The sequence below is a fragment of the Terrapene carolina genome, unplaced genomic scaffold (assembly GCF_002925995.2).
Source record: "Terrapene carolina triunguis isolate 2854851 unplaced genomic scaffold, T_m_triunguis-2.0 Scaffold130, whole genome shotgun sequence".
Lineage (NCBI taxonomy): Eukaryota > Metazoa > Chordata > Testudines > Emydidae > Terrapene > Terrapene triunguis.
Window position 1 is genome coordinate 6,114,404 of NW_020664481.1, and position 72,089 is coordinate 6,186,492.

The 72,089-nt window shown below is 42.3% G+C and overlaps 2 protein-coding genes across 7 annotated transcripts in view; one reads left to right on the plus strand and one right to left on the minus strand.

Annotated features, from left to right (window-relative positions):
* Nucleotides 1–15,310: 15,310 nt before the first annotated feature.
* ARFGAP1 (ADP ribosylation factor GTPase activating protein 1) lies at nt 15,311–43,898 on the minus strand. Of its 5 annotated transcripts, none has more exons than XM_024219198.2 (13): nt 43,828–43,898; nt 37,773–37,836; nt 36,516–36,625; nt 34,808–34,979; nt 33,462–33,562; nt 32,108–32,194; nt 31,170–31,266; nt 27,755–27,811; nt 25,214–25,246; nt 22,055–22,111; nt 19,777–19,836; nt 17,567–17,643; nt 15,311–16,844 (listed from the first exon to the last, which is right to left on the minus strand). In XM_024219198.2, exons 2-13 carry the CDS (start codon nt 37,830–37,832, stop codon nt 16,487–16,489), a joined length of 1,269 nt encoding a protein of 422 aa, XP_024074966.1. In that variant the 5' UTR covers nt 37,833–37,836; nt 43,828–43,898; the 3' UTR covers nt 15,311–16,486. The 5 variants fall into 5 exon arrangements, with proteins under 5 accessions (XP_024074966.1, XP_024074967.1, XP_024074969.1 ...); XM_024219199.2 differs by lacking the exon at nt 43,828–43,898 and adding an exon at nt 42,249–42,308; XM_024219201.2 differs by lacking the exon at nt 43,828–43,898 and adding an exon at nt 41,757–41,844.
* Nucleotides 43,899–57,372: 13,474 nt separating this feature from the next.
* NKAIN4 (sodium/potassium transporting ATPase interacting 4) overlaps nt 57,373–72,089 on the plus strand; it is an 85,251-nt gene continuing 70,534 nt past the window's right edge. For both annotated transcript variants that reach the window (XM_024219207.2, XM_024219208.1), the window contains exon 1: nt 57,373–57,625. In XM_024219207.2, the coding sequence (XP_024074975.1) occupies nt 57,572–57,625 (54 nt within the window). In that variant the 5' untranslated portion in view covers nt 57,373–57,571. The remainder of the gene's footprint in view (nt 57,626–72,089) is intronic.

A 72,089-nucleotide genomic window follows, 5' to 3' on the forward strand; every position in this document is an offset into this window, starting at 1 on the left:
AGGTTGTTTTCTTTTTCCAGTGGCCTAAAACATCAGCAGAACGTGAGGAGGATAACAACACCGAGCTCCTTTATTCCCTTGTATACCCAATTGCTTAACAACCAATGGCTTCATTCAGTCCATAGAGGCAGCTGAGAGACTGAAGACAGTGCAAACCCACTGGGGATTTTGTATCATTGACACTAATGGAACTACACCAGGGATGAATTCAGACCTTTGAGAGAGAGATGAGCACTTGAGCCCTGATCTGCAGAGTTGGGTTGCCAACTTTCTAATTTCACAAAACCGAACAACCTTCCTCAAGGCCATACCCCTGCCCCGCCCCTTATGAGGCCCTGGCCCCCTCCCTCCATAGCTCTCTCTCTCCCCCACCCTCACTCACTTTCACTGGGCTGGGGCAGGGGGTTGGGTTTGGGAGGGGGTGAGGGCTCTGGGGTGGGGCCGGGGATGAGGGGGTTGGAGTGCGGGGGGCAGGGTGCGGGCTCTGGAAGGGAGTTTGGGTGCAGAAGGGGGCTCAGGGCTGGGGTAGAGGGTGGAGGTGCAGGAGGGGGTGTGGGCTCCGGGAGCGGGCTCAGGGCTGGAACAGGGGGTTGGGGTGCAGGATGCAAGCTCTGGGATGGAGTTTGGGTGCAGGAGGGGGTTCTGACCTGGGGCAGGGGGTTGGGTGCAGGAGGGGGTTCGGAGTACAGGCTCCTGCCGGGCAGTACTTATCTTAGGTGGCTCCCAGTCGGCGGCGCAGTGAGGCTAAGGCAGGCTCCCTGCTTGCCCTGGCTCTGTGCTGCTCCTGGAAGCAGCCGGCATGTCCCAGCGGCCTCTAGGCAGAGGGGTCAGGGAGCTCTGCCCCCTGCCTGAGCCCGCAGGCACCGCCCCCACAGCTCCTATTGGCGATGATTCCCAGCCAATGAGAGTGGCGGGGCCAGCACGCAGAGCTTCTCTGATCCCCTCTTTAGGCTGGGCTGGCCTTGCAGTGGCAGTGTAACTGCAATTTTCATCCACTGTCAGCTGGTGCTGTACACGCAGCCACAGCCCATGCAGACCCTACAAGGTGACTTTTCCCCACCTTTTGGCCCTCCTTATTCTGGGCTAATCCCCCTGGGGCTCCTGCCATAAAACAGAACTGCTCTCATTGACATGGTTTTCTACCCCCACCCACCAACCAGCCCTGGGCTGCTCTGTGCCCACAGCCGCTGAGAATCCCCAGGACTCTATACAATATAGGATCCCTCTCCTTCCCCCAGCACAACACCTGAACCAAGGCAGCCTATGGCCTTCCTACACCGTATCACTGTAATTCTCTGCTCATTGTGTGATATTGGTCCCCTTCTCTACCCAAGCCACAGAGGATATGGGTCTGCTACAGCCCCCTCCCCCCACCCACCCATTATAGAGGCATGGGATTTAGCTCAAGCTGAAGAGAATCATGCTGCCAGCTCTAGAAGTGCCTAGCTCAGCCCTTGGCGCATCAGCCAGGCTGGTGTCCATCACACTTGCACCAGAGAAGTTCTTCCTTGGTTGACTACGGTGTTTGGAGCCTCAGGAGCCTGGCCCAGCAGCACACAGGGGCTGGGCAGAATTTAAATTTAGTTCATCTTCTCCTGGCTGGTTCACCTCAAGCCACTTTCCCTTAGCTACACTGAGCAGAGGGGGCAACCAAGGAGGTGGTGGGGATTCTCCTACCTTGCAATCAGGGAGCCATGGAAGAAGGGACAGTAGCCTCAAGGTAAATGAAACTTTTTACTACACAACCAGGTCCTATGCTGCTCTTTGTCTGACCAATAGGACATGAGGATTTCCTTTGTTTTAATGAAGGAGCAGTAGAAGTGTATCCAGTTGGCTGAATAAATCTAGAGTGGTTACACTGCTCCCGTCCAAGGCAAACAGTGGGTGCAGTCTGGCCAGGCAAATGGACTGTTTGCATCAGAAAGGCCCTTTATATATTTATATTTTTACACACACCTGGCCTAACCTGTGTCCCAATGACCATGCTGCATCCTAAACCCGGGGACACACAGACTCTCCTTGTGCACTTGGGCAGGTTCTTCACCAGTGCCTTAGGATACCTTTAGTAGGGGCATCTTTGCACTTCTATTGTTGCTGGCACTAGCATGATGTTTCAAGTCACCTGTGTGTATTTAGGGCTGGTGAGGGACTCTGATTTAGTGCGCTCAGGGAAGGACTGGGTTTACTGTTACAACGAATGGAGCTGCAGCTCTGGTTAACAGAACATTGGGTGCTGACAACTTGGGACAGCTCAGATCTAGCCCCCACTTTAAGCCAGTGCCTCATTACATTAAACTCACCTTTCCTTGTACTCATCCTAAAGACAAAGCTCATCAGGAGGGTCAGCTTTCATGGTTCAGTGACTTCTATTTTACGGGCATCTGATCCGGCTCCATCATCCTGTGCCAGATCATTGGCCCTACCCAGTGGCTTTGGTTTTTATTTCACTAAACAATTACTGATCGCTAATTGACTCCCCACCCTCCCCGTGAGCAAAGTGCACCCTGCACTGCTGCTGCCAGTGGAAACCACAGGGCAGCTTGCTTTATGGTTCTGACCTCAGGCACTCCCAAGCATGGCCTAAGCTCTGTGCACACCATCACAATGCTAGCCAAGCCAGGGGACTGGCTCGCCCCACGGTTAGAAGTTACAGTCCCCATCACCCTGTAACCAGGTTACACCCGGACACAGTTAGCTCTCATTTACAATACAGCTATGATCCATATTGTAACCATGCCCTCCTACTGTGGTAGTGTAGAGCAGCCCTACGATCCCACTTGCTTTTCCTCTTAGGTGCATTATTCTTCCCTCCAGAGTTTATGCCATTGGGGTATTGCTGATATTTTACCCATCAGATTTTGAACTTCTTCCAGAACAAACAAATTAAAGATGGAAAATATTTAGAGCAAAGCTTTAAGGCAGAGAGAGAATGTTTTGCTGCTATGGTAACCATTTAAGGTACTGCAACACTTGCCAACCGATTTAAAAAAGATTATACAAGAGGAAAGGTTTATTGCATCTCCAAATAGCCTTGTGTAAAGTGCCACATGCATCTAAACTAAACATTAACGTATTCACTTAACCCACAAAAACCAAGGAATTACTGATATTCTCTCTTCACCAATCAGTCCCTAACCATGCAGTTCCTGCTGGGACCAAAGGGGGCACCATTACACAGCAGCTCTGCACAAGAGTGCCCTGATGCCTGGGAAGCTCACCCTAAGCTGCCTGTTGGAGGTGCTGCTACACCCAATACAGGTATCCTACCCACTCCTGCCCTCAAGATGACCCTGGTAAGAGCCACTATCTTTTGGGAAGTGCTCTCTTCCTGATGAGGAGTAAAGCTGAGTTCCTCACACTTTTGGTCATTAAGGACCAAGCTATCAACAAAGTCAGAAGTTTAGTCCCAGGTGCAGTTGCCTGCCTGATCTGCACAAACAAATCCCCAATCTGCATGTTCAATCACAGTAACTGTCTACCCAGTGAGGTACACACATTGTTACATGTCCACCTGGCCTTCTGCAAAATATAGCCCATTGGAGCCCATCACCTTTTTCATAAAAATAAGGGTGTTAACACCATAACCAAATGTGCCCTAAAGACACAGAACGACATTCGTTTTACCTCAAGGAAGCCCACTGCAGTTTCATCATCTTTAGTCCACACTCTGAAGTGTTGCATACTGTGGAAGGCACTGCTAAGCATCTGCTAAGCTCCACTCCAGAGCTAGCTGCATTTTAGGGGTGAGTAACATGAACCTTAGATATACACCTCCCCCCCCCATACACACACACACAGATGTTTAATTAGCTATCAGATGAAACATACTATACAACTTATCATTGTGCAGTCCTTGGATACGATGAATATGCATACACCACCGCAGAGTCATTTCATCTAGGTTTCCTCTCCAGAGGATTTAGCATATCTGAATTTTTCCATTTCAGAGGATTAGTAACCAAATCAACTCATTAGAAATACAGAAGAGACAGAGGAGCCCATGGGTAAAACTGGATGTCTTATTTTGCAGCTCACTATTCTGAACATCACGCAGAAGCTTCCAGCACCCCCGGTTCTATTTTTGAGTGGGGATGAGGGACACACAAGGGAATTGGATGAGCTTGTTTATAAATGATAAATGTGTGAGTCATCAAAATGGAAAAAAAAGGTTTGCTACGCATTTTATTTATGTGACGGCGCTTCAGACACAATGCAGAGGATGCTGCGGACCGGCAAAGTCATCCTTGTCAATGACGGCAAAGTTTGCATTATTATTTGTCCAAACTTTGTTCTCCACATTGCAGCTCAGGGCCTGCAGGCAGAAGTATAAAAGAGGCTGGCTGCATCTGGGTATTCAATTATTTCCATGCTCCCAACTAGTACATGCAATGGCACTTGCCTGATGCCAGAAATGATTGTTCATTACTGTTGTTGCAGCCGGGTGGGTCCCAGGCTACTAGAGACAAGATAGGTGAGATACGTCCAATAAAAGATGACTTCTGTTGGTGAAAGAGACAGAAGTTGGTCCAATAAAAGATACCTCATCCTCATAAGAACATAAGAATGGCCGTACTGGGTCAGACCAAAGGTCCATCCAACCCAGTATCCTGTCTACCGACAGTGGCCAATGCCAGGTGCCCCAGAAGGAATGAACCTAACAGGTAACGATCAAGTGATCTCTCTCCTGCCGTCCATCACCACCCTCTGACAAACAGAGGCTAGGGATACCATGGGGGGAGGGATAGCTCAGTGGTTTGAGCATTAGCCTGTTAAACCCAGGGTTGTGAGTTCAATCCTTGAGGGGGCCACTTAGGGATCTGGGGCAAATATCTGTACTTGGTCCTGCTAGTGAAGGCAGGGGGCTGGACTCAATGACCTTTCAAGGTCCCTTCCAGCTCTATGAGATAGGTATATCTCCATATTCCTTACCCATCCTGGCTAATAGCCATTAATGGACTTAACCTCCATGTGTGTCTCATTTTTCCACTGATATTTATTCAAATCAGCAAAAACTTAGGGATTCTACAGTGCTAATATTGGCTGTAAACTGATTTTAGGGACTGTTTCCATCAAGTGCGTGAGAGAGTGAGTGTGCCTCTGTTCAGGTTTATACTCTGCTACGTAGCTACGAGCCAGCGCTGGGGCCGGTTGCAGGTTAGTTCACTGCTTTCTGCATTGCAACTGCAGAACAAACAACAAAAGATGTAGGGTAGTACACATCGGAGGCCAAAATCCTCAGCAAGGTTGGAGGACTGCTCCCTGCAGCTGAGGGGTGCAAAGGTGGCTTTGTGCTCCAACACTGGGGCCACTCCACTTAAGAACACCCCTTGCCAGAGGGAACGCTCCTGTGGCCAGCTAAGCCAGATTTAGGACAGCTTTGCACTGGGGAAGTGTTCTAAAAGTGCCCATATGCTCTAGAGAATTTGGTCCACCCTTTGTTTCGATCTTGGGAGCCTATAGAGACAGAACAGCAGATGTATCCAAGGCTAGGGAGTGTTATTACATAGTGCTGGCAGAAAATGAACATGCTATTCAACAACTTCTCATTAACCAGTTACAAATCTAAGACTGGAACTTTCACATCCTTGATCGTTCTACCTTTCATTCCAGAAAATACCATAGATATGGGACCCTACTGAGGTCAATGGTGCAAAACTGGTATAACCAGAGGAAACTAGCTCACTATATACTGCTTTTTCCAATAGAAATTGAGTATTGCCAACCCTGAGCATATAAGTATCATGAATCAAGCCCCTTGAAATCATAAGAACAATTTACAAAAGATAGATTTGTATAGAGAGGGGGCTTTTCTTTGCTTTCTGGGTTTTGAGTCTTTAGGGGACATGTTTTTAAGTTTTGCCTCCAGAAACATTAGGGCTAGAAATTTACTTATTTTTTCAAATGAAAGCTGAGATTCTCTCATCACATGACTCCAGAAGCTAGAGCTTGAAACAAAGCAAATATCACAAGACTTGTGATAAGAATCATGAGAGTGCGCAACACTGGAAATCAACAAACTTGTGTAAGACAAACCATCTAAGAGCGATGTCTTCTCCGTTCCCCTTTTCCTCACCATTCTTGGTGTGTGTGTTGGGGAGGGAGGTTATTCCAAGCCTTCTCCCTCCAATAGTCCCCAGGTTTAAAAAAAACCCAAACCAAGGCTGTAGTGTCATGTTAGTCTAAATGGATCTGGTTCCCTATGGAGACACTCCAGAGGGACAGGAAGTGCTCCTACCCCTATCATGTCAATATCAGAATTACCTGTCACACCTCTAACTGGATTTCAATACCACTTTGCTCTGTGCTCTTATCTCCTCCTTTTAAGTCATGCTTAGTGAGCTATGCCCAGGAAACACATTGCTTTCAGCTACTGCTATTCCAGCAAAAACAGAAAAGGGTGTGGATGAGAAAAGCAGTGTGGAATCTAGCATAACATTTATTTTAAAATGTCCATATTTGCCTGTCTGAGGACCCTGGAATAAAGGTTGTTGTAGCAACGGTTTTACATTGCAGACTTATGTATTTTCTAGCAATTTTTAAATATTTGTTTAGTAGGAAATGGGAACTTCCCCTTTAAAAAAAAAAGGCGGGGCACTTGATCAGCAAATGCACATATTTGTTTTATGAATCCTGCCTGTAGGTCCAGAGCAGGGAAGACGGAGCCTGTAGAACGCTGCCTAAGAAAGGTCAGAACTCAAGGGATAATAAAGTTCTCTTAGAAAGCAAAGTCTCATCCTTAAGCGTGTAACACTAGAGAGTGAATTTGGTGTTTATGAAAATGACTTGGCTTGACCCAGGCATAAGGGGGACAGATGTTAGAGAGATCACTGAGCAAAGAAGGATGAAAGGCCCCTCACCCACAGGCCTTAGCATGCTATCTCTGCAGCACACTCCACTCCTGCTTCCCTAATGAGAAAGATAAAAAACCCACTGCTCCCACAGAGCACCATATAACCTCTGGGCAGTTTCTCCCATCCCTCTTTGGAAATATACAATCTCCCTGCGGCGTGTATGGCGCAGATTAGTTATACTGCTTCTACAGGAAAGGGGCTAACTGCAAAAGAGGAAGATTGCCCCATCTATGATTATTATGAAACGTGCTGCATATGCAAAGATAGACAACCGTGGCATAAATGGAAGGATGGGGAGAAAACCACAAGCTCCTCCTTGAGTATTATATATTATGTGTATTACAGTTGTGCCTGGCAGCCCAAGATCAGGGCTCTGTTATGCGAGGCACTGTACAAGCGCCCAGAAGGTCGCTGCTCAGAAAAGCTGACAAACTAAATAGGCAGGCCAAAGGGTTGCATGGGAAAGAGACCCAGAGAGGTCAAGTGATTTGCCCAAGGTCTCTCAGCTGGTGAATCGCAGAGTCAGGAAAACAATTCAAGGCTCCTGATTCCCAGTCCTGTGCCCTATCTAATAGCTTACTGTGCCTCTCAATCATTGGAATATTTCATAAACTGGCAGTAGCTGATTCTGGAACCGAAGTCTTCCCCAGGGGATGGAAGGCCTCACACACTTTAGACGCATAAGGAATAATCCCTCAGCTTCTGTACTCAACCCCCACTCTTCCACAGTGCAGTGAGAACACACTAATTATGTTATAATTAACATTGCACTTAACTTGCCAGGAACAGCTCCTTCTGCTGTGTTCCGTGTGATCCTAGCCAGACCTACTTTAAAACATTTGCTCTGTGAACAATTGCTGGAGCAGACATGAACAGAGCCTCTGATTAACGGCACTGGATCAGGCATTGGGTGTTGCGAAGAAACAATACAACAAGCCCTAGGAACACCACCCTCCTCTCTTTCTGACCTCCACTACCTTCCCATTACAAAGAAAAGAGTTTGTGTTAGTCTAAAGGCTGAGGATCAGGTTGACGAGATGAGGGTTAACTCTCCTGGATGGAATCAGACTAAACCCAGCACTTTAAACTGGCTTCACCCAGTAAGATGCAGCAGCTCAGCCAGAGGAAAGGAAGTCCCAAAAATCACAGGCACAGCCACTCGCTGTGTCTGCTACAGAAGCAACAACAAAGGAAGAACATCACAGTGTCCAAGCGTAACGTTAGGGTAAAAGTCGGACGCAGAGAAGAGGTGCAGGGAACAGAGGGTGTGGTGAGAAGATGGGGAGTAAGGAGATGAACAAGGCTGCTAGCATTGTGTCTAATTTCTAGTCTCTACAGCCTTTAAACTGGGTTTGTTTAATTGAAACAGGTAGTAAAATAACCCCCTCTGGAGGCCATAAAGAAAACTGGGCCTGCTGTTGATCATGCACAAGGACCTGACCTTGTCATTATCCTAGAGTAGGAGCTCCCAAGTTTTATTTACAGGTGTATAGAGTGCTCAACACAACAGGGCCTCTTGATTTCAACCTCTAGGTGCTACTACAATACAAACAACAGGGTCTGCAGTGTGATGCAAGCAAAGTTAGACAGAGACTACAGATTAGATGAATGCGCAACAATGGGGAGTTTTTACTTTCAAGATTCTTCATCCTCTTTCAAGTCATTTTCATACCCCCTTGTTCACGGAGGATGTTCCAGTTTGCGCTGTCACTGGTATCATGGATGGCAATCTGGTATATGTGGCCTTATTTATGCTGTTTTTTTGCCAAAAAGTTCCTCCCTTTGCAGTCGGTAGTTCTGGCCCACCAGTGGTAACACTGGTTAGTTACAGTGCTAGGGTAGCATGAACTAACAGTATTTTAACCACCACATTATCTAGACCTGCCATAAGCAGAGTTGGATAATGATGCATGTATGAGATATCACAGACACCATATTATTCATGTGTGCGCTAGCATAACTCTGCTCCCGCTGAAACCACTGGTCAAACTCACATTGACTTCAATAGGAGCAGAATTAGGTTAATGATGAGTGCTTATGAAAATCCCACCCAGGACTAGAACTGTGAGTTCGATACAGTTTATTACACGTTTGTAGTATCGGTGTGATGACTAATTGCTAATGTCAATAAAAATGTGTATTGTAAAGATACACAGTTTTAAGTAGCAGCCACTCACTTTAGAACTGTCAGAGTTTTTATATGCAGTCACAAATGCTGGAAGATTTCTAGGAGAATGAAGATCTGATTCTGAGCCTGACCTTAACCAGGACTTCCTTGTCCCAGGTACAACTGGGACAGACAGACAGTGGGACATACATTGCAGGTTAGAACATTTCTTTAAAACATCTAGCCTTCAGTATATAGGGCAGTAAAGTGAAAACCTGAGCAATATGATGGAGAATTATAAACATTAGCCATTAACACTTGAAATCAGATGTGGACAGAATACATTTCACAAAGACAAGCCTAAGCCTTTCTGCATTTCCTGGCAGAAGGTGACTTATCTATTGTGTGATACAACAGCCTCAGAACCTCTCAGAACGCTGCTCGCTGCTCGGCAGAGCTTGAAGGGAAAGACAAAGGCAGATTTACAAACTGTGGAAGGCTGATAGCATTGTGTTTGCTCGTCTGAGCAGGGAATAGGAAGCTCAGTGAGATACAGCAGGAGCTCAGTCCGTAATCACCAGTCTGGGAGAATCAGTTCATCGCTTCCCAATAGCTCACCACACTTCAAGTCTCCTAGTGGAGTCTAGCACAGGCGCTCTTTGATCTTCACTTCACGCGCACTGTTTTTCAGCTAGTTTATATGCCAGCCCACTCTGGCACGGTCTTAGTGAAATTCAGAGCCCAGAGGGGAGGATCCCAAAAAAATACAAGGTGCATTTTTTTTTTTAATGGAGATATCCCATCTCCTAGAACTGGAAGGGACCTTGAAAGGTCGTCGAGTCCAGCCCCCTGCCTTCACTAGCAGGACCAAGTACTGATTTTGCCCCAGATCCCTAAGTGGCCCCCTCAAGGATTGAGCTCACAACCCTGGGCCAATGCTCAAACCACTGAGCTATCCCTCCTAGACTCTGTATCAGCAAACTGCTTAGAAGAGAATGTTTCCTTTCCCACGGCTCCAATGTCTTGATGAGGATCCGGTACCGCTACGCTGCGATGGCCCATTAGACACCCGACAGGTGGCACCACAGCAGATTAGCAAGCGTCTCCGGAGCTCCTTGCAAGTTACCTCTTTTAAAGGTTTGAAAGCATCAATGATAATCATAGCTAAGCTTTGAATTTTACTCCCTCCAAACAGAAACTGATCAGACCCCATTTATTTGGTCCTCTGGATTTTTAACAAGTCCTTCCATTATGGCTACATCCCAGCAGACTTGCTTCAAAGACAAGCCCACTTAATCCTGTCTAGGTTCTTACACTGCCCTAAGCACTCTGGTATCTGTGTACTACTTAGCCTGTGCAGTTTGGGAAAAGCAATGGAGGCCAGTCAGTTCATGGATCACTGGCAAGCACCTCTCAGAGGCCAACGCTCATTTTAATCCAGTATCATTAATGCAGTTATAGCATGTGAGCAAAGAACCCCAAATGTACAGTCAATGGCTTGTGGCATTCTCTCAGATTGCCTGGGATAGTGTGACTGCAATCTGCCATTTATTCAGCATGCCCAGCTGCTTACTGTCGAACGCCTCAGAATGCACAAACAGATTCTTTTGAAATCCTTAAAATCAAATGGGTGGTGAACCACTAGGTGGTGCTATTCCATCCACCTCTGTTGTGAATGGCCGCTGGCTGTTCACCAGTAATACCACTGGACAGTGAACTTGCTCATTCAACAGGTATCATAGTATTTGAACGACACTTCAGAAAAGGGACAAAGCCCAAAATATAGCTGATTGTCAGCAACCATCATTTCCTTCACTGTAGGGTTGACAGCATCGGCCTCCCCCAAAGCCATCTTCCACAGGCTTCTCTAGGCTGCAAACTCCAGTGCTCCCTGCTCAGCTCTTGCTCCGTGTGTAAGGTGCTTTGACATTCCAAATACACGGTGCAACCTGTTAAGCCTTTCCATGGTGCTTTTGTATGCTGCTGAGTGGTTGGCCTTCAAGGCTGATGGTCAAACAGATTCCCTGCTCACTTTACTCAGAGTAATCCTAGCTAAGGCCTTGTCTACACAAATGTAATTTGGTAGGCAACTGTGTAGCAGTACTCAAGTGGTGCCGGGGGACAAACCTTAAATCAAATGGACTGATTCGAATGGACCCAGTGCACAGGTGATACTTAGTCTGGCAGTCTAGCACAAGTTCAATTACCAAGTTCGCTTCTCTCGTGTAGACACAGCCCCCTGGGTCAATCCAACTACTTGTGTGAACAAGGCAAGAAGGATTCAGTCCTGATCGATCAAAGAGGTAATAGTTCAAGATCTGTAAATTTTTAGGGGTCAGTCTCAGACCATTTATGAACTCTCTCGAAGAGGCTAGATTCACATAATGTAAATCAAACCCAGTTCAGGTATTCGCCACATCCATGATTCTCTGAAATCTTGCATTAACCAAATAGTGGATTTCATAGAAGCGAACATTCTATTTTTAAAAAATGTTCTTATTTCTATGGCAGATGCTCCTGCGGCCTGGTTACTGAGATCGCTGAGCACATAAATCTGTGCTTAACTCACTGTTCATTTCTACTTAATAGTTCACCTTTAAATAAAGGACTGAGACCACATGTGAAATGTTGTCCAAAACTGTTTCTAAAACAAATAAACTTTAAAAAGGAGGATTTAGTGTTGGAGGTCTTTCATCAAATTGACGGTTAAACATGAATCTTTATATGATAGCTGCTCCCCTCCCCCTTGACAACCCGCCCCCCTCCCCAATTTCCTCCCTCCTTCACAATCACCTTTAAACCCAGCCACTGCCCAGGTGAGCTCATGTCACAGTCACTAACCTCCAGTCAAGAACGTGTGTGATCCCAACTACACAAAGACATGAATGACACCACTTAGCTGCCCTAGGATTCCATGTCAGGGATGAGGTATGCCACTATGCTGTTCCTTCGCACCAGCCCATTTTCAGTAAGAGACTATCCTTCTTAGGATGCTATCCTATCTTTAGATTACCCCACACTATCCATTTATTTGAGTAACAATCCGCTTCACTTTTGTTAGCAAGACCTCCTCTATTAAACAACCTATTTTGTATATCCCTTAAGTGATCATTTAAATCAGGTTTCACTGTATTGAAGACAAAAAGAGAGGCCCACACAGAGGGGATGGTATTTCCTAGGCTTTTAAATTAAGTGTAGTCCCTTCAGGAGATTGACACCGCTCTATTCCATTTCTCTTTGCTTTATTGTAATGCTCTTTTAAAAGAGGACACTGCAGCTCAAGTCCAGTACCACTCCATAGAACAAGGAATATTGTTCACGGAAATTGCCATTCCTGTGAACTTCACATAACACATAAGGAAAATTAAAGATACAGTACCCCCCGCATTTACCAAACTTCTACTGGCATAAAAATGGCTCTAGAAGAGGTCATTCTAGGCCATTACAATCCAACACTCTAGTAATGGGCATTAGATTCCATTTCTTTACTTTTATTTCAGCTCTAGATTGCACAAACCCTCCTTGGGCAGGGATTTTAAAATTAGATCACTTACAAAGGCAACAGGGATACTGACATACTTTCGTTGATTGCTATTTTGACCTCAAGAAGGGGCACTGCATCTTTAAATCTTATTTCCTGGATCAAAATACAGAGGAGGTTTCACTCACACTTGTTAAATTATTGCACAGATTATTACACTGAAATACATTATTTACCTGTGGAATGTTACAATGTTTGGAGTGGGAAAAAAACAGCAGCATTATCGTACAGATCAAGAATTAAGGAGAGTTGGCCAAAGATTTCTTGAAATTTAGTAACCAGTGACAGGCTTTCAGACAAAATGAAAGCAACATTTCAAAATCCTAAATGCTAGAAGCAGAAGATCTGGTTTGGGAACACTCAAGAACTAAGATGTTTTGTTCCTTTGCAAACAGCACTGAGTTTGAACGCCCTAGAAGTTCTGTGCTGTAAATATGCCATTGATGAGATCCGTCAGTTTAAATGAAATGGAGACTGAAACACTGGAAAGGCTAGCCTGGGTGATGCACTATCAAATAGAAAACTTCCCCAATCACCATTTCTCTAGTGTCCATCTCCCCTATATTTAAAAAAAAAAAAAAACAATCTTTTTTTCATGCTAGTGAAAGGTGCAAGACAGAGTTCTGAAAACAGAAGTCCTGCTTATCCACAAAACAGGCACAGCATACTGTGGCACTACAGGCTTGCATACCCTGAGAATGTCTCTCAAACTCAGGGCTGGGCCACGTCTATGCAGCTGAGGCTCCACCATTCAGTTATTGGTACGTCTCAAGAATACAATGGTGCCAGCTGTGAGGGTGTTTTTTAGGATAAGAAAACATTTCCACTAAGAACTGGGCTTCGATACCGCCCTCCCCTGACTGAACAGCTTTCAAATGGCTGCTAATAAACTAAAAACAAAGAGAACAAAAACTGGCCAAAGGAAATGCCCTAGTTTCACCCTCCTCTCACCTCTACTCAAAGACATGCTACACCATCTGGATTTCGATGAACAAAAAATTCATTTTTGATTCAGCAGTCCTAAAATGAATGGGAAATGCATGCACTTGGATTGAGCAACAGGCCCAGTTTTACTGTTCCATCTGTATCTTCCACCACAATCCTACTTTTTAACCACCCTACAAGATCTCTCTGGAAGCGTAAGGGTACGTCAGGACTCCCCACAACAGTGCAAAGGAGGAAGCTATTCCTTCACTGTCTCCTGGACTGGAAGAACACCACTGTTACGAAGTTCTGCTCAGTCAGGGCTCTGATTTTCACTATGTTCAAGTATAGGCCTAAAAACTATGTTGAGCCAATCTTAGCTGCAAGTGTGATGTAAACAATTCCCTATTAGGCAAACCACAAAAGTGGGGAGAATAGGGACAATAGTATATGCACATCAAATTATTTTTAAATAGATCGCTCAACCTATTACAGAAAGCTATTTCAGGAGGCTGGTGAAAAAAGACAGTAATAAAATAGAACACGGGAAGCTGAATCAGCTTCACATCACTTTAGACACACAACTTCAGAAGTCGGGCAACCCAGCTAATCAGGTGCATTTTGCTGTCACTACTACTGCAACACTTCACAAAAGATAATTGCGAGTCAAGGACTGGGCAATACCACTTCACGTACAAATTACACAGCATGGCCTTCAAAGTACATGCATTAGTTTCAAACTGGGCAGTAGACAAGTGAAAGGAAGAACAAGTAACAGAACTGTATGCATAAAATACAAGAATTGTTACATGTTTAACATGCAGTCAAGCCATGACAACAATATCTCTGAAACAGAAGAGCAGAAATTCCAGTAAAACCACTCGTATGGATTCTGGCTGTAAATGTTCTTGAAAATGGTGCCACTACCACAAGAAGCATCGGAGTCTTAGATCTTGCTGTGCTGCTGCCATTTTAAAAAGGGTCATTCAGCAACTAGGATTCCTTAGTGTGACACACAAAGCCTTGCATTACTCTGGCACAAGCAAACTCTGGATAATTATTAGCATTGCGTAAAGTACTCTGGTTAGGTGTGGGTCTCAACAGATCACCAAAAGGTTACTGAAAGGTACTAAATCAAGAGAAAACCATTGAGATAAAGGATAGGGGAGCAGCATGGAAGAGGGGATAAAACAGATCAGAAAAATATTCAGCGGATAATTAGAAAGACTATAGTGATAGAAATACAATAAACAATCCTGCAAGGTCAAAATTTCTCCACAATATAAATACAGATATTACTACTTAGACTATAAATAAAGAAACCATTAATACTTTTGGGTAATTCATGATTATTATCATTATTTTTGGCTGCTGAAGACAGTTAATTTATGGCCAATATCCACTGGTTAAATTTGAACCTTCTCCATGGTGAATGACAGAAACTGAGCAATAGCTGAGACAGAAAACTTATCAAACGATCAGCATCAGCTATCATTTGGTCAGCTTGTCAATACAAAGATATTCTTACTCTCAAAAGGTTCACAAATAATGTCCACGGTACAGAATTCCACACTGGTATCTGAAGTATTATCCAATGGCACCATGATTTGAAGTTTTCAAGTGACTTCTAACTACAATATTCAGTTATATTGTATATTTACGACATTACACCACAGTAACAATAAAAAAATAGAGCTACACCCCATCCACAGCAGACAGATACTTAACATAAGACACCTTCGTTAAAGGAAATATCTGAATTCCTCTATTTTAGTTTTCCATATTCAAAGATTATGGGTTTATAAATCATGAAAAGAAGGTTAAAAAAATAAAAATCAAAGCTCAGACCTGACTAGAGTCTCTTTGAATTTTTTTTTTTTTTAAAGGTATTAGGGAAATTGTGGAGGAAAAGGTGGTTTAAACAATTATAAAATTGTTTCTATTTGACAATTGAAGAGAAGATTAATCAATCTGCTGAATTTAAGTTTCACTGTTAAATCCAGAGTTCTATTCATCTATTCATCAAAATTAGCTTGTCTCTATCTTTAACAATGTTTTATTTTCCCTCTCTTCTCCCATTTTGCTTACTGTCGCTGGATTTTTCCAAAGTTTCATTGCTGTTGTGGTCAACACATGCTGATAAAAGCTCAAGCAGAAGAGGAGAAAGGTTTCATTTTAACAAAAACATAGCAGGTGAACTTAGGAATCTGGAAGGAAGAAAGCTAAAGAGAGGAAGACACTTCTTAATAGTTAAAGGGAAAAATACCATAACTCTGCATGATACACCTGCAGAAAATCTGCACTGTGTATATCCCTAAATCAAAAGGGCAAGAAGTGGTGCCATTATGAACACTCCTATATGGTCAGGCTGACAAAATGGTGAGTTACATACTAATAATTATCTAGCTCTAGTTTTTTTTCTCATCTAGGAGTTCTCTCTATAAGAAAAAAAAGGTTTAAAAAAAGTTCTCAAACCTTGCAAAGTTTAAAAATACAGCTTCAATAAAAAGTGTTTTAACGGCCATTTTTAAATGCCAGATTTAATGCAGTCCCAGCAGTAGAGAGAGGCATTTAAACTGGTACTTATTTAACTGCAGTTCACACGTTCAATTGCTGGCTATCTGTTGAAGATATATCCCCTCCTTTCCCTGCATCACCCCACCCCAGATGTTCTCTAGAACTTCATTAGAAGTTAGGAATACTGGAGGAGCAATCCTAAGAAACTACACATGCAATATTGTGCCATGAAAACATGCTTGCACTGATTTGTTCCTCTGAATTCTCATTTTAAGAAGTTAGTATACCCAGCTCCAATAGCGCTATGGTGAGGAGAATATATCTATTACTATCCTTTACGATGGGACAGCCATATCTTCATATGGTCATGATGGGACTGAGACACTATTTGTTTTTCTAAACTGGAACAGAAGAAAGGAGAATGAAGGGGAAGCACAAGGTAACAGGTCAATAAGGACAACCATGTTAATCCAGCTGTGTGTGAAACTTTTTTCATCAGAGAGCATGGACTCCTTCCTTCGCCATGCGAAGCAGGGTTACAGAGGCCTACCAGTTCTGGTTATCCCACCCATCATCAGCTGCTGAAGACACTTTTGTCATTTTCTTAGGGGATTTTTTGGTCTTGCTCTCCCCTCCAGCATTTTCCCAGTTGGTCTCCCAGTTTTCCCAGCTGTCGCTGTTACTGTTCTTGTTGTTGGAGACCGTCCCCGAACCCCAGACGTCCCAGCTATCAGAGCTCTTCTTCTCTGTGGAATTGTCCACGTAGGTCCAACTGTCACTGCTTGGGGATTTATGAGCCTTGGGTGGGTCTGAGTTGCCAAAGGTTTCCCAGAAGCTTTGATCTACAGCATTGTTCTGGTAGCCCTCTCCTCCGCTGTTCTGATAGCTGTCTCCCTCAGGTGGTCTTTAAAGCAAAAAGATCAGAGATGGGGGAAAATATCAACTTTTGTACCACTCATCTCACATTACTGAATTAATAAATCTGCTTAAGCGGAAACCTTCACCCCCAGCTCCTACTAAGCTTGTCTGTCATCACCTTATAAATTAGGTATTTCTGCAGGGAAAAAATGATATTTCTGCATTTAATTTTACAGCTGAGACATTAACCAACAAGAACAGACGAAACAATAGTGCCAGGATCCTTTGCTCAAAGCAATTTGGAGATGACAAAGATGAGCAAGGCAGAAGAACTTGAATGAATATATTTAGAACGGAGTCTGCCTTGGGTTTTAATTTCCAGATTTTGCTGGTTTGGGTAATCACCTTGAAAATATAAAAGATGATGTAATTCCATCTGAATTGGTATGAATTAATAAAAGTTACATTCAGAGCTATTTTGGTCTCAATGCAATACTCAGGGCTGATGACCAGCTAAATTAAATTAAATCGTATTTGTGTGCCCCGTATTACCTGTTTATTATATTAAATGGTATTTATTACTTTTGAAAACTAGTGAAGATTTGATGAAAGAAAAATGTTTCTTCCTACTAAAATGAAATACACTAGTATTGCTGAGGAAAAGTCTTCCCTGCTACTTTTATATTATAGGGAAAACACAGGGTATATCTTGACATACTTTATGAATCCATGTATTTTAGAGAGAAGAAAAAAAAAAAAAAAGAGTACCTTTCAGAAAGATCATCTGATTTGCTGGAAAAGAAAGTGGTGACGTCCCGCCATCCCTTACTGCCAACCCCCTGAACCTGGAAAAAAAGAACAAGGTTATTTCACACTTAATGAATTACCACGTATTTGGACTGAGCTCACACATTTGTTCTAATAAAGACTGCTACCCAAAATCCATAATGCACCACCCCAGAACACACCCCTGTGCATATGAAGACATATTTAAAGCAGCCTCACAAAGTTCGACTCACCCACTCAGGAGGCCAGTATGGCAATTAAAATAGGCTCTCTTTTGTCATCATCATAGCAAGTCATTGTTATGTCTAGGCTATTAAGCTTTCATTATGATTTTGCAAGGTCCATGAAAGAAAAACATTGACTGGACAGTGCTTAACAAGTGAGCAATTAACAAAAAAATTGGATAGGCAACCAGGGCTTATTTTTTTCACCTGATTGTTGGTAGTGACAGCTTTTGACTTTTACCTTTGAATTTTCTGATGAAAATGTTGGGATTGCTCGGAGCAGGAAGGGTCACCTGATTCTCCATTGTGCTGGATTTTGTGATGTCATTGTGAAAATGCAAAACATTACCAGTTCAGAATGGTAATATTTTCCATCCACTTTGCACTAGTGTGAATGGCAGCATAAAGTACTGGGCAACGGACTCAGACCCTGTGTTTTTAGCCCCAGACTCCAACTTGGTATGCCCACTTTTGAGCATAAATGGTGTGCCCCCAGAAAAGTGGCGAAGCACCAGTTTAGCATGCATCTATAGCCGTTCTGGTCATTAGTTGGGGAGCTAGCCATACACTCGCCAATCTGTTTCACTGTAGATTTTGTAAATCGGCAAGAATAAAAGTCAGGGACTTGATGGAAATTTAGTAACATACATTAATAAACAGGTATAAGGAACTAGGTACATGGCTAGAGCTACATAAAGATCTTCACAAGCGAGAAAATACTGGAACAGACCTAACTTGATATCTTTAGATTATGAAGCCCTGTCTAGAACTTTTAAACCATTATGAAATATAATACTGTTTAACAAGGCTTGTGTCCATGCTAAGCAAGTTTTAAACCAAATATAGCTATAGAATAGTGCTTGGATGCTAAGTAATTTTGAATGTGATTCATCAAATTACCATAAACTATGAGCCACATTCTGATCTCAATTACCCTGATGTAAATCCAGAGTTAATCCAAAAACAACAATGTTTAACTAAGTTCCGGATCTGCTGCAGGGTCTGACTTTAGTCACACAGCAATAGTGTAAATATACTTAAGTGGTTTCACCAACGGTTTCCAAAAGCAATTTCATTTCAGTGCTCACGTGGACAGGCCAAAAGTTAATTTCTTGAATGTTACTGTTGGAGGAATTCCAAAACACATTTTCCTTCTGTTATGCTGAGATCATAAGCACAACCCATGAAATGGCATCAATAATGAGCACCATTCTGAGATCCAAATACACCAGTTGGGGCTCTATGTATGATGGGGCAAATTGCCAGGCTTTGAGCAAAATGGACAAGACATTAATTCACTTTTTTGTTGAAGCATTCCATCATTCCCATCCGTTCAAACAGGAAAAACTCCTGGCACTGTGACTTCCAATACTGACTTTAACTGCCCACAACAATTAGGACATCAACAGCACTAGGCAATGCTGTGCAAATGACTGAAATAGCGTGTTATAAAATGTTGCAAGTGTCCTGAAACTAGCAGTAGTAGGGAGCACTTACCACGTTACCGAGCAATGTCAGCATAATGGGAAAAAGGTACACACATTAATAAGGTTAATAAGTGTACATATTTTATTTAAGCTGTCTCCATATTCTTTAGCACACATTTACTGTCAAACATTTGGGTCACTGATTCTATTACAGGTCTACATTTCGCTGTCAGTGTAAGCATCATTCAGATGCTACTAAGATCTGGTTAATGTACCTGTAGCTATTTACACTCACAATCTGTCTGTGTATCAAGCTATTTTATTATGTCAATGGCATAAGCAATCTTGTGTTTAAAATATCCCTTTCTCAGATTACTTGTATTGAGTACAGATAAATAGCAAAAAGCAGAAACTAACACATCTTAGGGATTTTGTTTTATAAGACACTTATCACTTGTGTTTGTGTGACCTGTGCACATGAAAGAATATGGAGACTGGCTTAGTATTTGGCCTCCTAATGGGTAGGCAGGCCCCTTCGTACCTTGGTGGCCAGATGAGATACCCCCATGGAGAACTCATCAAGCATTTTTCCCTCTTTCACCTAGATGAATCAAAATGTCAGTAGTTAGTCATGAAACAAAATGGTGTCTACAGCTTAAAACAGGACAGCTTGTGATAACAGCTAGAGACAAAAGTTAAAAACAAGCTAAAGTATATTTGACTCAATAGACAATGAGGTTAAGAAAATAAAATATGAAGTCTGCTGCTACTAATGGGCTGATCCTCAGCTCTTTACAGTTAGTGGGACTCTTTCCATTGACTTATTTGGGCTTTGGATTGGCACTATTACAGGAAACTTGAGAACTGGGGGATGAGTGGGGGTGGGAAAAACACCCCACACAGATTTAAAAAAACAAAAACAAAAAAAAACCTTACTGCATGGCCATTTATAAAGAATATGTTTTACTGCATAAAATAGTATTCTGGAGAAACTGAAAACAAGGCACCTATAAGAATGGGTTCCAAGAAAATAGGTTTTTATCATTTACACAAATCTGCTGGAAACCTTACAAAAGTCTTGATATCCTTGCCTCCTGGTCATTTGGAGCCCACTGGAATTTAGTTTCTCAGCTGGTGTAAAACAATCATCCCAATACAAAAGTGTACAAGTGACCTGATATAGTTACACATGGGCCAGACTGTCACCGGCTGCTGTCAATTATGTAGAAGATAATTTTATTTAGAATAAACTAACAAAGCATTGCCCAAGGGCAGTTTGCCATTATTTACCTTAGCTAGTGTGCAACATCCTTCACTACAGCAGTCTTCCAACACATGGAAGTCAGCTACAGGAAAAGCACCCTAAGAAAACGTACTGGCTGCAATATACTTTGTATTATAAATTACCCTGTTTGCATCTATACAGAATTTACCATCTCTACCAAAACAAAAATCTTGATAAGAAGATTCATTTCTGTAAAAAGATTCTATTCTGGAAATGATTCAGGATCACATTAGAGAGTGGAAAACTCCATATGAAAAAAAGACAATGTAATGAGTGTGTGATACAAGAGGACTGATTTACTTGGGTGATAGGCTAATTTTTTCAAATCAAACATGAATCCATATTCTACAGTGCTGGTACTATGTTCCCCCAGGAAACAAAAATTAATGTATTTACCACAACAGTAAAAATAAGTATGTTTAGGAAAAGATTTATAGGTAAGTAGATCATCACATTCTCATACATGAAGGCCTAATTATACAAATTTTGGGACTGATCTAAAATCTGTAGACGTACAGGATAAATTAAATGCACGTCACCTGGGAAAAAGATATAAAAACTGTGTTACACATTAACAGGGAAGGCAATATTTGGCACATTATGGAGACTCTATGATTAAAATAGGTAAAATTAGCCAGCACCACTCACTCAGAATGGCTGCTTAGCTTTCTTTTTTTGCCAGCTGGATTACCTGGAAAGCACACATTGCATTCATCCATATATCTACAGCTAAAGTGTAAATCACTATACCTGTGAGGAGACAGGCTTTTACTCCTGCTTTTGATGCTTTAAAACTATTCTAAATTCCAGTAAACAATATAGCAATAATTTCAGAAGTGACACTAACAGTTAATCTTTTCCTAGTAAAATGACTAAATAGGATAAAGATTGAGTATATTCTGTTTTATGAATACAGATAATCCTTGAGATTAGCTGATTAAGACAAGGATCTAAAAAAAAAAAATCAAGAACATATTTCTTTTAAGAACTGTCTGCAATCAGTTAGAAACCACATTACTGATCAGATTATGTTAACCCTTATGTATATGCCTTCAAGACGCTATTTGAAAGGGAACAGTACTAGCAGTCAGAAGTGTGACTTCTATGAAATTAAACACTCACTAAGGTAATATTACTAATCAAAATATTTGCTTATCACTGACCTCTCTAGCCAATTAAGAGGTGCCATGAGGGACTCTGAATGGAGTCCCAACCACTCTTCCATCACATGAAGGAAGATGGCTGTAACAGGGCATCTCATGAGAAGGAGAACCAAGCAAGAGAAAATGGGGATCTCTCAGGATTGATTTTGACATGAAGCCCGTCAAAATGAGAACAATTTTGCCACTTGAACATTTATTTTGTAATTTTAATATTGAATTATTTGGCATTTTCCCACTGCTATTGGGAGAGGATATGTAAAATAACTGAACATGCTGTCAACAAACTAACTCCTTGTGGCAGGAAAAAACAAAATGACTTCCTTGGTAATATGAAAATACTCTGTAAGTAATTTACTCATTTCCAAAGTTACCTTTTCCTGTGCAGGTTTGAGAACATTTTCATTTAAAGTCTGACCTAACTCTGATGCCTATTTAAAAGCAAAACAAAAGTAAAGTCAGTTATATTTTTCTTCATAAAATACAGCCAACATTCACTGCCAAAAAACTAGCCTGCAGGAGACTCAAAGAACATAGGACAGAAAAGCCTTAAGCTTTGCCTCATACAAGCAACATAGTGAGCTAAAAGCACACACAATGCAACACTACAGAGAAAGTGCTACAAGAAAAAGAAAACACAGATAAAAGGCAATAAAGGCTGCTGAAAGTTCCCACAGCCCAAGAAAGGTCTGTCCTTGAACTGGCACAACCTTTCAACCAGCAACAGCCCAGAAGGCAGGCCTCTTCCTAAGCCATGAGCTTTAGCAAATATTTTGAAAAACTCTGAGAACTGTACCCTTCCTTACATGTTCTTGTTAATGGGATTATCAGCAGACACCGGCCTTTTCATCAGGAAAGAATATTAATTCTTTCACAATGAAATACTCTCTTCCTGTGATGCAGGCAATGTCATCTATTAATAACCAATTCCCTGTTTCTAGGCAATACGCCACAGTCATACCCACGTGAAAGGATGATTAAACTATTTTATGGCTTAAGCTTCTCTCTCTGCTGAGATGTGCAGACATTCTAGGAGGAAAACTGTAATTATATCTAGGATAGATGCATAAGGCTGCTGTACTTTAGAGAGGAGGTTTACAGCATGCGAATCCATACTGTAAGAGTGAGGAAGTCACAAATGAGTTTGGCAGGACAATATTAAAAGGACAGAGTCACTTGGAATTTTTCATAACGGTTAAAATTACTCCTTTTCTCACTGTCCATAATAAAACAATCTTTAACCAACCATTGGGTGACAAGTACACTACGCTGATTAGTTCTTGAAGAGCTGCTTATGTGCTAAGCTGCTGCCATTTATTCTCTTTATAAACAAATATTTGCAAAAACCCAAAACACAAAAATCCCACAGAATTAGAATCAGCCTATTTTATGCCTACTAACTCAGACATTGTCCAATTTATTGTCATTAAAAGGTATAATTAACTACGGTTAGTGATCAAAGAATATCAAATATGATGCTTAAGGGAGTAATGGATCACTGCAGATATCAGGGAGGACCCTTTTGTACAGTAACAGGGCTGCACAATTTTGCAGATGGATATAGAAAGGGGCAGTGGGTGACACGGTTTTGTCTTCTTTTGAAACATTGGGTATTGGCCACTGTGAAAGACAGGATATCAAACCTGATAATCCTATGGTGTGATCCAGTACAACAAACACTATATTCCTTCTGTGGGGGCTTTCTTACTAAATTCTGGCTTCAAATGGCACTCCAAAGCTATTCTGTATATACATCATTCCTGAATTCCACATGCAGAAGGAAAAACTGTGCAAGTAGCATGGCTTGCAGTACCGAATGTTCTCTAACATACCAGAGGGCAAAACTGGCTCTTTTTTTACTAATTTAACCTATTTTAAATAGGCTTGAAGAGACATTACAGAATGATGCAGACGACACTATTAAAAAAAAAATGACTGACTTAAAAAGAGGAAATAAAAAAAGACAGCTCAAGAGCAAACACACATATTCAGCACGAACTGTGACAAAAAGCGCCCATGCACGTGATTATATGTGAGTGCTTTACCGGCTCTGGCTGCTGCTTGTAGCCCCAAAACTTTACCCAGACAGCACAAGAGAAAGAGAGCAAGGAAGGTAGAAGAAGCAGCTTTTAGCAAAAAAATTGAAGCATTTTTCAGGCAAGTTAAGTCGCATGATCCTTTTCCAATTCCAGGCTCTACTGACAAGAGTAATAATGAGCAGAAGTCTGTTTAATGTCCAGTGGCTAAACTTCATTACGAAATACATGGCCGCCACAGTTCAGAGTCAGCCAGATTCTAAATGTGTGCTATAAAGCAACAGATCAGGTTGTTAATTAGCAAATTTGAGCTATCATTAATATGGCTGAAGAAGAACAATCTGCTAAAGTGCTTGTCAGTAGATCTGATAAGCTTCTACATTTAGTTCTCTATATTATAAAGATGTACACCCACACTAAATGTAACAGTATATAAAGAATAGGTTTCAAAATGGAAAATTATATGTAGAGGAAGACCTGCATAACACTGAACTTTTCTCATTCAAGCCAAGCTATAAATATCTTATGGCTTTTAGGTAGGGTTCAAGTTGAAGTACTTCTGAGTGACGTTTTCTTTGTTAATCCTTCAAAAACATATAATGTTAGCCTATAATGTGAGACAGTGACATACTAGCAGCTGTAACTCCCTGCTGACCGTTAAGCCTTCCCATGCATTTTCCAACCCTGTTTTGAACAATGTCCCATGTAGCTCAGGCTAATGCTGTACACACTTAAATCACAGTTCAAGAGCAAGACTCTTTCATGTACTATAGATAATCCCCTTCCAACCCAAAACATAACATTTAGATTTTGGCACTTAATCATATTCCTTGGGGAATTCAAGGAGTAAAGCCAGATTTTTGCTTTCCAGCTTGGGATTTTCAAAAATGTTCTACAAAAACAGACCATGTTTATGTCAGAGCTGTGGGCAATTCAGGTCTGACTGTCCTCGCTTTAATCCTAGTATAAAAACAAAATATGTGTATATTTGAAATTGTTGCCTGTTTAAACACAAGCATCTTAATTCAACAATATTATTAAATGTGCTGTTGTTTTCAATTCATGCAATGGAATGAGCACATGCATTCTATTAAAACACCTACTTACAGATCACACACAAAAATCAGAAGCATATATTTTAAGGAGAAACCATCCTTAAGTTTCTCAGAAACACAATCATAACAATATTGTATGGCATCAAACCATTCATTCATTCAACTGTTTAATTTCAATAGCAAATAAAACTACACCCATTATTTACATGTACTGTAAAAATGTCACAATCCCTGTGGGAGTAAAACCTAATATGTAGTTTTTAAGAGACAATATCCTAGCGTATAATTATACAGATGCAAATATGCAGCACTGAGGATACACACCCTGGTTTCATAAGGACCAGATCCAACACATCTTGTACTACTGATATAAAGAGAATTGGTACGGATTCCTAATAAGCCCAATTACTGTAAATGACACAGAGCTACTTGTTTTAATCACCTTTTGAGTTGCTTGAGATCCAAATTTGGTAGCCTGTAAAATGGGGAAAAAAAAAAAAAATAGTTTGTTTAGATCAACTTGATTTTTTCTCCCTAATAAATAGACATCGTGAGTGAAATCCTGGTCCCACCTGAAACCAATGGGAGTTTTGATATTGACTTCAATGGCGTCCAGGATTTCACGCTCTATTTCTTAGAACATGTTTAGCTTTAAAGAAAGTACACTCCTTCCATCCTTCTATGAAGGTATCAACTGTCTATAGAAGCGAACAAAAACTGGGATTTTTTTCAAAAAACATTTTCACAAAAAAGTTTCTCATTTTTTATTTTAAAATATTGAAATATTGACTAGCTCTAATTGTAAGTCAATAGCTACTTATATAATCCCCAAGACAGAGATATAAAACCATTTGCCAAAAGGGGGCATAAGGACAGGGGAAACAAAGTAGCCTAGTATTGCCAGAAACTCCACTCTCAGAACTCAGAATTCTAGGCACCTCACCGCCATCTTTCCCTGATGTGCTTTCTAAGTAAATCAGTCTGACTTTATAGCTCAGAGTAAATCTACTGAACTAAAAAACTGAAACACAAAGCAACTGACCAAATCAACAATGTACAGCTCAGTGCAAAATTTCCGCAGAAAACACTAACTTGGCTTGACTCAGCGCTAATCCACACCATTGCCCCAGAAAACAAAACCCCTTTAAACAAGGAGAGGGATAGCTCAGTGGTTTGAGCATTGGCCTGCTAAATCCAGGGTTGTGAGTTCAATCCTTGAGGAGGTCATTTAGGGATCTGGGGCAAAAATCTGTCTGCGGATTGGTCCTGCTTTGAGCAGGGGGTTGGACTAGATGACCTCCTGAGGTCCCTTCCAACCCTGATATTCTATGATTCTATGAAAGAATGGTAAATAAATGTTAATTATTCTTCGCTTGATATCTATGTGCAGTGCTCCAATTATTTACAGAAATGCCTGACCAAAGCTGTGTATGCATATCCAAAAATAAATACGTGGAAAATACAGGAATTAGGACCAATGTCCAAAATATGAAATTCTCATGAATCCATAGGAATGAGAGGCCTAAAGCAGATGAGAATGGCACAAACTGTGGGGTGGGGTGGTTTGTCAAGAGTTGTTGGCACTAGATAGTAAAATTACATTTAATTCTGTGGTGGGATGTCTGAAAGTTTGGATGTAGTTTGATTCTAGAGGCTCTTAGTCAGGCACCTACCTCCAGCAGCTATTTCCCCTTAAGTGGCCAACTTAATGTGACTGAAAGCTGAGAAACTCTGCTGGAAGATGGAGATCCCATGAGACGATGGGGAGAGGGTGAGGACAGGGTTTAGGCCCTTTGATCTTGCAGTGGTGGGAAAGGGGAGACAAGGCTGGAACATGTTTATAAGGTGGTGGTCACATGGCTGGTACTTGATATGGTGTGGGACAACAAGGACTCCTACCCTTTGATTCAGGCTGTTGAGTGCAAGGTCAAAGGGATCACAGCTCATGATTTAATCAGTACCATTAGTGAAAATTATGCACACCAAAGAAGGCAGAGACTCCCAAGGACGGATCAAATGCCTAAGACATTTTTAGCTCTCAACCACTGGTCTGTCAAGTCCTCAAACTCTAATAATTCTTCCTTGTTCTACTTCATTCTATCTGCTTTAATTTCAGAATGTAATACTGCAATACTATTTTATTTATATTTATATATATATATATATATATATATATATATACACACACACACATATATACATATATACACACACACACACACACACACACACACACACGGTATACTGCTCATCACCATAATTCTGAAAGACGAACAAAACACAAGCCTGTCACTGCAAAACAAAAATCACAGTAGAATATAGCTTTTTAGATTCTGTTCAAAAGAACAGCATGCAAAACATCTGGAAAAAGGTATGCTAGAGCTCAAAAGGGAAAGGAATGGAACATAAGCACACTTGCGAACATGATTATGCCTCCGTAATGTTCCCTATCATTGTAAATGTAGATGCAGTACCAAGTGTAGTTTTTAGAAACTGAACTAAAAAAACTGCATAGCTTCTTATGCACTGTGCATATAAATCTGCATACAAAAACCTGTACCAAAGACCATGCACAGCTTTGCTTATACTTAGTACATAAACATTTCCATTTTTTTAAATTATATATACACACCTCTACCCCGATATAACGCTGTCCTCGGGAACCCAAAAATCTTACTGCATTATAGGTGAAACCGCGTTATATCGAACTTGCTTTGATCCGCCGGAGTGCGTAGCCCCGCCCCCCCCGGAGCGCTGCTTTATTGCGCTATATCCGAATTCATGTTATATCGGGTCGCGTTATATCGAGGTAGAGGTGTATGTATATAGGAAGGAGGAGGACATAGACGTCAGGGGTTCAGCTTACAATATGGAGCATTTATTATTTATTTCAAGATAAATCCCTGTCAAGAGGCCAAATCAAGCTAACAGAATCTTTATACCACTGCAACAATAAGACTGAAATAGCTTCTTGTTTACTTACACCCTCTTTAGCTGCTGAGGCAAACTTGCTCGCTCCAGTTGTAAAACTGCTCCATCCCTTAAAAAAAAAAAACAAAAAAAAAAAAGGAGGAAGAGGAGGAGGAAGCTTAATTTAACATGTAATAGTGAAACACAGTCAATATATTCTGTGGCACATCCTGTCCTGTAGCCATAAGAGATGCCCACTAATTGAGACAGATTTGCTTGTGGCGAATTTCCACTGAACTGTAAAAAATACTGCGGTGAATTTCCCTTGTTCTCTTGTGCATTCCTATACTGCAAATCCTAATTATAATGACTGTAACATGAACAATCCTGAACATGGGTTTAATGGAGAAACAACTTCACAAAGCTTTCATTTCTCTCTAAATACAAACATTTTCACAATGATAGTAAGAGAAGACAAAACGTTGGTAGAGGCCGAATGAGTACAGGACACATCAAAACTAGTTTGTGTTTTGTGAGAGTTAAGATCTGGGGGAAAGGGCAAGGAGCAGAGTGAAACTTAAGTATAAGCCTGGAAGAAGCTGAAAAGGGAGCCAAGAGCCAGTGCATTCAAACAAAACAAAAAAAAGGATTAAGGGGCTCATAAGCAGCAGATGCAGATCCATTACTGATTTTTTTTCTTGTTTATAAGAAAGCCTAAAACAACTTCTGGTTGTTTTTTTGGCCTTATAAATATCAGGAATACAAAGCCTTGTTTTGCCTGTTTTTTTCCTGGAGATCTCCATCAAGTTCAGGAAACTCAATCAGAAGTTTTCTCAGCCCTTAGTAATAGAGTGTGGAATCTATAATAAAGATTTTTTCCTCCCAGTTTTTTGTCAGGCATTTAATAAGGAGCTACCAAGAAAAAGGGAACAGTTTTAAACATTCTCATTAAACTTTCTTCCTCTCTCAATTGTTCAGTTTCCAGTTCCTTGATACTTGTGATATAATACTATTAGTTACCCAGTCATGCAGAATCTTTCAATAAAAACAAGACGACAAGATTTGAATTTCTAATGTAAAACAACCAACCAAACAGAAAAAAAGCTTTGGCATACTTTTCAGGCCTTCTTTATGCACATTATAAAGGGACACTGACAGATTTTTTTTCCTTTGCAGGTCACCTGCAAGTAAATTTGTTAAGCTATGGAGCTGCACTACTTCAGTACTGCTTAACAGCAGCTGCATGGATCAGATACGCCCTGAAACTGCCCCATATGGTTCGTATGTCACTTTTGAAGCACGGATATTCCAGTGGTACATGGACACTTGTGAGCATCTCTGCAGAAAAGCTGAAAATAATACCAGAAAAGGTCAGGGTGCTTTGCTCATCATGCTTTCCAGTGAATTTAGCTAGTCCATAAAAGAAGGTGGAGGGTCTATACTCGACAGTCCTTTTAAAGACTCCAGTGAAATCCCTTCATTAGGAGTCTCATCTTGCTTTGTTTCATGCTGATAAATGGAATGACAGTGATGGTGCTGATGTGCAAATGGCAAGATGATATTTCTTGTAATTCTGATGTTAAAAGTAGGCTCACAGGAAACAGACAACCTAAACTGATCTCAGCCTAATCAGCATCAACTATACAGCAAATTATCCATCTAATGAATAATAATGGGGGGGGGGGGGGGGAGGGAGAAGCCTTACATGTGTATTTGATTTTTTTAGGTTCATTCCTCTCATATATTATAAGGAAAATTGTTTTCCTCAATCGGATGAGAATTCATGCAAATTAAAAACTTCAATCGCTTTGCAAAAGGTGTTTATGTTTAAGCTGCAGTTTGTGTGTTTAGTCACAAGAGGGCATTTTAATCACTAGTTTCAATCAGATCACATTTGAATAATGTCTGACAAAGTTTTAGATCAGTGGCTCTCAACCTTTCCAGACTACTGTACCCCTTTCAGGAGTCTGATTTGTCTTGCGTACCCCCAAGTTTCACCTCACTTAACTCCTTGCTTACAAAAATCAGACATAAAAATACAGAAGTGTCACAGCACACTATTATTGAAAAATTGCTGACTTTCTCATTTTTACCATATAATTATAAATCAATTGGAATATAAATATTGTACTGACATTTCAGTATATAGTATATAGAGCAGTATAAACAAGTCAGTGTCTGTATGAAATTTTAGTTTGTACTGATTCCCTAGTGCTTTTTATGTAGCTTGTTGTAAAACTAGGCAAATATCTAGATGTGTTGATGTACCCCCGGAAGACCTCTACGTACGCCCAGGGGTATGTGTACCCCTGGTTGAGAACCACTGATTTAGATGATACGGCAGTATTTTACTATAAAAAAAACTGAGAGATACATAATACAGGTGCTTGTGAATTGTGCCATTTATAAATTTGATATAGAATGTGAATACTAAACATTTTTTCACCCATCTGTGAACACCTTTTCCCATGACCCCCACCCTTCTTTAGGGTTCTGTGCCATATGGAACTTCTACTCCATTCCTTCCCCATATTTGAAAGGTACAAAACTGTATTTGAAGGATGGTGTACAGATGAATGGAAAAGTAAGTCTGAATGCCTCTACACTAGGTCATGGTGCTGTAATTAAATCTTGCATACACCATGCAATAAACTCTAAGAAGCAAAGCACCTAGGCATATGTCAAATATGAGAGCTGCAGACCCAAGGAAACCTTCCAGACATGCTAGAATTATCTCTGATGGGATCGTCAGGTCACAGAGAAGAAACTAGGAGCACAAAAAAGCAGCCACCGGGGATGGGGCAAGGAGGTTTGTTGGTTTCACTTAAAGACGTAACCCATCTAGGAGTTCCATGAAATACAAATAAGGTCTGAGCAAATTGACTTTTGCATGTTCCTAATGCTGAAAGTAACCATTTGCAATGGTATTTGACTTCTATACTTCTGTGGCTGAGTGGAGACTGACAACAAGAGAGTGTTGGAGGGAAAGGAAATAAGGATACTATATACTCTGACAAATATGAGCAATCCCTAAAGGAAAATCCAAATCTCCCCACATTTTTCCTTACATCAGGTATCACCAAACTGTCTATTTATACTCCCATTGCCCATCACTAGGTCATCTCTTGGACCTGGTAAACAGTTTGCTACTTGTAGTTGCACATTCCTTGCCAATAGTAGAGAGGTCAATTCTTTTAGCGTTAAGAAGTTCATGTTTGGAATCCTGTTAGGACTGCCTCCACCTGTTTTTTGATCAGCATTTTAGGCTTAATGTGTTGGCGGAGTCAGGACTTTTGATCCGATTGCTTTGAGAAGACACACAAGTGTCAACAACAGAAATAAACAATGTTCCTCAGATACACATGCATTGCATATTTCCCAGTTACAGCTATTAATTTTCTCTCTATTCATATTTCCATAATCTGGGCTACAAATACAGGAACATACTGCTAGCAGTCACAGAAAGCTCAGAGAAAGAATCTCCTTACCGAGTATAGCGAAGACATGGCATTATTGAGGAAGTCATCATCCTTTTTCGGAGGGTTGACTGTGTTCCCAAATCCCACATAGCGATTCTCTTGGCCACTAAATCACACACCATCAGAAAACAATTGTAATTATTATGGATTTCATTAAAACTATCAGACCGAAAATATAAATACAAGTATATTGTAATAGAAGTACAAGTATAAATACAAATATAAGATACAACTGAATTTTTGTTTCTTTGTTTTAAAGATTTCCATACACCTGGAAGTAAAGGATTGGTAGAATTTGCATCAGCAGTGCAGGTAAACTGCATGCTTGACTCCCTCATACAGCTCTACTTTTGCACCTTGTTTCTAACATGTAAGAACACCACTACACAATTATGTAAAGCTAGTGAATGTGCACTGCAGACAAGAAAGCCTCGCAGATTTTATCATCTCAGTAAATCTTCTTCTGTGATATAATAGATCAGTTAGTTACTTCAGAGCTGTGGTTTCTTTTTGCATACAACTCACTGCATTAACTGAAGAACCTAGTGGTAGCGTTATTAAATACCTGAGTTTCACACACTTTGCTCTAGGCAATTGAACCTGAAAGCTTCATAGACCAGGAGGCCACCATGGTGATAAAGCTACTGTCTATATTTGACTCACAAGCCTCAGCTTCACTGCACATCAAATCTTCTCTTGATACATAGGAAAGAAAAGGCCCCTTTTAATGCTTTTATACCCAATCCTTTGTCATGTATTATCACTTATTTTACACCCAATGAGGATGTGACCATAGTCTGGTATGGCCCAATGGATTAACAGAGCCATATGTAAAGTGACAAATAATAAGGCCTTAGTCTAGGGTATTCTGAAGGGCTATGACACACAATGGTTGATATAGAAGTGTCTAATTTAATAAACATTACTTGCAAGTCAAATAACTTTACCCTTGATAGGAGCTGAAATCATCGTTTAACCAGTCTTCAAAAGCTTTGTCGGAAGAACCAGCTGCATTCTGGGATGGTCCAGCAGATCTAATTAAATGAAAGATTTTTAGAAAGTTAAAGTACATGAAGCATAAGGAAACAAATGACTTTGCTCATCACAGAAGCTTGTGCCGAAGACAGATCAGAATTTTACATCCATCAGGTGAGAGCATCTGAGTATCTTTTAACTCATGGAGAAAGAAAGCTGTAAACAAGTCCACAAACAATGGTCTTTAGACCACTTTTAGTTTGCTAGCACTTGGTGGTTATTATAGATCTTGCTAATCACAAGTTGCTGGTTCTCCTTGTTTCTAGTTCCTTGTACAGGTAATCCTGGCTCTTTATTGCCAAGAAGAACCAGAAGCACCTGAAAGCAAGCTATGCTTCTACCAGGGATCCAAAAACATCAGAGAAAGAGAAACACAGATACCTTCAGGGACTGGAGCCACCAGCTAGAATAGAGCTGACAGCCATGAAAGGGAGAGGGCTATTGGGGTGAAGGTGGAAGAGAGGACCAGGTGTTTGACCATGACTGAGAGGGGAAATGGTTCATGCAGCCACAGTGAAGTGTATTCAGGGAAGAAAGGGAAGAGAAAGGACAGGACAGAAGGAAAAAGCAAAAATAGGCAAGATATTTGCTGTATTCTGGACAGCTACAATACACTAAAGGCTTTCCTATTTTGAATGTAAGGAAATACTGTAGTAGCCAATTGGGAAATTATGCAAGCACAAGTGGAGGGACTGTAGCTAGTACAATTACAATCTGTATTAAGATGTGGTCCACACTGAAGAAAGTTTAGATACCACTGCTACAGGGCAAGGTACCTGAAGCTTGCCCAAATTCTTAGCTAAAAGATATACAAGAAAAAAATTCAGTGGGGAGGACAGGGTGATCAAACAAACATGCCATCACTTCCTATCCAAAGTCAGAGAAGAGCAACTTCACTAAACTAGCTGCTGAGTTATGGCTGGACATTAAAATGTCAACCCGGAAGACTGAAGCTGAAACATGGTAATAGTAGTAAAATGGTAAATATCTAGGAAAACAAATCTGAGGCAGATAATAGTTCCCCAGTTACAAAATGTCTTTGTCACCTGTGATCTCAGACACAGCTTCCAAAGAAATAGGAGAGTAAAAAACATTAACCCGATTATGGAAATGAAAGTTCTTCTACCTTAGGCATCTCATCTCTAGCAAAGAGTGCTGCCAGTGGAGACAAATAGTCTGTCAGCAGAATAAGAACAACTGACATTCAACTGTCATGCTTGATAGCGAGATCAAACTGTATGAGAATTGGATAACTAGAATACATACCGATGAGCTGAAGACAGGGCCATCTTGGGCTGAGGTGGAGTCCAGTTTCTGGCAGGAGAAGTTTCAAGAGACCATTCCTTGCCCTCAGCTAAAGTAGCCACCTAAAGAGGGGGAGAAAGTGTTAAGAACATGGTAAGGTCCTAATTTTCAAGTAAAATGAAAATGTAGAAATAACCTTCAATAGTGTGTCAACAGTCAGTTGGAGCAGCTGCAGAAGCAGGCAAAGTAGGGACTACTGCATGGGACAGATAGTAAAATGGTGTTTAGCTGATGCTGCTGCTCCTCCTCCCAGCCCCAGACCTGTGCAAGGAAGACCTCCTTCACTGTGGGGAGAGTAGCATTCAGGTGGTGACTCTTTCTCAGATGGTCTTGGGAAAAAACTGCTGGGAGGAACCAACCAGCCAATGAGAGCAGCTGCAGAGACAGCCAAAGCAGGGCTTTGTCCATTCAGAGATTTTCCTACAATTTTTCCTGGACTTTCCCTCAGCTGTTTCCTCCAAAGTTCTCCCTCCTGTTCTCTTCACCTTAGCTCCCAAAGTGGCCCAATTTACCCTCTTCTTCCCTGTCCTGCTAGAGACCTGTCCATCCCAACTCCCCCAAATAGTAAAGATCTAAGAACTACAGTATGAGAAACTAGGCAATGTTAAGCCATTGAGATGTTCGCTCTTCTAGCTGCAGAGTGTCCCAGACCAGCAATTCATAAGTGGCACAACTACACCTCTGCTGGCAAACCAATTTCAAAACTGTGTAAGAGCTCCAGCTATGCAGAACGCAGTTTCTCAACTTAGTGGTGCAGGCCAGCATAAATGCACAACCCCTGTGTGTTCAGGTCTCTGCAATTTCCAGGTGCGTATTTGAATTCTGAGGGGTTTTATTTTGAGAAATTGCACAAAGCCTCCTTTTGGAATGACATTTCCAGTGCAGGCATGGATTTTGCTGCTCTTTATAGTCCCACTTGCTCTTGGCAGAGTAATCTGCCATTTTGCATCCACCAAAAAAGAAGTGCTGGCAATTAATTGGGCCCTTTTGTGTAAAATAGTCTGATGCAATAACAAGCTCTCAGCTGGTGTAAACTGGCATAGATCCATTACCTTCAACTGAGCTACAACAAATTACACCATTGATAATCTGGCGACCATGGCCAAACAAAAAACAAGGACATTAATGAAAATTTCTAGAGAACAAGCTTTTTGCAGATTACAGAACTGCAAGTCTTATCCTCTCTCAGGAACTGCAACAAGTTTTTACAAAGATGTTGCAAGATTTAATAAGTGTTTGTCAAATGCTTTGAGATTTTCAAATGGGAAGCATTAAGGATGCACAAGTTATTATTCATCTGTGTTTACCTTATCTCTAAAGAGAGCTGCAGCTTTGCTGTTGTATTTCTCCTGCATTGACCAGCAGGGATCATAATCCTCCTGAGACTCCAGAAATTCTCGAAATTTGCCATTACCACCAGCCTTCATCTTCTCCAACTCAATGTCCTTCCACTTGTCCATAGTGACAGAGCGCACAAAGCTGGAAATCAGAATTAGAGAGGAAACACCTCACTTTTTATTTATTGCTATAATCCCGTTATTATAATATACCATAAAACAAAATTAAAACATCTCATTGGCAGCTATACCAAAAATTAAGCCTTTAGAAATGCCACTGCTAGCAGTTGCACTTTTACCGAGATTGCTTCCTACCCTGCAGGGAGGAAAAGCACTATAGCAAAAAAGCCTTATGAGTTTTCCCTGTTGAAAAAAAAAAATTGAACAGTGAGTTCCACTTAAAAAAGAGACAAACAGTCCGTGCAAATGAAACAAAATGTAGGTATCCCAACCCAAATTCTGAATTGCCTATCACAATCACTTAACAGAAAATATTTTCCAGACATTTTCCAAACTGTTTGCTACTCTTTAGTACCACTCATCCCTCAGGAGTGCACTTAGAATGAACTTCAGGTACTCAACAAGTTGCCTGTCTTATATCTAAAATAACCACATCCAAGGGCATTTATGACTGGGATTAGTGTCCCTCAGCTTTGCTTTGGGCCATAAATTAGTGCTGCTGCTCATTATTCCACATGAAAAACAAATAGGCCCCTATAGTTAATGCTTAAATATTCCATCAAAGAAAAGGTAAAGGAGATCTCTTCTTCATCAAGGCCCTACAAAACTTTGTTCCATCTACATCTCTATGCTCATTTCCTCCTATCCTCTCTTGGTCCTTACCCTCCTCACATCTCCTTTAGTCTCTGTGCTTCATTCCTTCTTTCATGTAGCAGTTGGAATAATTTCCACTTCTTATTCACTGAACACTCTCGACTCCCTACTCACCTTCAAATCATCCTTTAAAAACCACTTCTAAGTGTCCCCCTGGTATTAGTGTTCGCATTCCTGAATTCTCCTTTCCCTCCCTTATCTGAATAATTGTTCTGTATTCTGCCTCTCTGTGTTAGATTTAGACCCAGGACCATACACATGCGTGTGTGTTGGAAGGGGGAGAGGTTGTTTGTTCATTGGCTCATTTTAGAAGAATATACAGCACTTTGTGTACTCAACAGGAACCTCTATAAACAACATACATTCTATGTTCTGTAATGCACTGGGTACATTTATAGCACTACATACATGCTTTATAGTAGTATTACGATTGTCTTAGTTCAATTTTAAAAATACCTGGTACCACTAGAGTTCTTTAGCCTACAAGAATAGATTTAAAATAGGATACAACATGAACAACTGATAGGACTAAAGATCTCCTATATCTCTCTATAACATTACATTTGGTTCATGGCAAGGTAACATACTGAGGTAACCTAACTTAATCATGTGTGTACTTATACTACTAACTCATTTTTGGTTTCTAGATTCCACAGTGGATTAGCAATATGTCATATTCTGATTTGCAAAATTCTAGATTTGCTGTTCTGCTGAAGGGAGATGGCAAACTTGCATCTCCATAGCTATATCCAAAAAAATACTCCTTGCAATGACTTCCATTTTTTTCCCCTGAAGAGAAAATTGTAAATCATCTGGTCTGTTTGTTCCCGTTCACAAGACTGACCTGAGGTGAACTCCCAAGCCTCTGTGTTTTCCTGAGCATTCCAGACAGATCCAGATTCCATAAGTCACGCTCACCCATTGGGGGTTAAATGCACCACACTCAAAACAGACCTATAAGAGAAAAAATATTGTCCATAACTCTCAGTCATCATTTGCTCCGGGTAAAACTTTCAAAGTACAGACACAGAAAATCATAAAAAAAGCTACTTGCAGCAAATAAATTCAGAATTAGGAGTCGTTAGTGTTTAAAGACTTCTTCCTCGTGTACATAAGTTCCATTACGTAGTCATTTAGAAACAGCCTTGAGGGTTTAATGTTTTAGAGGCAGAACCATTCATGTTAACTGACTCAGACTATAGAAATACAAGCTAAACTGATGTTTCTATCTCTAGAAAGACTGAATTAAACACTCTACCCTCAGGGCACCATATAAATATATTATGAAATAACTTTGTTTCACATGTCCATAAAGAACAAAACGTACACAATCAAAATTTATGCTTTTTAAAGATTGTTTTGAGGGGGAGAAAACAGTCCAACAGGTAAAGAATAACTTAGGTGGAATTAGTTCTATGTCATGGAGAAAGGGTTAGGAACATCAATTCAGTCCTGTGATCTGACCATCTGACAGCCAGTCACAAACATAATTGCAACTAGCATGGTTCTAGCACCAATCCAGGCAGGCATTTTAAAAAAAAATAAACATACTTGTGTACTGGGCAGCTTCTGTTATTCTATAGCAGGGATTCTAAATATAGTCTGTCATCATGTCATGTGGGGGCAACTGATTGAGAGTTTCAAATATCATTACAAATCCCTAAGGTGTATAGGAGGACTTCAAAGGCAGATTACCATAAATATGGAGCACACTGACAAGATTATTTTGTTTGGATAATTAGAGTATAAACATAAAATGCTTTAAATAGAAAGTTCCTATTTTTAAAATATACAACAATGTCCCAAAACAAAATTCTCTGAGGGTTTGGCTGACAAACCACCAGTGGTTTACTGAATCACTAGAACCACTCAAAGGAATTATGCCCAATACTTGACAGTTTATCAATCTTATTGTAATACAATTTAATGAAAATATATACATATCCACATCTGTACCATAAAATTTATTGGCTATGCTAATACCATTAATAAAATATCTCCAGGGAACAAATTCAATTGTCTGAAATGGGCTGAAAAGTATTTGTTGCTGCTTAATTAAATGCTTCAAACAATATATATAAATATATATAGACTTTCTTACATTGTTCTCATCTTGCACTCTGATTTCTTTAAGAACTTTCCTTGTTCTTGGACTTGCCATGTTTCTGTAATGGAGGAAAAACAATTTTAAAGACTTTAAAACAAATTACATATTAAGTGCTGATCAAATACTCAACACTTGTACAAGATGCAAAGACTATCCCTGCAGCAAAGAGTTTACAATCTAAAATTTTTGAAGAGGCACAGTCAATTGTGTATTTGTTCCTTGTTACAAGAAACACTTATGATTAATATAACGGATTAAAGGAAAACTATGTATTTTTCAGTTTACTGTGTGCATTTGGCACTTTGCATAGTCAGTTACAGTTGCGGTTTAATGTATCAATGGGATATCACTAATGAAGAGCTGCAGGGGGCTCAGATGCCTGCTCTTCCATAGCTCTACAAGAACATGGTTAACAGCAGCAGATCCAAAACCTGAAGAGGTACACAGTAATAGGTAGGCAGGCAGGCATACACATAAAAATGTAGTGGGCGGCAGTAGAGGCAACTCAAAACACTTTTGATGATGTTGCTCTCAAACCCACCCACGCCCCCTGCTTAAAGACCCTTATAAACCCTAACCAGTGTCCCAGCAAAGGAGCAGAAACGTTAAAAAAAATGTAAATTTAAAAATTCTGTACATGCTATTTAAAGGGTGCTCTATAAGAAACTTGCTTTTTATGAAAAAATAATTTTGAAAAAGGTTGACAGTTTCCCTTTAAAAATTAGATTTTTAAGAAATATATCTTGACTATTGTAAGTTTTTATGTGAAATATACTTTAAGCTCTGATCAGGTCTGCAATATCGTACTATAGACTTGACAATTTGCAAGTGGCATGAAAAGGAACAGCTGCTAAAGTGCATGAAGCAAAGTTACACTACAGATTTTAGGATATACATTCAGCAAGGAACTTGGATTTATATGTAGTACATTTATCTGAAGCACTGACAGACATTAAACACATTCTCATAAGTTAGACTGCAACATACATAAAATTTATTTGCTTAGGACGTAGAGTGAAATATAACATTACAATTTAGATAAGAGAAAATTATTCAAAGCTTATAATAAGTAGAGCTGTAGGGTATTTATTTTGCTGTACTTTAAACACTACCACCTCTTTTTTCCTTGTCCTTCACACCCCAACATTTTCCCTACCAAAAACGTCATTTGAACGTTCAAAATTCACTAAGAAATAGACACAGAAATATCAGGCTGACCTAGGAGCAATGCAGAGCACTACATTCAGAATACAAGAGGGACTAGGAAAAAAGCAGAAAAGAATGGGTCAATGTCTGAACCTATTAAAAAAAAAAAAAAATCAAAGACTTGTTTTCAAATTTGAAGGTCTTTGAAAAGGAAAGGGGATTGCCTCAGCCATCTCTGACACTTCCATATTATTGTTTTTGAGAAGTGTGGTTTAGTGGACTACGCACAGGCCTGAGGCAGCTCTAATTAAATGTTTTACTCTGACTCAGTGTGTTCCTTTAAGCAAATAGCTAAATCCTTTTCTCTTCTTCTGTAAAATGAGAAGAATACAATTTACTCAATTCACCAACTTACTGAGGAAGTTAATATTCACAACACTTTAAAGTGTCAACGACTATGTAAGTGCTAAGTGCCATTCCAAAACACAGACATGTCCACAACTGGAGAAAGTCACACCAATTTCCAACCTTTACATTGTGTTTCCCCCTGTAAAAAAATCCCTTAAATCTTTAATTTGTGTCCTCGCTGCCATTCAGGTTTACAGTAGACACTAACCTGGACCACCTTTCCTGTGAATTATAGCACTAATTATGCAGTGGTACAGCGAAGCTGTGCAAGGCCAAGGGCTGGTATCCAAATACCAGCTATTTCAGTGTAATTCATGAAAAAATAAATACAAAATTGCAGCTACACGTTATCGCTATTGAAAGAAGAGGTTATTTATATCTTGGCAGGATTTCAATCTATATTAGGCATTCCTTTTAATTCATGGCCATTGAAAATAATACAGTAAAGGATGTAACGTTTGTATAGCGGTGTTTATTTTCATGCCATTTGGAGGACAATCTTCTGTTTTTAAATTTATACTCATCATCTAGCATTTGCTCTTTTTTAATCATTAATCAGATCATCATTAGTTATTCTTTACTGAGCCAAGAAAGATTACCAACTCTACAGGCTTTTCTGTTTAAAAATATAAGAGTGTTATTAGGTTACATTGTAATTAATGCTTGATGAAGCACAATATTTCAGCTGCCCTGTCTCAAACTTAAATTTATTGGATTTTTGTTGTTGTTTTTGGTTCATTAATCAGGACAAACAGCTTTTGTGTCTTGTATAATGAAAAAAGAATAACTAATCTTTTTTCTGATTAACTGCACTATTTCTTCAATGGGATTCTGAAACGAAAGCTTCCCTTATGTACCTTGCTCACATCCATTGAAGAAGGAAATATACTGATATATATTTTGATCATAATCTAGTCAGAAACTGCAGCAAATAAGCTTCCATGGATCTGATGTACAGGGCTTCATTTTCTCTTTTGTCATTGGTGGGAAGGGGGGGGAATCTCCCTCCTTCCATTACACACACACTCCCGGTCTAGTTTGAAGAAGAGATTAAAATGTTTTAGGTGTTTTATTTCTGAATTTAAGATATTAATCTAATTAACAGTGGTAATTTGTTGATAGATAATGAGGGTGGGGAATATATTTAGTTACATAATTTTCTTCTATTCTCTTTCAACTCTCCCTCCACTTTTAAAGGGTTGTTTTTTCAAATTTGCAGAATGGTGCATAGGTATGTGATGTAGTCTCTCTCTGGTGTTATTTGCCTGCCCTCCTTTGAATGTCCTATATCATTACTTCTCACTCATCTAGAAATGCTAGAGCAGGTTTTCATTCAGAATAGTGGGGAAAAGAGATGGGGGCTGTCTGCTCCAATCAGAAAACCTTCTAGCCTTATTGGCCAGAGATCTAAACAGATGCCCCACTCCGGAAATTAGGCTCCTCCTCTGGCCAAGATGCACTGTGGTTCTGGTGGAGGAGGAAGAGTCTGAAGCAAGTCTTTTGGCCTAGACTTGCACTGGTTAAGGAGGGAGAGATCTGACTGCCCTGCTCAACACACTTTGCTTCTGCTCTCCTATCCCTACCGCCCCCACCAATGGTGCTCATCAGCACTGCTTGATGTGGGAGGTTGAAAAACCAAAGTCAGTCTGCAAAGCTGCTCTCCCCCTCCCCACAATGCTCCACCTAGCTGGCAAAATGCAGAGGACCCAAGTGCAGAAGGAACTTAAGTTCCTGATTCAGATGACTTAGCTATAGAGTGAGATTCCATTACTCAAGAGAAAGCATTGCAGGGGTAGTTGTAAAGTTGTGACTCCCATGATCACAGCAACTTTACAGTGCTATGGAAGTCATGAATCTTCACAGCACCTCTGTGAAGTAGACAAGAATACCCATTGTACAGACAGGGAAAGGGAGGCAGAGAGAGGTTAAGTGAATTACCCAGGGCTAACGAGAGACGTATTGAACCAGGATTAGAATTCAGAAGTCCCTGGCTCCCAGTTTTGTGCTCAGACTATGTCTCTCTCCAGTATTCTTTACTAGAAGTCCTCTAAATCCCTAGTCATCTAGTCCCCCAATGTTTATTTTCTATGTGAATGTGATTCAATTATGGGTTCATCTGTTCCAAGCATCACATAGTCATTACAGTCAACCTAGAAATACAGTAGAACCCTGTTTATCCAACCCTCCATTATCCAACTCTTTGTACCGACAACCAGAGCACAGAGGTCCAGAAGGGGGCAATATCTCCTGTGGCTGCTAGATGGCGTTGCATCATTGCACTTTCCCATTCTCCGGTTTATCCGGATTTTTGATGATTTTATCTGGCCCCGGGTCCCTATTAGATTAGATAAACGGGGTTCTGCTGTAGTCTATGAGTTAAGCCACAACCACAGTAATATACTAAGAATTCACAGTTTCACACACACATTTACAGATATTAGTCATCTTCCGGAATTCAGTTGAGGAACTGGCAAGAACAATTGGAATTTGTAATTTTGTTTGGAAGTTGTGCTCCTTGAACCTGCATTGTGGACACAGAACACTTTAAATTACAGTATAACTGAATTACTGAACCTCTGTGCAGTCACCTAATCACTACTGCCTCTATTCTTCAGTACACTAAACACTGTTTTACTGATTTTCTACGAATTATAAATGCAGAAAAGGCAAAAAACAAATTATAAAGAAAAGTAACATTTATCTTGTGATAATAAGTTTTCTTTGAGGAATGTAACTCTAAAGTATTCCCTCCAATATTATGGAGGAAAAGATTAAATATTGAATGGAAAAGAGAGTTTACCATAAATACATAATTCAGACAAACACACATACAAATTAACTATGAAATTTTAGACTAAATGTGCCAGCTAACATTCTACAGCAAGCAAGTTTTCAATGGATCAGTATATTAAGTACCCTGGAATGTTTTGTTTCCTGGTCTTGAATATTCAAGTCATCTGCTTCCACACTGGAGAGCAAAAATGTACTCTGCATTTCCTACAGCAATGATTGATTCCACAAACCAGGATATCACCCATGCTGACTGCCTCAGCACTGAAGAATCATGCTTATTGTCTTATTTACCCAAACCATCTATTAATCATCCTTTTGTTTTCCTACAAGCAAATAAATGAAGTGGTAGTAGCAGTACCTTATTTAGAAGTACAATTATGATGTTCAATGTTTAAAACAGCTACAGTAGGACTTTAAAACTCTGACAGGGTGGACTAGTCACAGGGTTGAAACTCAGTTACTATACAAAAAGCAAACCATGTGATGGGATAGGTTCCAGATATCTTAGTTTACAGACTTAATTGGGATTAAAGATCTCTTAGGTAAGATGGTGGTATCAGTCTGTGGGGCATAACTTTTTAAAATGGTTTAATTGTTGGACAAACATTCTCAAGCCATTTTTTCAAGTTAGATGCTTTTCCACAGTGACCAGCACAACCATTTTACCTGAAACTAAGCTCAAGATGAGAAGGTGGAAGAGATTCTTAATCCACATCCCAGTGAAGCCTGTAAACGGAGATTCTCAGATCCAGGCAGGGCCGGCTCTGGCTTTATTGCCGCCCCAGGCAAAAAAGCCTCCCGCCGCCCCCTGGCAGGGAGCGCCGGGGGGAGGGCGGCGAGCCCAGCCGGGGCCCCGCTCTCCCCGAATGGCCAGATTCCTAATAAGGATGGAGGCTTCTCCTCTCTAGAAGATTTATGGGGGGGAAAGGGGGAGAGAGAGACAGAAGAGCGGTGCTCTTAAAAACAGATACAGTGGACAGTCTCATTTGAAACAGTATTTTTTTTAGCAACACGATTTTTCCTTTCTGCTTTTAAAGCACAAGAACAAGCCATCAATACCACTGGGGAAAGGCTGCACTCTACCCAGAGCGTGGCTGATCTGGGGCCCGCTCTGCACTGATGGATGGATGGGGGCTACCATCTGCAAGGCTTGTCCCAGCAAAGGGACACGACCCAGCAGCAGTAACAGTGGCTGGCAAGGCGCTGTCACAGCCGCAGCTGGAGACACCCAGGGGCAGGACCTCAAGCCCGGGGCTTGCCTCTGGCTCCCCGCGTCCCCGGACCAGGGGTCCGGGTGGGGGCTGCAGCGAGCTTCCCGCAGAACCCTCCCGGACGGGGGGGGGAAGGGCTGAAAACGATGGGGGGCAGGGGGTTGAGGCCAGGGCCGAGGGGGGCCGGCTACAGGGGTCGGGGGGGCTGAGGCCAGGGCCGAGGGGGGGGCTGAGGCCAGGGCCGAGGGGAACCGGGGGTGGGAGGAGGGAGGTAGGCCGGCCAGGGCCGAGGGGGCCCGGGCCAAGGAGCCCCGAGGGCGGGGAGAGGTAGGGACGGGCGGCCGGGGCGAAGGGGAGTCTGAGGAGAGGCCGCGGCTGAGGGCGGCCGGGCATCTCCCAAGGCGGGCGGGCCGGGGTCCCCCGGCTGGGGCTGGAGCTCGGCCGCCCCTCCCGGGGCCGGGGGGTCCCTGCCCCCGGGGCCGGCTCTGTACCTCCTGCGGCAGCGGGCAGCCCCGGCTTTCGCTCTCCCCCGGCTCCTCACCGCGCAGCCGCCGCCGGCCCCGGCTACGTTGCAGGTTTGCAAAGCATGCTGGGTAAGGGGTAAGGTTAACCCCCTCGGGCCCGGCCGGCGAGAGATGGGGAGGGGGCGGACCCCAGAGGGAGGCAGGCAGGCAGGCAGACGGGAGAGGAAGAGACACACGCAGCCAGGGACACAGACAAAGGAGGGAGAAAGCCCCAGACAGACATTGCTGGCCGGACAGACAGACCCAGGATCCGAGAGGGACACACACAGACACAGACAGCTGCCCAAAGAGACACCCCGAGACACAGGGACAGACCTCACTGGAGTCTGATCCAGGCTCCTGGGCCCAGTTCTGGCACTCAGTCTGAAGTCAGTGGGACTCCTCCCCGCCTGAATAGGAGAACTCACAAGAGACAGGATTGCAGGATCAGGCCCCGGGGGGGGGGGAGTTTGGTCCAGTAGCGAATAGTCTGAAGCTACACCATCTATTTTGCAGGTTTCAGAGTAGCAGCCGTGTTAGTCTGTATCCGCAAAAAGAACAGGAGTACTTGTGGCACCTTAGAGACTAACAAGAAGTGGGTTGTAGCCCACGAAAGCTTATGCTCTAATAAATTTGTTAGTCTCTAAGGTGCCACAATTACTCCTGTTCTTTTTGCATTTATTTTACTTGAGCGGTGAAGGTGATTTCCATACATGGCTACCCCAAAATCCTCTCTAACGGTGATGACATAGCTGATGATATGATAAAAGCAGCTGGTACTGATTTGTAAGGGTCGCAGCCAAACGTTGAGAGCACATTCACACAATCACTCATTTCTTTTTCATCGGTGACTTTAGACCCTTCAGAGCAGTCCTTTAACATTTACATTTGAAACCCACAGAGACAATATGCTGATCATTTTCAGTGCAATGCCTGTTCCAGCCTTGGTACTTACTTAATAAGCGGTCTATTGTCCTGCCATGGTTATATGGGAGATTAACAAGAATAACTCTCATGACTATTAATGGTGGCTACATGCATAACCCCTCCCTTTCATCAATGAGAAGATAATGGACCCTGAATATGTGTACATTGGAGGCGCGCAATGAAACATAAAGTAAATTCCACCTGTACAATTTGCTCTTCCAGTGAAGGACAAAGTGGCCTCTTCTAATAAGTGCCATTATTTTCTGGTAACGTGAACTAATGTGAAATGAGGTTCCCATTATATACACACTAAATGAGAATCTAATTAGAGTATTCATCATACTATTTCTGAAATTGGTATAGGGCCCAGTGATTGGTATCAGCATTGATTCTGCAGTGTGTCTGACAGGGCTTGTGTTGCATATTCAATACTTTATGCTTGCAGCCTCCAGGGAGCACTGTTGTGCAACATTTTTCATATGTCATGAATGATGCAGAACTGCAATATTAACACTGTCTCTATTCTTGGTTAATTTACCAAACATGAACATTCACGCACTGTCTGGGCTGCAGAATCTTCCAGTGGCAGCCCTGGCTGGCTGGATCAAAATTGCCACTAATAACCTGGAGCATGTTAATGCATTCCCTGCTGTTTCACAAAGATACGATTTATGAATTGCATGAAACAATAAATAGCTCTGGATGCGTACATTCACACTATGGTAGCAATATTGCAACCCTTCCTAGTATGAGAGAAGTCTTCACTACCAAGATAAATCAGAAGCAGGAATAAGTACTTGTGGAAGTGAGAGTTACAGGATCAGGCCCATTCATTCAGTGGGAATGAGACAAAGCCAGCAAAGTCTCTCTTACACAGCATACAAATGAATCAATGCAGTTCCCTAGCAAGTCTTAATTGCACTGTTCCTGGAATCTGGGACAGGTACATAACCCCATTGCCATCTCTGAAATGGAGACAGATATCTGCAGTGTGGTAGTACAAAAACATTTAAAATATTAACTCGTAGGATTCAGAAAACATGTCCTAAATTATATCTTCCCCCTTTCCTTAGTTGACTGGCTACTAGTTGGACTACCAATATGAAACACTGTTAGCCATAGAATTTTATCATCATGCCTAATTTCAAATACAGTAAAATGTGAGGACAAGGAACAAACTGTAAGATAGAAGGAGCTAGAAGGAAAATGTACTGCTTTGGAAGATTTTTCATACTAGTTTTGATAGGTCTTTTCTCTCTTTAATTTCCCTTGGCATTCAAGTTCTGCATTGTCATTAATTATAACTTATGTAGCAATAATAATAAAATCATAATAACAAAACTTGGCACTTTTTTAGCTCCCTGTAGTCTTCAATAGCCTCCAAGTGCTACTGGTAGGAAATGTGATGAGACCTGGAGCTCTTTGCTCTTCTCTGCACCCTATGATTTCCTAATAGGATTTCTTAGAAATAAAACTTTAGTTCCTTTCCTACACCATGAGTGGTAACTAACTGGTCATTTACACCAAGCTGGCCTGCTTCTGGGAAGAAGGCACCATTTTCCCTTAGAAACCATTACACAGTGACTTGTCCCAAAATAAATACAATAATTACAGTGTTTTTGTCTGTGTTTTGAACAGCGCTGAGTTTGTTATTGGCACTTAATGCTCTAGCTAATGATAGTAAGCACTTTTGACCCTGATCCTGCAAAGACTTAATAACATGGTTAACTTTATATACTTCAGTGATCCCAATTATTTCACAGGGATTACTCATGTGTGTAAGTCTTTGCAGGAATGGGACCTTAGGCTTTTAATGTTAATTACATTACATGAGAGAAAATAACAGAGGTAAAATATGTTAAATGTTATCTTCCATATGAAGAAGCCTCAGTAGATCTATTAATTATTATTACATTATTTAATGTTTGCACAGACTTTGTATAGTAAGATAATTAAATTACAAAGCATGTTGTTACTGAAGTTACAGTAGAAATCTCACTTGCCTTTAACAGAATAACTGCGTCTCTCTGATTGTACTATATAGCCTGCCCTGCCACTCCCTCTAGTCTCAAATACTTGCTTAGAGATGCTGCCAGGTTGTTGAAAATCACTACCTAAGATTTCAGAGTAGCAACCGTGTTAGTATCCACACTTGCAAAATATGGACCCATAATTATCGACTAGTACAGCCTACCAGTGATAACAACAGCAGAAGCTGTAGTGTAGACAAGGCTCTGGCATTTAAAACACATGAACCCTATCTACATTCCAAATTCCACATTGCTACCACCAGTGGGGAATTACATGTCCTGTTTTACCTACTGTATACAGGGGCTAGGAGAATAATCAATCTCTTCTTGAACACCTGTTTGAATAGTTTCAGGAAATTCATTGTTGACTCAGGCTCACTATCCTGACTAGTCATATTCCTGTCTCCATTCACAACACAAGCCAGGACTGTTATCTTTTAATGCTTGTGTTTATCCTACTGTTTCAAGTTATTAGGACATCCAAACCATTATCTTTCTCCAGTGACACCTTCTGACAGGATCAGCAGAAATTTTAGGAGGGATTAGCACTTGGATAGTCCCATTGGTCTGAAAGTTAGGCCATGCATATTTTCCCATTTCAGACATGAGTTAGGTGTGAAAGTTCTCAGCTTTAGGCAAGATAGATTCACACTTCTAATATTACAAAATTAGAAATCACATGTTCACATAAATCAAGTATGAGCTTTTATGTAACAGGTAGCTATTATTACACACAGTTGGAGTCTACTGATAATTTTGTCTATAATAGCCAGTAAGTGCATAAGTGATGATATCATCAACCAGAGCTGCTAAGAGCTTTTATTATCCATTTCATAGCAATAAAGCACTCTGGGAAAGTCGTGAGACTTTTGCACTTCTTGAAGGTTTAAAGTCACTCAACCAAGACACATCACAATTTATGTCAATGCCAGTCAAAGTGATCAGAATGGCCAAGGGCTGATCCCACTCAGCACCTGCGCCTTAAAGACACTGAACACATTGCAAAACCAAGGCCTAAATGGGTTATGGAGACTAGCAGTGGTTGCTCCAGCTGGGTTGAACCCTGCTGGTGGGGAATGGAGAGGGAAGCTTGCACTGCTGCTGCCTATAGTGAACCTGTTTTCTGGATATTTAGAGTTCAGTGTCCAGTGCTTGTCAATTTGGCACATTTCAGGAGCCGTCAATCACTCAAAAATAAATGCCTGTCAAAAAATACACTGCTCCTTCAGTCTGGCGCCTAGGACACCACCTCATGCTTCTTAATTTACCATAATATGCAGTGGCTGTCAAGGCTTGTTGCTTAACTGTAGAGAGTATTCAAAAGGAAAATATTAGTACAAGACACTCCAGAAAATTGTGTGTATTTTTGTGTGTGTTTGCACAGTGCAGTTCATAATTGTACATTTCCTGGACAGCTATGCGCATGAGCCATGAGATACGTACTTCTCATTCTACACATAATTGCATACACTGTTTTATTCACTTCTTTACACTACAATATACATTGTAAAAGGAAATTTTCCTTGATCTTTTCTCCACCATATCACACACATTTTGTTGAAATGGAACAGAAAAATCCAAAACATTTTGCAGGTAGAAAAAAATAAAACAAAAAGGGGAATCTCCCACCAAAAAAGAGTGGCCCTAGAGGACTGCTCAGAATTAGAGAACTCTCTCATACTTTTGGCCCGAGATGTTTTCACATCATTTGAGAAATGCAACTGTTCCATGAAACCCTGGAACAGTCATTTAGTATCAATACTCCATGGAACTTGGCAGCTGCACTGAATTACCACTTGGTCACACTGTCTAGTGAAATTGCAGCTGGAAATGTGTCTGCAGTCATGCCAGCTTCTCATATTGCATGAGCTGAGATGTTCAGATGTCAGCTGGGACAGCTTGCTTTCCTGCCTGAATTAATCCCTCCCTTGGCACTCCCTCATACCCGCCCAAGGCCATGCCTTTGAAGGCACCTGTAGTGTTTTTAGTGGAATGTTGGAATGCAAATCTGTGAGTCGATAGAACCCTGTTTTAAGATGCACATCCAAAAGCGTTCCAGTGGGTCACTTAAAGTTCTCAGCCTCCAGGATATAAATTATATGTATTAGGAAAGTAAATAATTGGATAATGGAGGTCTTTAATACCACTGTTCAAATAGAATTATGATCTGTGGTATAAATATTAAACTAACATGAATGCGGTCACTTAAACTGACAAAATCCAGGAAATTCTGAATTCAGGCTGCCACTCTACCCTCATCTCATGCCTGGATAGTGCTGGGTGCTAGAGGTGCAGATAGAGGGCAGTAGATAGCCCTGATCTACTCTGGAGCTTGGCAAATCACCTAACTCATCCATTCCTCCACTTACTCATCAGTAAATTAATACTTAACTCACCTGCCACTTGTGGGTTTTGCGAGGAGTGGAGAGGAAGGATAGTCCAGTGGTTAGAATGCTAGGCTAGGGCTCAGGAGAACTGGGGTCCATTCCCTGTTCCACTGCAGTCTTCCTTGGCAACCTTGGTAAATCATTGAGGCCCCGATTCTCAAAGGTATTTAGGCTCCTAACTTTGATTAAAATCAATGGAAGTTAGAAGCCTAAAAACCTTTGAGGACCTGGGCCTTAGTCTCTCCATACCCCAGTCCCTCATCTGTAAAATAGGGGAACTACTGCTTCCTACCTTCCAGGGTTTTGTGAGGAGACATACACTAATGATTGGGAGGTGCTCAGATACTGTGGTGATGGAGTCATATGGAGTACCAGAGATGGATTGTGAATCTTCACTAATTAGTTTTAGGTCCTCCGATAAAATGTGCTGGAGAAATGCTACGTATTAGAGTGGAATCTTCATCCGCCGGAAGCCAATGGCACAACTTCATGGACCGTAGTCCAGTCCAATCCAGTCCTTATCTCTTCCTGAATTTTTTTGACATCTTTCCCTTCAGGAATCTCTCTATTCCTGAGTTTAGTTTTTAGGGCTGAACCTACACTTTGTCACTCCACATCTTCTCTGCCTGGCTCTGCTGTCCCATGTCTGGTGAGTCTTGAAAGCTCAGTACTTTTATTTTTAAATTAATCCCATAAAACTCTATAGGTCATGGCTCTGTGATGTATTCTGCATGTTTTGTTTTTAATCCTTAGTCTACTGGACCAGCATGATTATCACTTTTACACCCCATACCAATCTTTTACACAACAGGCTGCAAGGGCTCTTTGAGAGCCATTGACATCGATAGTGTCAATGTGGATTTATGGAGCCTTTAATCTGCAGATCCATACCTGTGCCGTCACCCTGAATGCTCAAATCCTTCATGGAATTGCAGTGTGACCTTATCAAAAGTGCTATGCATTGGCTGCTTTTCTAAGAGACATAAATTAGTCATTTTATACTCTCTGTCTCTCTCTCTCTCTCTCTCTCTCTCACACACACAGAGGTTATTTTTAATTCTTTGCAGAAAAAGAGGGGAGGAGAATCATAGAGACATAAGCCTTGTCATTCATTAGATATTTCTTTACACATATAGGCCCAGATTCTCCCCTGTGGTACAATTGATTTGCACTGCACTGCCCATGAACACTGGACCTAATACAGGCATGCCTGGCTGACATGTAAGAGGATCCTACAATGGCAAAGAGCCCACATGGCTGATATTGTAGGGGGCATGGCCAATGGAAAGAGAGTGTGGCCGGGACTTCCTTGCATCTGGCAATCCCTGGCGCCTGTATCAGCCCCTGTGACCATTTGCATTTGAAGCAAGTTAGAGCAGCCTTCAGGTGTATAGGACCTGTGTACAGCAGCTCAAGGAGGAGAGAGTGCAAAGGTGATTAAAGCCACATTTGTGCTCCATCCCTCACCACCCTTCTTGGGTTGCATTGTGCACTCCCTAGCCATAACCAAGGATCTGGGCTAGGCAGCATATCCCACTTATAGTGAGCTCAGATATGGGAGTACGGCAAGATGATTGGGAAGGGCATAGGGAGCGAGAAGGGGGATAGGGAGAAATTAAAGCAGAATGCAGGATTCTGTTGTCTCATAGGTGAGGGGGAACTCTGTGAAAACCATGATTTCCCTACCTAGGTTTCACTGTAGCCACAGCAATATGTTTGATGCAAAAGGTGTGAGAAAATCCATTATATAAAAAAGTCAGACCACATGCTGCTGAACTTCTCTCTCCACTCAATTACCTGAAATGCTGTTTTTCCATAGTTAGCAAGCTCACATGCTCCACCATGCCAGTCTGCTGGGCTACCACCTTTCATTGATTTCCAGTGTTAGGTTATGATCTTGCAAAGTACTCAATGCTTCCTGCCTAGTGCTGGGCATCTTCAACTCCCACTGACTTCAGCAAGAGTTGAGGGCGCTAAGCACGTTGCAGCACCAGGGACAAAGAGCATGAAAAATGGGGGGAAGAAAACAAAACAAGGGCCATGTTAGCTTACGAGAATAAAAAGAATAAAGTGTATGCAACCAGGAAATTTTCACTGCTTCAGTTTTTAGTATCTTTAGTCCTTCTGTAACTTATAAATAGCTGAATCTATTTCCAAAAGATATTGAAATTACATTTATAAAAGAGAAAACTGGTGATCCTGCAAGGAGTTCTGCATGGATGGACCTGTGCACCCACATGAAGCTCTTTGCAGGAAGGGGGCCTATAACATCACTAGAAAAATGTCCTTTGCTCACAGAAGAGGGAGGGCATGGGGAGTGGCTGTGCCATCTTAATCCCAATTGTGACACACTTAACACCAATCTGGTGGCACCATCTCTAGTAGAGAAAGTGTAATTCAATCTTGCAAAATCAGGTCCTAAATGGGTTATGGAGACTAACAGTGGTTGCTCCAGCTGGGCTGAACCCTGGGCAGTCAGTCCAGGACACAGCCAAAAATCCACATCTCCAAAAACCCCAGAAGGCCGCTTCTGAGATGAGACCTTGCATGCCAAGTGATAGCCTGGATTGGAACAGTTTGACTGAGATATAGACCCCTGGGAAGAAAGCTTTGGAATGAGAACCTCAGTGGTAGCTGTGCTAGTGGGTATCATTCTGATAAAGGGAATCTTAGCAAATTCCAGTTTCACGGTATGAAGGAAGGCTCATCAAAGGGATGGCGAAGGATAATCTTGTGACTACAGCACAGAACTAAAATCTGCTTTCCTGGAATTTATATTCCCAGATCTGTCCAGATTCGCTGTGTGACTTTGGGCCTGGGTTTTCAAACGTGGCCACTATTGGCTGCCCAACTTTAGATACTGAGGGTGAAATCTTAGTCCCACTGACGTTGATGGCAAAATGCCCATCAGTGTCAATGGAACTGGGATTTCAGACCTTGGGCATGATTTCCAGAGGCGCTGTGCATCTATGGCTCCAGCTGAAGTCAACAAAAGCTGTGGATGTTCGGCAGCTCTGATCATCAGACCTCTGGTATATATAGTTGGGCATCCAAACATTCAGGTATCCAAAATCTGAGTCCACGTTGGAAAATGTGGGCCCTAAATCTCTCTGGACTAGTTTCCTCCTTTGTGAAATGAGGGTACCCACACTTTCCTTCCTCAGAGGGATGCTGTGAGGCTCAGGAGATGAATATTACGGAAGCATTCGGCAGTTTGTGGATGGAAGGGGCAATGGAAATGCAAAGTAGCACTGTCGGCAGCATCCCCACAATGTCCAAGGCTTCCCGGGAATCGGAGGGAAAATGACAGATTTCATGCACTGGCTATGGCAAATTTCACAGATTGCGCAGGGTTGTTAGGGGATGATGTCAAAGCACAACTGTAATTTGTGTTGTTTTAAATGGGTCTAGTCATTAGATATGAAAAGAAACAGCATGAAACCTTGAGCCCTGCCCTGACTGTGGCGTCGCTTTTCTGAGATGTATTCATTAGGCTGCAGAGGAGAGGAGAGCAGATTTTGGTTCCAATGGGAGGTCTGCCAGAAGAGCCCCATCTGCTGAGGCTACAGTGGGGATGTGCCATACCGCTGGCTGTCCAGTGCTGCCCATTTTTGTGGCTACTTGGGCTACCTGTGGTCCCTCGGGCAGAGAGGAGGTGGTAAGATGTGAGCCACTGCAAACTTTCCCAACAGAGTTCCCACCATGGATGGCTTTGCCTCAGGGCCTCTTTTGGCTTCTGATGGCATTCAATCCAGAAACAACCCTGTACAATTGCTCCTTAATTGCCACTCCAATGGTAATCATAGATTAACATAAACAATTAAATAATGAAGAAGTAAAAGAACTCCTGACCGTTGCAACAAATATGGATTCCAGGACACACATTCCCATGATATCTCTTACCTTTCTATCTGGTCCTGAAGTCCTTGAGCAGGCAATATTCCTCCTACTCGCTTCAATAAGAGATCTGGGCATGGCATGATTGTTGAATTGGGCTCATCTGCGTCAGATTTATAGAGTTTCAGGAAAGTCTGGGCATAGCATCATTTCCAGACACACTAAATATAGCTTCCTGAGATAAGCAATAAAGGGGAAAAAAAGAGATTAGCAATACTGCTGAAAATCAACTCAAACAAGCACACTTTCTAGAGTCATGCACACATCAGGCCATGAAAAATGGAGGTACAAGAAAACAATAGACACAGCACTCGGGGATAACAATACATCAAAAGGGAAGATTACATCAAAACAAAAAATAGGTGTGGATTGGAGATATCCTGGATGATAATGACTAAAAACTCTCTTGATCAGGGGAGAAAACAAAAGGTAAGGATAACAGAAGGAGTAAATACACTACAGGAGAGGCAGCTCCTGCTTCTCTCTATTATTTGTTGCAAAGGAGGTCTTTTCAGCCTGTCGTGGAGCGAGTTGGGCCCTGCCTGGGGAAACCATGATGACATATTTCTAGCAAGCTGTGCTGATGTAACAAGGCCTGATCTAGGATGGGTTCTGTATGATGATTCTAGCAGGGTTAGGCCTTGTGTAGGTTAGGTCCTGTCAGCCGGGGAATGATAGCAACTTTCTATCAAAAAACACGTGTACATTTATTTGGCAAGAAAGTTGCTATCATGGGGCCAATTGTGCCCCCAAGATCTGTATGTGGAGGGAATCCTAGGAGCTCGATTACTATGGTGAAGGGGGAGAGGGCATAGGAGAACCTAGGTTTATAGACAGACCCTCCAAAGGAGGATCTCAACCCTACTGTTTGGAAGGGGAGAGAGTTCAATTGCCTTTATAGGATCTTCCCTCCTTTCCTAGGACCCTGCAGAGGGCTCTCCCTAAGGTCATGATCTGTGCAGGGATGTGGGAGAAAGGGGCATCTCTGTGCTGGGTTGGGGTCACATACATCCCCTTTCCAGACCCATGGAGCTCCCCTGGATGGAAGTACAGCCTGGGCTTTCTCACTTGGTCTGTGCCACTCTCTTTGCACAGGGACCCCCCTTTAAGGGGTGCAGGGAACGGAGAAGTCCCTGAGACAGCTGTGGCCAGAGACGCAAGCCTGAGGAGGACAACAGCCAGGGGCTCAGAGTCATATTTCCTGATCAAACAATCGGGGAGGAACTCCACGCACGGCTCCCTATCTGATTTTCTTCTGCCTTAGGCTCCTGAAGAGGCTGTACTATGGAAAGGGATGACCCAGTTCACAATTCAAAAGACACATGACCGTAGGAAATCAATATTCCTATTAAGAATCCTTCAAGCCACATCCTTAACTCCTCAATCAGGAAAAAAAATCCTATTGACACCCCTCCTGAAATCCCACTGAACTTTTTGCTAGGCAGGAGTTCAGGAGGAGGGTCATCTTTGGGAGCTGAAAACCCTGGACACGGAGAAGTTCAAACATTCTTCATTCTTGGGTGGTTTTAAAGGGCCGTTCTAAAGACCTGATCTGGCCCCTTTGAACTCAATGAGGGCTTTGCTATCGACTACAGTGGGAGCAGGAGCTGGTCCTTAGGGTAAATAAGTCACACGGGCCCAATCCTACATACCCTTATTCACTCAGAACCCAATTCAGCAAGACACAAGCATGTGTCTGACTTTCAGCATGTGAATAGTCCCAGAGACATCAATGAGATACTCCCATGCTTAACGTTATGTGTCTTCCTAAACTGAAGTCTCAGGTAGTAGGTAATTGGACTAATCATGTGAGAGTGAGGACTACCTGAGTCAGGAAGGGTTTGCAGGATTAGGGTCTGGAAGTGTAACTATCTTCCCTCAAGGAATACTCACCCTCGTGTTGTCTTTTTACCCTTCTTAATAGCCTCTGGAGGTTCAGTATGGTTTTCTGATGCACAAAAAGGCCTGATTGACGCTCAGTTGCCTTTCTGTCCTGTCTCTGTTTATTAAGATAAAACTGTAGGAGAAGAATCCTTTCTGTGGCAAGCTATTTATTATTTCAGTCCCGCTATGTTTTGCTATTTCTCCAGGATGGGTCCTTTGTGTTATAATTTTGTTTGAAAATATTTGCGCCCATGGAGTTTTCAAAAACAGGAGCTGACACAAAGAAAGTAGGAAACTGAAATAAATTACACAGAGGCGAGGTTCTTGCAGACACTGCTGCAGTCCAACCTTTTCCACACTGTTCCCAGCTGATAGCAGAGAATTTAACTCAAACCAGCATAATACCAACCTGTTCCTGTTGTTTTTGAAGTAACGTTTTTACATTCTGATGCCAGGGTGCCTGACCCAAAAGTGCAGCGTGAGACTTCTTTATTCATGTTCTAAAGAATGTTCCCGCTGCATCCATAAAAAATAAAACAAACCTTCAAACATTTCCTGCAAATATAAATACAGCAAAAGCTCCTTAAATCCAGAGCTTTCCGGGCAAGGTAATTTGGTGTTTTCTGTGGGCATATTCGTTTCTGCTGGAATAAAATGTGTTTCATTGGGTTAGACTGCATTAATTGGTGCATGTCAGATTATGTTCAGTGAACAGGTCAGAAAATTCACTATTTGAAACCAATGGGATTTATGTCCATTTAGAGGGCTAACTTCTTGTTTTAAGTGTTATAGGGACTTTTTTCTTTGTTTGTTTGTTTTTTCTTTCTTTCATGGCTGCTGATTTGAATAACAATAGTTAAGTTAATATGAGGTTTTCTTACCACTTTGGGCAGAATCCTATTTTTCTTCAGTATAATCAAGGAATGCTTTAATGGGCCATTTGTTTCTTCAGCATCATGATGCCCCGGCTATCACTATATTCTGACACTACTGCAACAAGTACTCTTTTGCATTTATTTAAAGGAGAAATGCAACTGATCAGTCATGGTGCCAAAGTCACATTCTGCTCCCAGCGAAGGCAATGGCAAAGCTCCTATTGACTTCAGAGGGAGAAGGAGCAGGTCCAGGGTGGTACACTAAACTTTGCTATTTAGCTTAACAGAACCTGTAGAGGTACCACATTATGATCAAATAGGTCTTTCCCATCTCTTATTTGTGTGATATTATTATCCTGTTGTGTAGGTGCTTTGCAGCATGAAGCACACCATAGATTAACACAGGGTGTATCTGGCTCATTCCTTGGGCTATGGTGGAGTGGAGGATGGAGCAATGGCTCCCTCTTCTCTGGAGGCCCTTCTACAGAGACTGTGCTTGCAGTTGGCTTTTATGTGGGGTTGTACAATATCCAATATAAACTGTTGCACCTGTCTCTGGGGATTTGCTCTGCCACTTGCTGTCTGGCCTAGCAGACAGTACACTATTCTGGAACTCAGGAGACCTTGGTTCTACTCGTAGCTTGGCCATTGGCCTGCTGGATGACCTTGGGCAAGTCATGTCACCGCTCTATGCCTCCATTTCCCCATCTGTAAAATGGGGATAAGGATACCGACCTCTTTTGTAAAGTATTTTGAGATCTATGGATGAAAAGCACTATATAAGAGCTAGGTATTATTATATGTGATGTGTAAAGATATTTGGATAAGTTTATAGAGATCTAGAATATCTCAAAATGTAGCAAAGCATGTGCTTTGATTGCAGAACTTGGTGCAAGTTAAGATATGACCCATTAAGTCATTTCTACTTCAAACTTCTATTTATTAATGAATCACATGTGATGTATGCCCAAATCTAAAATACTAAAAATACTAAAATAAATCCATTAATATGTATGTACATTTTAAAATGATTTTTGCTGTGACTGTTATCCCCTTTTTTTCTATCACAAATATTCTAGTTAACAAGTTTACTGGAAGAAACAGCAAAATAAAGACTAAATTTGAGAAAACTGCCACCTGTTCTTAGAGAACTTGCAGAGAGAAAAGGAGGTGAAGCTGGCTGAGTAAATTCATTGCCCGGCACTATTTACAAAGCTCTGCTCACATATGATCACATGCATGTGTGGCACATGCAGAACGGTGGGTCTGTCTGTATATCCTCTGCTTCTCCGTGGGCGCTGGGTGCCCCATAAGAAGTAGAGGTGTAGGGTGGGTTTTTGCAGCTACCCAAGTTGACTGGCAGGGCCTGACCCCAATCCCATTGACGTCAATGGCAAGGCTCCCACACTGCTGGCAAAGAGTCTGGATCAGAGCCTCTATCAGGCATTGCCCTTTTAAGACGTGGCCCCACACGCCCGCCCTCCTCCCCAGCAAGCGGTTCCCTGGAGGGGGCTCTTTCACTTGCTCCACGACCTCACGGCTGGGAGAGGCAGCTGCTCTCGCAGCCCGGCTGCTGGCAGAGACGGCGGAGGGGGCTGCCCAGTCCCTGGATGCGGCTGAAGGCAGTTGGCCCCGGAGATGGTAGCGGGCAGGTCCCAGTGAACCAGCCCCGCTTCTTGGTCTGGTGCTTTCGGCTTCAAGCGGCTGGAGGGACCCGCTGGGCTTGGGGAGGATGGGATGCTGCACCGGGCGCTGTACCTTGATTTTCCTCTGCACTTTACAGCTGGTGAGTAGCCGGGACAATTTCTTTCCTCGCGGCTCTTCCTCACGCCGGGACAATTAGCCGGGTTCTAGCCACCCCCGTGGGGAACCCCCTTCGCACCCCCACACCCCCCCCTATCCCCCAGGAGGGTGGCGGATCCAGGGAAACTTTTACACACCGCTCCAGTCCAACTTGACCCGGGAGCCGAATCGACACGAGTTGGCACCGATTCCCTACATCCACAGGCGAAGGGAGTGTATGGAGGGGGGGAGAGTGTTGTGTCTGTCTGCGCCCGGATCAACCCCGCTTCTCCAACAGAAGTGGAGCAAGCAACTCGTTTTGATGGAGCGATCAGGCACAAACCCGGGAGCGGGGCCCAGCCGGCAGGCTCAGAACAAAAGATTCCCGGGATCTAACTCCACTCCCAAACTGCATTGTTAAGAATTAGGGAGTCCCCGAATTTGGGTGGGTAGTTTGAAAATTTAAGTCCCACGCAGCTGCTTTCGTAATCATCGTTTATTAGAATTATTCATTTTATTACAGTATTGGGTCCCTTTTTAACTTTCAGCCTTTTGATTTATATTTTGAAAGGGGTGGGAGGAGTCCGGATGTAAACCTGAATTGCCAGTTACTTTTCTTTTCTGGGGTGGCTTCATTGTTTTATTTGTTTATTTAAAGGGGCACCTTTAAAAAAAAAAGTCTTGAACGTGTAAGGTCACCCTCCTTTAAAAAAAAAATTAAACCTGATGTTAAAAAGTCGAGAATTCTCATAATGATCATCATCCGCAACAGCAAAAAGTTCAAAAGTGCTGAAATAATCAAGATATCAAAGAGGCCAAAGGTACTAATATATAAGGCTGCAATGAAAGATTAATTTATTATGCACGTCTTCACTGATTGTATGTGTTCATGCATATTTAAAACTACTTATTTAAAACATTCTCCTCATTAATTGTACAAGTATATATAATCAGAAGCAAACTCCTTTAACGCCTGAAATACTGGTTTTCATACATCGTGGCTTTCTATCACATCTGCATACATGTCAATGCTGAACTGTGATAAACAAAGGTCTGGTTGTTTTATGATTGTGCATCTAGCTTGTATCTGGAGGTTCCCCTTGTCAATTGCTAATAGGCTGCAGGGTTTCTCTTGCCTTAAAAAGGAAATGCCATTCCTTTATTTAATTGTGAAGCGCGTTTTTTCTAAATTTGTTTTATTTTGGAGCATAATCTCTAGATCTTGTTGAGGAAAGGAGCCAGTTGATTTTAAACTCAGTAGTAAATCGGTGCCACTGAGTACTCTAGCTAAAACTGTGTTTTGGAGTTGTTTACTGTAACAGTAATTTATTTTCTCTGAAGGGACAGTTCTGTGGAAGAAAGAATCTCTCATTTAGCAGAAACTGGGAAGCTGCTAGTTTTTAAAACATAAACCAGTGGTCTAAAATTTGGGTGTGGTGAGCAAAGTTTAGGCTATTCGTTGTGACTAGCCTAACGAAGAGATGTAAGATTTGACTTGTGGATAAATAAAATAAGGAATGAGGTTCTGTTGTTTGCATGAAGCATATTACTAGACATGTTTTATGCATCATGATGATAATGATAGCAGTGAGTATTTAGTCTTTTAGTGTCTGTGTTCTTTCCTGTAATTTTTCACCCATACTGTACAGAAGAAAGAGACTGTAACCATGTTAACATTTGAATAAATTAGTGTTTGAACACCTAATTGTCTCTTCAATCCAGCAGTGTATTGGCCTGCTTTTTAAAAAACTGCTGGTGCTGCTCTTATTTTTGACAAGCGTGGGAGTTTTCTGGTATCCAGGATACTGGAACAAAGAACCCCGGACATTTTTTTTCCTTAGGACCCTCCTCCGTGAAGAAAAGAATCAGCTTCTTTTCCCATTCTTTAGCAAGTTTGGATGCCTCTGTCTTGGCGATTTCCCATGGCACTTGCCTTAGTAAACTGGTAGAGATGAAAAATGTAAAGTATGGGGAGGGAATTCCTGAAACTGTGTCCTGATGAGGGTGTGATCATGAGCTGTTGGCTAAACTCCCAGTAAGTTACTGGGGGAAGCGGTGAGACCTTTTCCTGCTACATTTCCAGCTCTCCTTGTGTGTAAATTGTCAGGTCATTTATTCAGCAATATAGCTAAGTGAGCTGCAATAGAATGAGATACTGTACGTAATGGAATCAATTAATACAAAAACCAGAAGCGATCAGACCATCATCATTAATAAATTATAAAGATGTGAACTTTCGTTGATCGTCGCATGTCTCTGTTCTATTTCACTTGCTATTTTGATCTCTCTATATTCTTCCCTTAGTGTTTCCAGACACTGTGCTTCCCACAACAAAAGTCCTGGAGTGAAATCTCGGCTCTACTGAAGTCAATGAGAGTTTTGCCATTGACGTCAGTGGGGTAAGAATTTCACCCCTGGTACTTCAAACCTTAATTGCATGCTTTTATACTACTTTGTTTGGAAACTGCACATTCTACTATATATTTCTCTAGTGCAATAACTGACTTTATTGGGAGTTTTTATAAATAATAAATACAAGAAAAGCAAGAGTTCAATTTGCAATGGCTTGTGGAGGTCCTATTACTCCTTATGTGCAAGTACTTGGATAACTGCCAGTTGTGCGTGGAAGTGTTCACAGTTTCTGAAATGTTCACAAATTATAGCACAAATGTATGCCTGAAAAAATAAAATATCTGAGTATATTAATCATTGTTGTTTGTTGTTCTCCTGATTAAAAACGTTTGTCATCCAACTGGATAGCAGAAGTCACAACATGTGAATTAGGTGATCAACTACACCACATGAATGCCAAATAGATCACCAGCAATGCACGGGCTGCAAACTCTTTGTCTAAACTATATAGAGCAAGCTAATGAATATGTTTGAAGAGAATCAGGATTGAGTCTCAGCTGATTCGCTGATCAGAAAGAGGCTACATTTGTAATGAATAATTTGACTAACTCTAATCTTAAACTGTCGTCCACCTGAACATTCCAAATTAAGGTTTTGCTCCTTCGTGGCTTTGTACTGGTGAGCATAGTGAATGAAAGGGCTCTTCTGGTGCTCTTCTTCCCTGCCACCCCTATGCATGCAGCAAGGCAAGGTAGCACCACTGGTCATGATCCAGCGTGGCCTTCAATGGAACTTAAGCACAAGCTTAATGTTAAGCACATGCTTACGTGTGTTGCTAAATCAGGCCCATAATGCATAGAAGAGTATTGTATGAAGTGGGCTCAGTTAACATGCAGCCTGCCCCCCACATTCCTCAGGGGGATCCCATATTCAGTAGGTTGATGGCTAGCTACTAATACACCTACCCTGTAATACATTTCTGCTCTGGACAGAAAGCATAGTTACTCCCACAGCATGGTGCCTCAGACCTGCCAGCAGAAAACCACAAGGCAGTATCTTTGGTTCCCATCACTGTGCCTGTCAAGGGAGGGTTTGGTTCTAGGATTGGCAATCTGGCCTTTTAATTCACACTGTAAGGGCCCAGTAGTGTGAATTAAGGATGGATGAACACAACTGGTTTTATTGTCTTTACATCACTTTAACTCAGAAACTAATGTTATCTGAATGGACTCCGCCTTCCTTCCCCCCATGAATCTTTGTTGAAATAAGAATATTAGGAAAAGCTTAAGCAAAACCTGAACAAGTTGTATCTTTTCCCAGTGAGGGAATGGGACCCGGACTCCATCCCTGTGAAGTGTGTTAGAGAAATGTGCAGTATAGAAATTAATGATAGAAAAGATTTCTAGTGCAGGATTTCACACCCTATGTGGAATACTGCAGAGAGCATCACTAGGGGGCATCCACCAGGACCCCCAAAACATTGTGGGATTGGTGGGTCCCAGCAAGAAACCATGGACAGTTCAGTTGCTAGGTTCCAGACAGGAAAAATGTTAATAACTGGTGATCCAGTCCTTCCTCCCTGCCAGTAAGCAGATTGTTCACAATAGTATATTTCTTCAAGTAATAAGTGATTGTGTGTGCTGACGGCGCCATCTGAATTTATTTCAACCAGACCAGGCATGGAAAAATTCCCTCCCTCCCCATAATCCGTCCCAACAAATCAAGTAATTGTTGTTTAAATTCAGTCCATGGTTTGGGAGTATAGATGCCAAGCGTAAACCTGGAGGCAATTTTACAAATACATTTAGAACCCCTTCTTCTCAGAGGCTCTAGATGGAAAAAATGACAAACATTTCCCATTAACAGTGAGAGAGGAGCCCACACAGAATTTCTACTCACAGAAACAAACCCAAAATAACTATATCCATGTATTTATTTCTTCTCTCTGTCTCTCTCCTTCTCCCCCCCTCTTTTTCTGACAATGTCTTTTTAATCTCTTACAGAAGTGGGTGATCAATTCTGGAAACTATCTGAAACCAGTATAGATCCTTCTCTAGCAACCTTCTCTAATGATTAACATGGCCGTGTCAGCTTGATCTAGCAGAAAGTTGATAAACTAAAACACTGGAAAATTTTTAAAAAGGTACATTGGCCTTTGGGATTGCACAGGGTGTAAATCAGAACAGAATATGGCCAAAAAATGAACAAACATATAAAATATTTAAACTTTATAAAATTTATAAACTTCCCACTCCATTGCCTACATTAAAGGTAGCAACAGACCTGGATGCTGATTTTTAGATCCACCCACTCTCAATCCCCAACACAGGCAAAATTTGGATTCACATACAGGTCCCAACTTTGCCGCTGGTTCTTGGCCCCTCTTTATATATTGAGCTGAACCAAGCAGCCCAAAACTTTGGGGAAGTTCACACCAGCCTGTCAGCTGTAACTCATATGCTCCTTGGGGCAGGAACTATCTCTCTGATGTCCTACAGTCCCAAGCACACTGTCTGCCCTGAATAGCAATCAAGTACTAGACTCTGCCAGGCCTCTACATGAGTGGGGGTGGGAGAGAGGGTATAAAGAGCCTTCCCCTGCACTTTGCATAGCCTGGCTAAGAGCCAAGCGTAAGTACATTCCCTGAACTTTTGGAAGTAGAGGGATTGCTCCCTCGCTATTCTCTGGGGGTGCCCAGCATGCCAAAGTTGTGTGGGAGGAGGAGGCAGGGACATTCTCACCTTTGCCGTCCCACACAACCAGCCCATGGAACAGAAACAGCACTGCTGGGAGAGTTAGATACATCCCCTGAAGAGGTACTGAATGCTCCCTGAGGCTCCCCCAGATGGTATCATAGATACATAGGCATGTAGGGCTGGAAGGGATGATTTCACACAGTCGCTAATGCTGTGCGGTGCCTAACTGGCAGATTTGAACCCAGAGTAGTTAAAACAAAAGCAGGTGCCCAAATCAGCAGTGTGCCCATTGCTTATCATACTGATCAGAATCATCTCGTTGTTACCTTGTGCTCCCCCATCTTTTTATCACCTTCACCTGTTGACTCTCACCTTACACTTAGATTGTAAATGCTTCAAAGCAAGGGCTGTCTTCTTGTTATGTTTGTACAGCTCCTAGCACAGTGGGGCCCTGGTCCCCATCTGTGGTCCTGAAGCACTGCCACAAATTATACAATAAGTACAAGAGACACATTAAACAGAAGCTGTTTCCTGAGTGTGAGTGCCAGACAAAGTAAAGTTAAGGCTGTGGCAATAACAGGCTTGGTGTAAAAATTTCCACTGAAACTGGTCTTTGGTGGAAAACTGAGGTTTTGACTAAATGAATGTCATCATGGAAAGTGTCCGCTTTCCATGGACAATTTTGAGTTTTCGTCATAATCCCAAAAACGTTTTGGCTGAAAACGTTCCAGTTTTGGTTGGTTTGTTTTTTGACAAAAAGTCAAAATTTTGTGTGGAGAAAAGCTCAGTTCTCCAAGCCGTTCTCGTCAGTAATGATTCGGACAGGGAGTTCCACTGCAAAGCAGGAGAGCAGCACAAGTGCAGTGTTTCTTGTGCAATATTTGGTATTTCAAAGGTGCTTGCATCCAGAGTTCACATTGCTCAGACAATCCAGATTCATACTTCCCACTGTTGGAGTAGCTTGCCAGTGACTCCCAGGAATCCTATGCTTTTGTGTTCTCTAAACCAACCCATTCCGAGGTTTCAGACCATGAATGGAATCTAGGAAGGTCCAAAATAAAAACAATTCCCTCCACCCTTCAACCTCTTTTTCTTAAAGTGTTTTTGCACAAGCTTGGTCTGGTTCTTTTGTGATCTTCTTGTACATTTTCAATGGGTTGGAAGCACAAATAATTCACAGCAGAAATTCTTCTCTGACTTCTGCCGCTGTGCTGATGGACGTGACGTTATGATGTGGGTTTATACTATATTCTGGGGTTGTGTGTAATTGGATTGTACTGTTATTTTTCTAACTGAATTTCATCCCACATAATTAGGGCCCAATCAAATTCACGGCCATGAAAAAAGCATCACGGACCGTGAAATCTGGTCTCCCCCCGTGAAGTCTGATCTTTTGTGTGCTTTTACCCTATACTATACAGATTTCATGGGGGAGACCAGTGTTTCTCAATTTGGGGGTTCTGACACAAAAGGGAGTTTCAGGGGGGTCACAAGATTATTTTAGGGGGGTCACGGTATTGCCACCCTTACCTCTGCACTGCTTTCAGAGCCGGGCAGCTGGAGAGCGGCGGCTGTTGACCGGGCGCCCAGTTCTGAAGGCAGTGCCCCATCAGCAGCAGCACAGATGTAAGGGTGGCAATGCCATACCATGCCACCCTTCTGTGCTACTGCTGGCAGTGGCTCTGCCTTCAGAGCTGGGCTCCCGGCCAGCAGCCGCCGCTCTCCAGCGGCCCAGCTCTGAAGGCAGCACCGCCACCAGCAGCAGTGCAGAAGTAAGGGTAGCAGTACCGTAACCCCCCTGCCCCCAATAACCTTGCAACCCCCCCACAGCTCCTTTTTTGGGTCAGGACCCCTACAATTACAACACTGTGAAATTTCAGATTTAAATAGCTGAAATAATGAAAAACTTTGGGGGCCCCCAGGCTGACTTTTCCCCAGTGGCTCTCATTTTTCCTCCCACCTCTGAGGCCCTGCTGATAAAATCCATCCCACCTCATGTATCTGGCTGGCAACTGTCACAGCCTTGCCTGGCCACAGCCTGCTGCTCTGCTTCGCACTTGTTTCTTCTGATGGGCCGCTATGCCTCCAAGGCCCAGATTTTATAGACTTTGCCTCTTAATCCGGCCCTACTGATGGATTTTATTTATAAACTGTCCTGCCCCCATTCCCAAAAGAGAGAGAGAAAATAAAAAGACAAGGCCTAATCAGTGGTGCATAGGATGCAAACAGGCTGTGCCTTGCACCGCTCCATTTTATCATGTGACCTCTTTCCCATGCTCTGTCCGGTTACCCCATATGCTATGCTGCGTTCTTCATAACTCTTGAGCTTGATTAACTGCTACATGGGCAGGTGAATGTGAATACAACAGCACAAGATGATCCTGGAGGGGAAAATAGCGGGCCCCGGTGGCAGCAGATTATCAGGCTTCCATTTCTGCTTACAGCGTAAGGAAAAGATGAGTCCAAATAACAAAGACGAGGAGCCTCTCTAGCTGCATTGGAGAGAACATTATTAGGTAGGTCCGGAATTGTGAAATGTTTCTGTGAGGAGTGGAGTGACCCTGGTATTCTTCATTCTCTTTCCCACCCCTCCATCCCTGAAATGTATCATACCAGCTTGAGGTGTAGCTCATCTCTACAGAGCTACGCTCTGCTTTGTGGTTTACTTTCTTTTATTTTCCATAAGAACGGACAAGGGTCTGTTGTTATCCCAGGGTTCAGCCCCTTTGCTCTTTGCTGTGTCTGGGCGCTGGCTCAGATGGAATGGCACTGTGAATGGGGCGGTCAGCTCAAGAGAACATCCGGTGTAGCTCAGTGACATCCCACGAGCAGAGCTGAGGTTGTTCCAGTGTGTGTTACATAGGAGACTAGGTACATTTTCACTGGTATGTAAAAGGCAGCATTTCCAAGCACCTGCTGCAGGGGACTGTCAAACAGGAGATCTGGGAAGGATAAATTAGAGAGCAAAAGGCCTGATTCTCATTTCTGCTACCCCAGGGGTAAAGCTGGAGTAACTCCACTGCAGTAGGGATAGTCTAAGGTGTTGTTCATGACCTATTAAATCCTACATGACATGGGACATGCCTATTCCCCACTGATGTACCACCGCAGTTGTGATCAATGAAATTCGTTCCGCCGTCTTATAAAAGAGAAGAGGGGGACAGGGCATTACTAGCAGGGGGCCTCAGTCTCTGGGACTTGTTCCCGCTCACCACATGGTCCAAAACAGCCCGAACAGGACGACTAGTGCTGGTTGAAAATTTTCTGTCTACATGTTTTTTGATAGAACACTGGTTATCGACAAAACGAAAATCTCCACAGAAATAGAGTGATCATATGGCCTGTTTTGGCCGGGACAGTCCCTTTTTAAAGCCCTGTCCCGGACATTCCAACTTTTTTGACAAAAACTGGCATTTGTCCTGTTTGCTCTTGCCAACAGATCAGTTGCTAAGATCAAATGAACTAATGCCCAGTTCACAATAAACGTTGGGTGCATCCGCCTAGAGGGGTGCAGAGGAACGTTGGAGGGGGGCAGTAACTCAAGGTGCCAGGCAGTGGGGCTCTGGGGTCAGCCCCAGCCATGAGCGGCACGGGGCTCAGGGGGGCACTCAGCCCCAGCAGGGGCTCGGGCGCTCAGCCCAGCCCCAGCCGTGGGCGGCACAGGGCTCAGGCATTGAGGCCAAGTCATGGGTGGGGGGTCCTCTGGCGAGCCCTGTACGGGGTGGTGGTGGTGTGTGGCTTGGGCGAGCCCCGAACGTCCTGATTTTACTCTAGGAAATATGGTCACCTACACAGAAAGTCCCTGCTTTCCTCAAAAATTTTGGATTTTTTCTGTCTGGCAACATTTCTGGCAAAAAAACACCAAAGGTTTGTCAGTATTCAGCAGCGCTTGTCCAAAATCGGTTGTCAAAACCTGCAATGTTTTCAGTTATCTTTTTTTAATGAAAAGTTTAAAAATTTCACTACAATTTTTGACAAAAATGAAAAATGTTTTGGTGTTTGTCAAAATTTTCCATGAAAAACACCCCTCCCCCCTTTCCATGCAGCTCTATTGCTAACCTTTTGGGCACTCTGCAAACCATTAATCTGACGGGGTTTTGCAAGAAGATTGAGGATATTTTCCTGCCGTGGAGAAAAGAAGGGAGAAATGAGCTGTTTCATTGCTTTGGTTAATCAGTTATCTGTATAGGAGTATTGAATGGGTTTTGGACATTTTTTTATTATTTAAATCTAAAAAAAATGAAATCAAAACCAATTTATGCAGTATCTTTAGTCTGAAGCATTCAAAAGTAATTATTCAGGCCCCCCAAAATCATGAAATTGGCTTAAAAATCATGAGATTTAAAAAATAATGAATTTGGGGTTGAGATTTATTTGGCCTTCTGGTTCTTGAGCATTTTCTTTGCAACCAAGAATCTTGCTCTAAAACAAAAAACCAGAAACAAAAAAAGCTGAGATTCTCTGTGGATAACATGACTCCCAGAATTGGGGCTCTCTGAGAAAAAGCAGATTTTGTGAAATCCATGATAAAGCCATAAGAGTAGGCAGCACTGTTTCTCTGGATTTTCACTGGGACAGCTGCGATCAGAACGTGACCCTAAATGTCTATGTAAACTGATAGAGAACAGAAGTTTTATGTCAATTGCACTCTGAGTTTTATATATTTTAATTTGTCTCTTTAAGGGGGAAATCTAATAACAAAGGATCGTGTCCTCACCTAGGTGTAAATCAGCATAACCCCCCTGACTTCAATTATGCTGAATTATGCTGAGGATCTGGCCCAAACTGCGTTTTCCAAGCAGTACTTTTGGCCTCATTTATAAAAGGGCATCGTTGCGATTTCCCTCGTGTCTGTGGCTTGCCGTCAGTACAGCTGCGTCGGTGTCAGGATGCTAGACATAAGTATGTTGGTTAGCAGAGAAAACTGATGCCCCAGATTTTCATTATGTGGTGAGGACTCAATGCAGAAATAAAGACAGCAGCTTTTTATGATCCCTCTTGTCTATCACTTCCACGTCTCCCGCATGTTGTTTGGGTGAATCCAAGTTGAGTAATTTATGCATCAATTTCACTGCCACCTTCCTTCTGAAATTATGATATGTAAACTGTGGTCTCCAATGCCATCTGCCATGGCTTAATGAAAATATAATGTGAGAATCAATGCACCAGCTTGCCTCTGTCACCTGCTCATAGAAGGCAAACAATTGGCACTGTTGTGCCAGCTTCCTTTGCCACCTTTCAGTGACCGGCCGACTCAGCAGGAAAATGCACCAGCTGTTCTCAGATCCGGAGCTTGACTAATAAAGTTTTTTGCTTTCTCCCTCATTTTTTCCCCCCCTCTAGGAATACATTCTGTTCCCAAATACTTGGAACTAATTGAAACCTGAACAGTCGTCATACTTTCTGTGCTGGTGAGGAGAGGATATACGCTCCACCCAGGTCCAGATTTTCTGAAAAATTGGGAGCACAGTTCTGTGGCTAACTTCTGCAGAGAGTGATCCGCTGAGACATGCAACAGGACTTGTGCATACAGACACCTGACTTGCATGCATGATTGTCACCTAGGGACAGATCCTCAGCCCCTGTCTACTCCCCTTTGTGCTGCTCCAATAGAACAAAGGAGATGTAGAGATTTCCCAAAGGCTGCTGGGGATTCCCCTGGCATAAGGGTATCCCCTGGTGACCTGCTTTACACTGCCTGTTCCCCCAGAAACTCCAAATAGGGGGTTCTGGTGCATGGGGGTGTAGCGATGCAGGACTCACCCCTGCAGCGCCTCCTGCTGGTCTCGCAGGGAATTAGCTTCCAGCCTCCAGAGCGCCCTCTGTCGGCCAGTGTCTCGCTACCGCTGGGCCCCCGTGTCCCTCCCAGACCCTGGTGCCCCTTTCCACTGGGGTGCTGCCCCCTGGCAGTAACCCCACAGTCTCTGGGTCTCCCCCTTCCAGGGGAACCCCCACCCCCTATCCCCACCTCAGTATATGGCTACTGCCCAGTCCCCATCTAGCCCCCATTCACTGGGGCAGACTGCAGTATATAAGCCACTCATCACCGGCAAGGGGGGTATAGACCTGCTGCCTCTGCCTACCCTTGGGCTGTCCTCTGCAATCCCAGTACCTATTTGGCCTTAGACTAGGCCGGCAACCTGGGGGGTTTCCAGACCAGAGCCCCCCAGCTCCTCTAGCCTTCCCCCAGCCCTGCTCTACCTCAGGTACCTTGGTACACTCCCCAGCAGCCAGGTCCCTCCCTCTCCAAAGGCGAGAGAGAGTGTGTCTGTGTGTTCCTAGCCCACTGCCCTCTTATAAGGGCCAGCTGGGCCCTCATTGGGGTGTGGCCACAGCTGAGGCTGCTTCCCCAATCAACCTGGGCTGCTTGCCTCCAGCCACAGCCCTCTCCTGGGCTGTTTTAAGCCCTTTATGACGGGAACGGGTGACCACCCTGCTACAGGGGGTCAAGGAAAGGGCTGTGATTTGGTACTTTTGGGCTACTGAAAGGGTCCAATTCCAGTTGACATAAGCCAAGATCACCAACAGTGCTGTCAGTTTTAACTGTTTCTCTGTGACATGGACACCTCTCTCACCCCAGTTCCTGAGAAAAGTCATTTTGCTTTGGCTTTTACAGGTCCTCTGTCAGATAGTAATGACTTTGGGGTGTCACTCACTTGCAGAAGATCAGAGCTAGTACCCTTGAGGTGAGAGGCTCTGTACTTCATTGCCAATCCCATGTGCCAGCCAGACCCCGGCCATACAGACAAATGATGTAAGGATTCAGCGTTACTGAGGAGAGTTTGGTTAAACTTCCCATCAAGAGCAAAACATACTCAGTAAAAAGGAACTTGGTACTTAAATGAATATGTAGCTATTAGTGAATGTAAAGTAAGCACACACAGCAAGGGAGATGTCCTCTTATCAAATGTTTCATATGACCCCTGCTTGGGTGATAATGCTGCATCTCCAATGGGAAAGATCATGGCAAGTGCCCTCACATGGAGACTGCGCTACCTGCTGAGCTTCCGGGGGGTTGGGGGGGGGGGGCAAAGTTTTGCGTGAATAGTCTGCAATCAATCCCAATATGTTCCCAATATGGCCTGGCCAGGGAGAGAAAGCCATTTCGAATAGAACAGGCAATACAATTATTGTGGCATCACAGAAATGATGCCCAAGCATGGCAAGTAAGGACATAACCAAATAAGATGGGTACTTAGGTTCTCACCGAGCTCCAGACTGGTCCATCTTCTTGGTGACAAGACTAGATTCTGAGTACTACAGACAAAGCTACAGGCAGACAATGACACGCTATTAATTGCAGTGAAACTGTTTATCCCTGAGGATGAACACACCAGAGACAGCACCCTATGCAAGGTTACACTCAATTTTATAAGTTTCTCATGGGTAATAAAATACTCTGTCCCCATCTTTAGTGTCCTCTATCACCTTCTTCTCTGTTCAGCTGACGCTGTGCTTATAGATGAACCATCTCAGAGGGATAGTGCTTCCAGAAGATAATTCAGCAGCAACCATTTTACTGGTCCTGGGCTGTGGCCAAGGTGTCACCCCACATCCAACCAAGCGCTCCACAGTAAGGCATAACCCTTACATCATTTAGCTGTCTGGCTAGGGAACTGGTTGGCACATGGGATTGGCAATGGAGTACAGAGCCTTTTACCTCCAGGGCACCAGTTCTGATCTGGCCTTCTGTAGGCACATGACATCACAAAGTCATTACTATCCGACAGATGATACATAAAAGCCAAAGTAAAATTTAAAAAAAGACTCAACATTTTTTGTTTGAATATTAACGTTAGTGATGGCCCTGGAGACTAAAGTCCTCTGTTTATCCATAGAACAGAGCAACTATTCTTGCCGTGTTTCTATTAGGGACTGGAAAGAGAACTTCCAGATCTTTGCCCAACTTTGCAGACTCAGCACATCTCAGTCGATGGAATGCGCATATGAACTCTTGGATGGTTATCCAAACCAAACCCAATTCCAAACTTTTTAGGATTCGCCCATAGTTCCAAATAAACTCTTTAGGCAATTGGTCCCATGTGTGAAGTTAAGAATTGGTGCACATGTGCGGTATATGTCTGCTAAGTACATACAGTAAACTGCATTTTGTGACATGATAGCAGGAAAGAAAATACACCCAATTATAGTTTGTACATATAAAATTACTGTAGAAATCTGATTATCCTAATTTCTTAGACACTCTAAATATGTTCAGATAACTGGGAGTCTGGATAATCAGACTGGGGGATATGCTGGCAGTTCACTAGAAAGGAAGGTTCATATAGTGGGAGTACATATAACTGAGGTTTTACTGTATGTATTTTACTTACATTATCTGCATTTAAGCATGCAGAGGAGAGTGAAAATTGGGGACCAGAGACACAGATAACAGGATTACGATGCTTAAAACAGACACTGTGAAATTAATTAAGGTATTTCCCATTCCACCTCTCCCCTGCCCCTACCTCATTCCTCGTTGTTAAGAAGGAAACATGTTTAAAGAAAGCCAGTGTCTGACTTGCTGTGAGGACAATTAGTATCTGCCTGCCCAGAATGTCCTTTCAGACACTCGCTTGCTACTCTGTATAGTGATTGAGTGGATGCTGACAAATAATACAGTTTGCTCAATTAGGATCCAAGACCCCAACTAGCCACTTATTAAAACATCCCCTTCTCCTCCAACATGCAGCATGAAAGGATGAGTAGCTGATCGGAGTGTTGAATAGCTGGTGGCTTATTCCCTAGACTGCAGATCGGTGTAATTTTATTTACCTCTGCATTAGGACTGGATGATAATAGAATGGCAGGCCAGGGGTGGGTGGGCAGAGCTGTCCAGCTGTGCTGGAGCAATATGTTCTGATTCACTGAATGTGCCTAGGTGGTTTATAGCAGGCTTTCTTTCTTCTGAAAGGCCAGTCCTGTTGACATCAATGACAGAGTTGCAGAGACTCAGCACCTCTTCAGTGGGCCTCCATTTTACTTCAGTCTGCTGCACTGACAGAACCCAAGTGAACCCCCACGTTTCCCTTCACCCTCAGCTACTGTGGTCAGTAGCTATTCATCTAACATTACAGTGAACACATGATCATTATACACTTGGGTGTTTCATGATTTGGGGAACATCTCTGCCCCCTAGACCCTGAATGAAATTCATCCATGGCAAAAGAATAGTGCAGTTCCTATTGGCGCCAAGGGGAGTCCTGACCACTCATGCCAGGGCTGAATTTGACTTTCTCTCTGCATTTCTTTTCTGTCAGGCTTCCAAAGGCTAAAACCGTTTGCCCTTTACTCTAGGTGGCCTCCTGTTATGCTGCTAACACACAATTTGCCACACATACCTGCACTTTCTGTTTTTAACCTTCAGGATTTGACCCAGGAGCAAATATTAAATTTCAGCAGCTCCCAAACAGGGCATGT

Coding starts and splice junctions, on each gene's coding strand:
- ARFGAP1 (XM_024219198.2), bottom strand. CDS start 37,832: ATGGCAAGTCCAAGAACAAGGAAAGTTCTTAAAGAAATCAGAGTGCAA. Junction 31,267..32,107: donor GATTTCAGCTCCTATCAAGG/GTAAAGTTATTT, acceptor TGTGTGATTTAG/TGGCCAAGAGAATCGCTATG. Junction 19,837..22,054: donor TCAAACCTGCACAGGAAAAG/GTAACTTTGGAA, acceptor TGATTCATCTAG/GTGAAAGAGGGAAAAATGCT.